The sequence below is a fragment of the Helianthus annuus genome, chromosome 14 (assembly GCF_002127325.2).
Source record: "Helianthus annuus cultivar XRQ/B chromosome 14, HanXRQr2.0-SUNRISE, whole genome shotgun sequence".
In the NCBI taxonomy this organism is placed as follows: Eukaryota; Viridiplantae; Streptophyta; class Magnoliopsida; order Asterales; family Asteraceae; genus Helianthus; species Helianthus annuus.
In genome coordinates, this window is record NC_035446.2 from 12,928,457 (window position 1) to 13,000,545 (window position 72,089).

The 72,089-nt window shown below is 34.6% G+C and overlaps 2 protein-coding genes and 1 long non-coding RNA gene across 6 annotated transcripts; 2 read left to right on the top strand and 1 right to left on the bottom strand.

The window, feature by feature from the left end:
* Positions 1–33,003: 33,003 nt before the first annotated feature.
* Positions 33,004–41,404, top strand: LOC110908105 (alpha-crystallin domain-containing protein 22.3). 2 transcript variants are annotated; one of them, XM_022153011.2, is made up of 3 exons: positions 33,004–33,141; positions 39,493–39,803; positions 41,015–41,404. In XM_022153011.2, the coding sequence occupies exons 1-3, from the start codon at positions 33,125–33,127 to the stop codon at positions 41,254–41,256; spliced, it is 570 nt and encodes a 189-aa protein (XP_022008703.1). In that variant the 5' UTR covers positions 33,004–33,124; the 3' UTR covers positions 41,257–41,404. The 2 variants fall into 2 exon arrangements, with proteins under 2 accessions (XP_022008703.1, XP_022008702.1); XM_022153010.2 differs by lacking the exon at positions 33,004–33,141 and adding an exon at positions 37,719–37,855.
* A 2,157-nt stretch (positions 41,405–43,561) lies between these two features.
* On the bottom strand, positions 43,562–49,232 carry LOC110908104 (putative FBD-associated F-box protein At5g22720). 2 transcript variants are annotated; one of them, XM_022153007.2, is made up of 5 exons: positions 49,104–49,232; positions 46,548–47,616; positions 46,022–46,213; positions 44,936–45,331; positions 43,562–43,806 (listed from the first exon to the last, which is right to left on the bottom strand). In XM_022153007.2, exons 2-4 carry the CDS (start codon positions 47,499–47,501, stop codon positions 44,942–44,944), a joined length of 1,536 nt encoding a protein of 511 aa, XP_022008699.1. In that variant the 5' UTR covers positions 47,502–47,616; positions 49,104–49,232; the 3' UTR covers positions 43,562–43,806; positions 44,936–44,941. The 2 variants fall into 2 exon arrangements, with proteins under 2 accessions (XP_022008699.1, XP_022008701.1); XM_022153009.2 differs by having other exon boundaries at positions 49,100–49,232.
* Positions 49,233–67,284: 18,052 nt separating this feature from the next.
* Positions 67,285–70,053, top strand: LOC110908103. Of its 2 annotated transcripts, none has more exons than XR_002574157.2 (5): positions 67,285–67,625; positions 68,481–68,699; positions 68,818–68,929; positions 69,036–69,235; positions 69,786–70,053. It is a non-coding gene; the product is annotated as an uncharacterized LOC110908103 (long non-coding RNA). The 2 variants fall into 2 exon arrangements; XR_002574156.2 differs by having other exon boundaries at positions 67,290–67,625; positions 68,481–68,578.
* Positions 70,054–72,089: the final 2,036 nt, after the last annotated feature.

Sequence of the window (72,089 nt, forward strand, 5' to 3'; positions counted from 1 at the left end):
TGAAGAGAGATATCGCTCTCTATGTTTCAAGGTGCCTGACTTGCTCGAAAGTCAAGGCCGAACATCAAAGACCCTCTGGCTTGCTTGTGCAACCCGAGATCCCGATATGGAAATGGGAAAGCATAGCCATGGACTTCATAACAAAACTTCCGCGTACAACCGCAGGTCACGATAGCATATGGGTTATCGTCGATCGCTTGACCAAATCTGCTCATTTTCTGCCAATACGAGAAGACTACAAGTTAGAAAGATTAGCCCGAATCTACATAAATGAAGTTATCTGTCGACACGGTACGCCTCGCGACATCATCTCTGACCGCGATGGTCGGTTTACCTCGCATCTGTGGGAAACATTTCAAGCTGCTCTCGATACTACGCTTAATCTAAGTACCGCATTCCATCCCCAAACCGACGGTCAGACTGAGAGAACGATCTGTACTTTGGAAGACATGCTTCGCTCCTGTGTCATAGACTTCGGTGGTAATTGAGACGCATACTTACCTCTAGTCAAATTCTCATATAATAACAGTTATCATTCCAGCATTCAAATGGCACCGTTTGAGGCTCTATACGGAAGAAGATATCGATCGCCAATTGTATGGCACGAGATCGGTCACTCGCAATTAACCGGTCCTGAGCTACTGCAAGAAACGGCTGACAAAATCCTCCAAATTCGAGACAACCTGCTGAAAGCTCGGAGTCGTCAGAAAAGTTACGCCGATAGACGACGCAAGCCCCTTGTATTTGACGTTGGCTACCATGTACTCCTAAAGGTATCACCTTGGAAGGGTGTGGTCAGATTCGGAAAGAAAGGAAAGCTCGCGCCTCGATATGTTGGACCCTTTAAGATTCTGGAAAGGATCATGTAGGATCGCGATACGATCGAAACGAGTCTATCAGAAGAGTTCTCGGTCTAATTAGAGACGGAATTCATTGATCAGACTTTGTAAACAGCTTGTTTCACTCTTAATTGTCTTGTTTTATTGATATAACACGTTTTCAGATCAGTAGACACGTCGGCAGCACTTTGGTACCGGAAACACGAACGTTCCAAATGATTTCGCATCTAGGGTATATATAGAGGTTGTAATTTCGCATGGAATTAGCAACTGTAATTTCGTGCGAAATAGCAGATTGCTATTTCGTGCGAAATTAACTAGATGTTGTTTCATGCGAAATTAACCTTTCACATATAAACCCTATTTTCTCGTACTACGTGCCCTGATCTAACATTACTAATACAAGACTCGATACAAGACGAAGTCAACAGACGTATGCACCAACAGACTCCCCCTCGGATGTTGACGGGTCTTCAGGAGTCTTCACAGACTTCAGTCTTTATCAGTCTTCGGGCTCTTTCAAAGTTATCTAACAGTGTAAGCATCCATCAAACTTTATCTTTTCTCTTTCTTCAACTAATCTCTCTCTTGAAAGATGATCTAACAATTTTTTCTTTTCCCAGGATCAACTTCCCGACTCTATCTTCTTTTATCAACTTTTATCTTTAACAAACTTTCAGGATCTGAAGCTGGCTCTATTCATCTACAGACTCCCTCTTTCTAACAGACTCCCCCTCAAGTTGTGCTGGGATCGTAGTCTGGCACATACTCTGCTCTTGCTTTTCAGTCTTCTCATGTTCAAGATCGGAACCTAGCTCTTTCATAGCTATTACTTGCACAAACTCTACCTCAAAGTAAATTTCACAAATTAAAAGATTTGACAAATTTAAACTTTTGCAGGTATCGATCTGAAAAATTTAACGTTTAACATTTCTGATGACCTCTTGTAAGCAAAACATTTAAATCTTTATCTTATGATAAAACAAACTCCCCTTCACCTGTTGATCTTCATGTTTAGCACTCAGAATTTTGAAAATCAGCTTTTCGTTACCAGTTGTCAAAAATCTTTTTGGATTTTTGATTTTTTAACAGAAAGCTTGTAAAGAAATATTTACAGACAATATTTTTGTGAGTTTGTGTAAGAGGATCATATCAGTTTATGAGACAAATCACCAACACCATTAAGCTTTAGACATTTTAAGTTCTAAACGATTCATGTAGATTGTCAGTATACTGATCCATTTAAATTTTCACACAAAGTTCGATTGAATCGAGATATGAAATTAATGTTTTAAGCATTTAATTATTCGCGTGTCCCACCTCAGAATATACTCCCGTATCCAGATTTCTATATTCAGTCTTACAGGTGAGTGTACACTAATGATACCTGTTAATGGGTAAATGCGAGACCATGAGAGCTCAGGCTATTGCTTCCGCAAAATCAGAGAGATGACGGTTCGACTTTAGGTGTGTCCCGTTTGGGGATCTTTTCTTCAACAGCACATGATTAGCATTTTTCAATGTTTCATCATTTTTTGTACTGAGGGCTGGCTTTAAAATTTAAAGCTTATGCAAAGTATTATACGAGGACTAGCTATTGCTCCCGCAAAATCAGAAGTCCAGGTATAATACCCCAGATATCACCAGGCACAAAGACCTAGTATGTCAGAAATAGAAAATCTTTTAACCAAGATTTCGGGGGTTACCCATATATCCGAGAGATGTTCCCCATGAGATAAGTAAGCATTTCTTTTTAGGTTTATATCTCGAAAACAATCTACTAAATGAGTAAAAATCTACTGACACATTATCAGTGAGATCATTTATCACTTTTTTGACTTTCCAAATCTTTAGCGTGTTGTGATAGTCCACTGATGTACTATCATTTCCTCTTTTCACAACAAAACTCAATTTTACATTTTTAATGTTTTTGTCTTTTTCTGGTTTTATCATGCTTTTGGATTTTTCAAATTTTCGAATTTTTCTAAAAATTTTACTCCCCCTAAAATCAAAATAGGTTTCAATTTTGATTTTCTGGGAAAATTTGAAAACAAACTATACAAGCATGACAACTGATACTAATTGCTTCAATTCATCATCCACTGTGCATAAACAATCAGAACTTCCCCTGACAACAAACTATTTTCCCAAAATGATTTCAAAACACTTAAGTTTGTTTTAATCAAAATGGTTTTTCCGGAAAAATTAGTTTTGTTGTTACCATATGTAGGAAAGGGGTTCAATTCATCACCTTGTTCTTCTTTAACCACTTGGAAAAATTCAACATTTTTAGATTCAATCAACAACACCACTTGTAGGAAAGATAAATCAAGTACAACTTAATGTCCCTGATTAATCTTGAAGGTCGAAATATCACAGAAGTGAATTTCTCAAGAAAGATGCCGATTCCTACTCCCCAATTACCAACCTGGGAGTTCCGGCAAGTCACACTTGACATATTTTTAACAATTTTTAAGATTTTTCATAAAACAAACTTTTAAAGAATGATGCCGATTCATGCTCCACGATTACCAACTTGGGAGCTCCGGCAAGTCAGGATTTCAATTAGAAAGTGTTGTCACCCAAGCCTGACCAGCCTTGGGTGATTTTGGCACACATCTATCCCACCATCGTTTTGATTGGTAAAAATCTTTTACACCCTTCACTTTACCATCAACCATCTTTCCGAAAATATGTTTAACTTTTCCATTAAGCATCTTTTCTGCATCAAATTCTTTCTTACCAGCAAAGAATTGATCTGAAATCTCAACTTTTCCAACTTTCAACTTCAAGTTATCTTTTGACAATTTTGGGAAGTTTTCCTCGTTCATTTCTGGAACAGGATTATCATTCTTCTTCTCAACAGATGACTCCTCTGATTTTATGGAATCAGATTCATTGTCAGAACTACTCTCAGATTTTATAACCCATCTTTGTTTGTTCAAATCAACTTCTCTTGTAAAAACGTTTCGAACTTTCACCAATTTCGAAAGTCGAATCTTTGAACATTTTTATCTTTTCAGTTGGTTGTTTTGTTTTATTAACCCATTTTTCTATTATCTTTGGATTAGAAGAAACTCCCTGTTTTGAGTTGTTGGGCTTTGGACAATTCCAAGCTATGTGTCCAACTTCTTGACATCTGTAACAGGTTCTTCGTTCGACCCTTTTCTCAGATTCTTTCATCATCTTCTTTTTCTTCTCAGCAAGGAACTCTTTTTTTGTCTGTCTCCAGAATGGTTTCTTCTGTTCTTCTTCTGAGCTTGTTCCTGAAACAAATTTAGTTTTTGGTTTATAAATTTTCTCATTTTTATGATTTTCTGGGTTAATGAAACCTAATCCTTTCTTTTTGAAATTACTGTTATGGTTTGGTTTCTTTTGAAAAACATAACTAGAACTGTAACCCTTTTTCTTGTTCAATCTCTGTTGAACTCTTGAAGTGTATCTTTTAGAGTTTTCAAGAAATTTTAAAACTTTTATTTCAGGAATATTAATTTCTGTTAACTTGAAAACCTTGTTGATCATTTCAGTTCTGACACTTATTGGAAATTCCTCATCAGAATATAATTTGTCTGAATCATTCAAAGTATATGCCACTTTGATTGCTTCATCATTCAAATTAGATTTTTATAACAAGAATTCTTTATTGTAAACCCGTTTAACCGGTGAACTCGGACTCTTTTCTAATGAACTCGGACTTTCAGATTTAGACTCCGGTTTTGACTCTTCATCCATATCCAACACTTGATCGACCACTTTCTTTAACAACTCAGACTCATGATCAGTGTCAGACACTGTGAATGTGACATCAATATTGTCTGGTAACTCATCAATAGTTTCAGACTTTAACTTGATGTTGAGCGCATTTTTTAAACGTTCTTCATTTGGCTTTCTAGGAGAATAACTTTCGTAGATTGGAGGCGGACATTTGTTATATTTGACACTTTGTTTCTTACCAGTATTCTCTTCCTTCTCTTTATCTTGGAAAGCTTCAAGACCTGCAATAGTAGGATAAACTCTGTCAATCAAATAATCGCATGTTGTATAACTCAACAACAAACGTTTGATTCTTTCACTCTCAATCTTTTAAAGTTCCAATTCCTGCTTCAACTTAACACAGTCTTCGATATACTCATTGATGACCTTCTGCTTTGTCATTAATGTTGAGCTCATCATTGTCATAGCAGCATCAACTTCTAAATTTGTCTTTTTCAAACCATCAATTGTTCTGTTCAAAACATCGTATGACTCTTTCACATACTTCACATCAGACAGCAAATTCTCTTTTAACTCTTCCAGTTCACAAATCTTCTTATTCTTTTCTTCACAATGTTTGCAAGACTCCAAACATTTCTGACAAGGTTTAATAACTTCAACTATCTTTTCAACCTCGACAATCTTCTCAACTTCAACAATTTTTTCTACCTCGACGAGTTTCTCAACTTCGACGAGTTTCTCAACTTCGACTATTTTTCCACCTCAACAATTTTCTCTACCTCGATGACTTTTTCAACTTCGACGAGTTTTTCTATCACCTTCTCAATCCCTGGTTCAACATTTGTTTCTTCAGCTTCCATCTATGCCTTGTCATCAGTTATTCTTATTGCTTCTAGTTCTCTCTTCAATCTGGCAATCTTCTTCTCATTCAGCATACAAATTAAAACTATCAGGATCTAGACCTTTTCTAGCTTTATTAATGTATTCTTCTTCATCATCAGTATCTACATCACTTCCAAAATCTGGAAAAATCGGTATTTTCTGACTAGCTTTGACATCTTCTTCTTCCAGAATTCTAGCAACAAGACCTGAATCAGGTGGAATGTATTTATCCCAGCTAAATCCCTCTGCAATCTTTTCATCGTCTTGATCAATTATACCATAACAAGCTCTTTTCTCTTTTTCTTCAATAGCACGTGCAGTTTGTGGTTGTTGAGCAATCTGATGAAAATTTGACTTTTGATAATAATTGTTCTTTCCAGACTGATCTTGTCTTCCGTTTGCTTCTTTGTTTTTGCACTCACGCTTAAAATGGCCCTTTTCTCGAAAACGGAAACATGTAACCTTTGATTTGTCAAACCCTATTGGTGATTTAGACAATTCATTAAAGTCATCTCTTCCAGTGATTTGTTGAAATTTTTCTGCCTTTCTCACCGCACTGGCTAAACACCACTTGACGTCCATCAACTCAAGTTCTTCAGCATCAATTTGGTCATAATCTTCTTTGGTAAGCATCGGATTTCCAATTTTGCCAGCAATCAAACTTTCATATGATTCCAACATAGCAACGAGTGATGCCATGTGTTGCTTAGCTATTTCTGGAGAAAGATTTTGACCATTTTGAATGTTCAAGGTAACGTTGCACTACAGATTTGTAGAATTATGTCGTTGAGGACTTGGTGTTGTAAAATTTGGATCAAAGCTTGAATACGAAGACGAAGGTCCACCACTCTGAGTCACAGTACTACCTTTCGTTCCAGACAAACTATCAGCACTGAAACCAGTTTGGATCTTTGGGCTAGGAGTAACTTCAAATTTGTTTCCTCTGTAGTATAAACTGACATCTTGTTGAGCATTTAGATTTTTCATGATTGCCGTTTTCTGGATATCCAACTCATGCTCCTCAATCTTCTGAATAAACTTTGCCAGATTCATACTTTCAGATTTTCTCATGTGTTTTAGGATCAACAAATAAGTTCCCCATTTCTGCTGTGGTAATGCATCAGCTAGTTTATCAACCCATTCATCGTCGTCTTTCTTTATGTCCAACCTTCCCATTTCCAAAACCAGATGACAATATCTATCAATGGTCATTTTTGTTGTTTCATGTTCAAAAGCTACAAACATGTCAAATGATTTCTTCAGTAAAGCCTTTTTGTTCTTGATCATATCTGCGCTTCCTTTAAACTTTTGAATCAATACCGTCCAAATTGACCTAGCAGTACCCTCATGTTGAAGCAAAACAAAGATATCTTCTTTAACAGCTTGTTGAAGAATACTGATCATCATTTTTTCACTTGTATATTTCAATTTTTCAATCTCTGAAAAGTCACTGAAATGTTTTTCAAGTCCACGTTCATTTTTTGGTTTCTCGCAATCTTTCTCTAATGAACACCATGCGTCAAACTTATAAGCTTGCACCCAGTTCTCAAACCGATTTTGCCATCCTTTAAAATCTTCAATGGACATAAGCTTTGGCGGTTTCTGGGAAGTTCCTGTCTCATTCTCATTGTACAATTTTTCGGCAGCTGTAACTGGAGCAACTGGTGTAGCAAACACATTGTAGAATTCCTCTTCCATGATTCAGTAATCTGTATCACAAAGTCAACAAAGTTCAAACAACAATGAAGATTCACACGAAATATGAGTTCAAACGAAAACACTTGGTGCGAAATATTAACTTCAAACGAAATCAGTTTTGGTGTGAAATAAACAATTTCACACGAAAACAACTTTTGGTGCGAAATAGCCTTTTTCAAGCGAAATTAATTTTCACATGAAATACAGATTGGTGCGAAATAAGGTATTTTCGTGTGAAATAAGGTAATTTCGTGTGAAATCAGATGTATGTTTCACACGAAATAGTATTTTCAAACGAAATCACCCTTTGGAGCGAAATTAGTGCAAATTTCATGCGGAATTATGTAATTTCGTGTGAAATGAAACTCAACCAGTTAATTTCGTGTGAAATTAGATAACAAATTCACACAAAATAAGCTATTTCACGCGAACTACTGCTGACGTCATCATGTTCGATCTGATTTTCAAGCGAAATTACGAATTTTTACCAATTTTAGATCGAATTCAAGTCCAATTCTTTCAAGGATTCATTAAAACGCTGTTTCGCATGATATGTTTGAAATTCAATCCATTTTAACTGTGAAATCTTGTGAATTTTGTAAAAGAAGGTGTAGAAGTCAGATTTTTGAAGAAAACAAGCTGATTTTGGTAAGAACTCTTCCTCCTGAGCTCTGATACCACTTGTAGGATCGCGATACGATCGAAACGAGTCTATCAGAAGAGTTCTCGGTCTAATCAGATGCGGAATTCATTGATTAGACTTTGTAAACAGCTTGTTTCACTCTTAATTGTCTTGTTTTATTGATATAACACGTTTTCAGATCAGTAGACACGTCGGCAGCACTTCGGTACCGGAAAGACGAACGTTCCAAATGATTTCGCATCTAGGGTATATACAGAGGTTGTAATTTCGCATGGAATTAGTAACTGTAATTTCGTGCGAAATAGCAGATTGCTATTTCGTGCGAAACTAACTAGATGTTGTTTCATGCGGAATTAACCTTTCACATATAAACCCTATTTTCTCGTACTACGTGCCCTGGTCTAACATTACTAATACAAGACTTGATACAAGACAAAGTCGACAGACGTATGCAGCAACAGATCGGAAAAGTGGCCTACAGACTCGAACTATCGGAAGAACTTAGCAACGTTCACCCGACTTTCCATGTGTCTAACCTCAAAAAGTGTCTTGCTGAGCATGATTTACAAGTTCCTTTAGAGGATCTTCAAATAAAAGAAACACTACACTTCGTGGAGAAGCCTGTCGAGATCATGGACCGACAAACCGAGCAGCTCAGGCGCTCACGCATTCCCATTGTGAAGGTTCGCTTGGAAGGCAAGCGAGGCGCAGAGTTCACTTGGGAACTCGAAAGCGACATGAAGGCGAAGTACCCGCATTTGTTTGTTACGGCTAAAGCCTAATTTCGGGACAAAATTCCCTTAACAGTGGGAGGCTGTAACACCCCGTGTTTCGAAATTCAAAGTCAAAGTCAAGATTGAATTCAAAGGAAGAAAAGATTGCTAATTGCGATGTGTCACTCCTTGCTCAATTCTTGTTTTGACTTCTTTGACTTGTAGATAGTCTATTTACCTTATCGCATTAGTTGTATTATGTGGAGTACTTATTAATAATCGAGGTTTATTCGCTATTTATCGCATGTTTTATTGCTTTATCGCTTATCGCAATCGCACTCGCAACCCGAATTATGCATTCTGGATATTGTTTTACGTGTGTGTGCTATTTATGTGTTACCTGTGCATGTTTACTTATATTATAATGTGGTGATTAATCAAAACGCAATCGAAACACTATCGCAATCGAATCTCAAACGCTAAACGCAAGTAAATTATAGTGATTGTATGTTAGATATAGTAGTTGGGATTAATGAGTAAATCTATCGCATCGCAAAACTCAACGCACAACAAGAAAACGCCAAAACTTAGTCATCGGAGCCACTCGATCGAGTGACAGCTCGATCGGATGGTCACCCGATCGGAGTGCCACCCGATTGGACAACCACCCGAACGGTGACCCACCCTATCCAATGCACTTTCCATTTTGGGAAACCCTATAAATACCCTTCATATGTCACATCACTTGATATGACAGCTCTCACTCGACTTAACTCGCTCCAGCCCACTTTTCTTCCGATTTCTCACGATTCTTGTAAGTTTTCAACCTAAATCTCGTACTTTCTTGATCTACACGCACTCCTTCACCTTTCTATCTTTTAAATCTTAACTTTTAACCCTGAAATCCATGGATTTGAGGTGTTCTAGGGTGATGTCATCATGGGGTTCTTATGAACTTCATGTTTTGGCTTCAATCCACCAAGAACAACTTAGATCTGAACGATTTCCACATGAATAAACAAAGATCTTGCATAGATCTTGCATAGATCTGAACATATTCACGCTGAAAAGGATTGAAAGATGGTTTCTAACTTTCTTTCAACTCTTTTACACTCAATGCACTCAAAACCGATAGAATCGGAGCTCGTTCTGATCTTCTACTCTTTCTTAGTGATGTATCGGTTCAAGATCTAAATTCTATCCAGGAGACTAATGATTTCGGGTCAAACATGAAACACCGTCTTGAACAGTTGACTGGTCAGACTAGGGTGGTTCCTGTCCGATCGGTTCACCTGAGCCCTGACGAGGTTTCTGTTGTTTAGCACGTTATCACATCGTCTCAATAAAACTACAAACAATCAAGACAAAATAAGTAACAAGACGATCAAGCTACCGGGACGGATTGCCGTCCGATCGGATTACCACCCGATCGGACAGCCATCCTATCGGCTTGCACTTGTTCCATACTTAAACACTTATTCAAATATTTCAGAGTTTTAAACATTGAACGGACTACCGTCCGATCGGATTGCCATCCGATCAAATGACCATCCGATCGTGTGATGTTTGGAACTTCAACACTTAAACGATTTTCAACATGTTCAATGCATGAACAAGACAAACGGATTGCCACCCGATCGGACTGTCATCTGATTGAGTGATAAACTGCTGTGAACTTGTTCTCACTGAGTGTCCACCAATCGGATCGTCACTCGATCGAACCGCCGTTCGATCGATCGACCTGAAAGGTAGAGATACTTCTCTGTTCTCAAAATGCTACAACAGAAACTTCAAAAGGCAAACCATCATACACAAACACATCTTTCCCAAACAAGGTAACAATCCAATCGAATGGTCACCCGATCGGATGACCATCCGAACGGATTGTCACCCGATCGACCGGCCACCCGATCGGATTGCCATCCGATCGGATTACTGTTCGATCCATTGACACTTTGCACCGTTTTACGCGCCTCTTATCGTTTATTCTATCATTAACTGTTCAGGCTAATCTCTCTCAGTGCTCCCTTCAATCCAAGGCTGTGTTTACTATTAAACACAATCTGTGAGTATACTCGAACCCTTTTTGCTTTACGCACTTTTGGGTGTTACATACGTTATCTATATTCAAATCACATCAATCACACAACGCAAATACTATTTATACGCTGACCGTTATTGCATGCTACGTGTTTTCGATGAATGCTACAACTCGCAGTCACGTCTGTGCATATTTCTCTGTCGATAACCTACTTGCCTTCGCTTTATACATGTTACATGCTGGTTACGCGTAAACTATTTCGAACTTTATTATGCTATATCAAACTTGTATGCTCACCTTTACATTTTATGTATTGACCTTATTTTTAACGTATGTGACAGGTGTTTAGGATGCTATTTGCTAGGACGCTTGCTTGCTTTCATGGAATCGAGTTTAGGAGAGTCTAGAAATAAACAAACAATTTATATTTATCTATTTTGAGTTGTCGAACAAGTCTTGTTTGGAGAATATCGTTATCTGTAATAATTAGATTATTTGAATGGGTTATGGTATGGGACAAAATATTAACTATTCGGTAATTTAGTCGTTATGGAATTTCTCTTGACAATCTATTCGCTCCGTGCCATGCCCCGAGGTTTCCGCCTTCGGTTGAGGTGTGACAAAACTCCCCGGTGACTCAGCAACACCGCCGCCGCTTTTTTGGCCCTGGCGGGGCGTGATGGCCCCTCCTGTTTCCATCGCGGGGCGCGACGCCCTATCTGATCAGCCCTATAAATAGCATCGAGAGGCTCAGTTCACAAACCGTTCAAAATCAATAATTCTCTCTCAAATTTCTATGGTGTAGGCACTATATTCGGGCATTATACCCCCTAATTAGCGAAGCTCTGCCTCGTCGTAAGTATCATAACCCCCGGTTACATATTGGATACGCTGCCCGTTATTATATTAATGCGTGTGCATTGTTTATTTAATTAGATTATCACCAGGAAACTCTAAAGGAAAACCTAAGACAGCAATGTGAGTAATCCTCTTTTTGTGTAAACCTTTTTGTGAGTAATCTCCTTTTTGCAAATTGTTTTTACAAAACCTCACACGATTAATAATATATATTAAACAGTTATTGAGTATTTGTAAGGATACAATTATCGTCGGTATATTTGGGGTTTTGTATACAAAATTTGTTACTACCTTGCGAGGAGTAACATGACCATAAGTCGGAACGACAGTACCACGGGTGGTAATTAGTATGACTCGGAAACAAATGTAATTGCGTGAACGCCCTCAATGCTGTAGACTGATAAAATCTGTTTTGATTAAACTGGGATTCACTCATCAGTATTTCCTGCTGATAAAATGTTTTAAACACGTGTTTCAGGTAACTTAGTGTGAAGCCAATAAAAGCCAGCTGGAGAGCACTGAATGCTTAGAAAAGTGGCAATAAAAGTTACCTAATTAAAAAGGTGAATTGTTTTCAACAATTGGGATGATTCCTATAAATGTATTAAAATGAAAAATCGGGTTTTGTCCCACTTATAAAGGAATTATAAGAGAAACTTGGGTTTTGTCCCATTTCTTTATTATAAATATTTTTGGTGTTTAACTCTGAAACAACATTTCCTAACTACGGTCCTGGCGAAATTTCCGCTGCCAAATTGATAAACACTGATACCACTGAAACTCGCCGCGGCCGCCCGTTCCTGGGTTGTTAGGGGACGGGGGTTGTGACAGAAGGTGGTATCAGAGCTATGCCACTAGTTTAAGCCCTTTAGGTGTTCTTCCAATACCTAAACCCTTAACCATTTGTGTTAGGAAATAAATATCTTATGTGTTATCATGTGAACATAAAATCTTAATATGTTTATTATGATTTTTATGTTATTTCACGAATCTTAAATTCCCTGTTGATGCATATTTTGTCTATCGCCTTCGTCAATCCGGTCAATCCGAGTCATAGTGAAAAGCCGGGAAGAAATCAAGTGCATATTGTCATATTTAGTTAGAAATGGCAAGGTGGCAAACTTGTAATTAGTGTAAACTTTCATTTAGTTGCCTTGACCATATAAATAGGAGGTATGTCATGATTTTAGATTAGAGATTTAGAGATTTTGAGAGAGACTTTTGGAGAAGTTGGAGAGAAGACTTTCTAGAGAGAGAAAGTAGAGAGAGAAAGTTGTAGATTTGTGATTCTTGTATCGATCTTGTCAAATTCAGCAATGGAATCACATTAGAAGTACGTTATCGTGTGTTCGGTCACGTTCGTTCACGGATTCCGCACATGAAACGTTCGTTACGCAATCGAACGGTGCCAAAACCGGTCCTACAAGTGGTATCAGAGCTAGGAGCTCGATTGCTTGATCAAACACATCGTTTTCGTACCGATTCAGAGCCAAATCAGATCCGATTTTGTCTATTTCTTCATCTTCTACTTATTTCTTACGTTTTTTACTGAAAAACATCAAATTGAACGGGTAAATACGGTCCGTTTCGTCTGATTTTTGGATATGTTGTGCGTATAGACCCGATCTACAATCCTACCAAGTTTCAGCTCGAAATTCCGAGCCGTTTAGGAGTAATCGCGATTTTTTGGTCCGTTTTTGCGTCATATGTTCAGATCTGTTGGGAACCGCCTTTACGAACATCTGGAACCGCTCGTATTTTAGTTCTGGAACCGCTCCAAAGTTAGATGTGGAACCGCTCCAAAATCAACCTTTGAACCGCTCAAAAATCATAGGTTGAATCGCTTTTTGGTATTGTGGTGAACCGCTCAAAGTCTTTTTGATTTGGATCGCTCATAGTGTTTCGGACCGCTCAAAGTGCTTTTTGAACCGCTTATGTGTCAGTATATAGATCGCTCTTTTGTCATCTTCTACATCGAAACAGTTTAGGCCAATCAAGGTTTAACACCGCCTCACTAAAGCATACCATACAATCATTATAAACCAACCCACGTGGTCTGTCAATGAAATTTGATCGATAAATTGTTGGTGCCGCCCACTACAGTGTTATTTGTGCACCGTCAATCAGAAACCCAAACATCCTATTGCCGCCAAACAGTCAAATATTCTTTGCACTGTCCAACTCACATGTGACCCAACATTTACATTGGCCTCCCACTATTATAATTAGTCACCGCCCCACAATACTGTTTTTGGCCAAAGTGTATTTTTTATCCACCGTCCAAGTAATCCAATCAAAAAGCTTATTCCACCGCCCATCTATTATATTGCCGCCCATACAGCCCAATCCAAGCCCACCACAAAACATTTTCACAGTATAGTTGCCGCCACTTTAAATCAAACCCAATCCCGTTTTTGTATGCCACCGTCCCACTAAAGAAGTAAGGCCCAATTGCAGCCTTACAATCACTGCCCAACCGTTCCAATTTCCAATCACCAAAGCCCATCACCCATATTCACCGTCCAATCATTTGTACCGCCTAACTCACCTAATCTGCCCAATCCAGTTCATTGAACCGCCCAATCCCATTTAAAACATTTGTGCCGCCCATTTAAAAGTCGGCCCACTAGCTTCAAAAACCAATCATCAAAGCCCAAAGGCCGGCCCATCTGTCATTACTTGAACCGCCCTTTTGCACGTGAAGTATCTTGCCGCCCCATTTGCTAAAAACAACCTAATCAAATTCTTTACATCTGCCCAAAATCCAATTAAATTTAAACACGTGACGGGTTTGCTTTTGCGAAAAATGGCAATGGTGTTTGATGAACAAGAAAACATTATGTTAGAGGATTTTAACAATTGGTATATGCGAACGATGGATACCGGTTATAGAAATGTGAGTACGGACACTTGGACTAAAAGCTTTGAACTATTCATATGTCAAAAGGAGGAGACGTTGAAGGAAATAGAAAACCGGTTTAAAATCTTAACGGAAAATATGTGGAATAGGGGTATTAAGTTGTCAAATGAGGAATATCTTTCAAAATTGACAATTGCATTACCTGCTAAATGGGATGAGTTTATGGTTGAGCTAAAACAGAAAGATTTCTTTCCCAAGCTTTCTCCACATCAGTTCTTTAATGAAATTAGATCAGAGTGGTATAAGGAAGAAAAGAAAAAGAGGGAATTTTTGTCTGAGATGGAAAAGAATTTACATAGATTGGAGCTGGATGAACTCATTGAAGTTGATCGAAGAGTTTGTGGTTTTCTTGCAACAAAGAGTATTCTGAAATATGATATCAAAAGGAAATGTTATATTGATGATAATATGAATCCTTTTGACTTTGTTAAACTCTTTCGTGCAGGAATCGACAAGATGGAAACAAAGGATACGCCAAAGATTGAAGAATCTGTAGAGTTTGGATCTTCAAGCTCAGCATCAGCATGTTCAAAATGTGACAACTTGAAGACCGATAATGACAAACTTGTCAAAGATACGGAAAGTTTGGCATTGGAGATCAAGAAGTTGAGAGATATGAAGCAAGCTGATGATAAACAGATTCTTATGGTTCAGGAAAATTGCAAAAACCTGAAAGCTGAAAATGACAAACTGTTTAGTAATTTGAACAGTTTGACATTTGAAAACAAGAAATTGAAAGAAAAGGAAAAGGTTTTTGAAGAGAAAATTAAGAATTTTGAAATTGAAAAAGCGAAAGGTGAAAAAGAATTTCAAAATCAACTGAAAATTCTTGAAGATGGGAGAAATGTTTTTAGCCAAAACAACATTGAAAAGCAAAAACTGATCAATTCACATCTTCAGAAAATTATAAATTTGGAGAAAGAATGTGAAGGTGCTAAAAAGAAAATCAAAGAGCTTGAAAAAGAGTTTGAAAGCAAAAAGAAATCGTCAGAAGATGAGGATTTCTGGATTAAGCTGGAAAACAAAAACTTGAAAGCGAGTGAATCAAAATTTCAGGAACAGATAAAAGTTTTGATGAATGAAAAATCTGTTCTTGAAAATTTGAAGAATGATAATGAGAAAATAATCAAGTCTCATTTTGGGAGAATATCTCAGCTTGAAAGTGAAGCTGAGAATTCGAGGAACAAAATTGATGAACTTGAGAAGAAATTGATAGGTTTTGTGACTAAATCAGACAGTTTGAATTTTCCCTGTCCAAAACCAATCAATTCTGTTCCAATAAGTGACGTTGTCACAAACTTTGACACGGTCAAAGTTGAAGATTGTGATGAGACACCTGATGATGAAAATGTTAAAAAAGAAAAACAAAAATTGTTTTTAAATTTGAAAGAAAAATTTCAGAAAACTGTTCTGCAATCAACTGAAAAAGGTGAATGCTCTAAGCAAAAGTCTTTGAAGAAGAAAGCAGAACAGAAACAAAAAGATAATAAAAGTTCATCGGGTCGATCATCAAATCAAAAACAAAAATTACAAAAAGTAAAAAATGAAAACTCAAAAAATGTTGGTAATAAGTGGTGCAGGTCAGACCACAGTGCTAAAGCGTCAAATCCAGCAAACTTGAGGAAGGAATATCACCAAGCCAGACAATGCTATGATCTGAGCGTTTGGTGTGAAAGTGGTATACGGTACGATAACAGAGTGTGTTACCGATGCGGTTATCAAGGACACATTGCTATTAACTGCCGGTATTGGAGTTATGAGACCAGGAGGTGCTTTAATTGCAACATCAAAGGTCACATTGCCAGAGATTGCCCAAGGAAATCTAGTGAAAGATTGAGGGTTAATTCTCAGAAAACGGCAAAGATTCCAGTCAAAGTCAAGCCCCAGGAACAGAAGGTTTTGAAACCTAAAGTTCAAGAACAGTCAATTCCGGAAAAGAAAGTCAAACTTTCACAGGGGCAGAAAGACAGACTGAGGAAAAAGAGGAAGAAGGCGAGAGAGTATCTCGAGAAGATTTTGTCCTCGGGTTCACGGGACAAACATATTAATAGTTCTGATGAATCTACTCCTTCATCTGCAAAGTTGAGCAAAAAGAATTCATCAGATACAAATCTGAGGACAAAAGAGGAGAAGAAGAAGGAAAAGGTTGGCGATGAATCTGACAGATCAAAGTCGGACAAGCCACCTGCAGGCAATGATTCTGGTATGGTAAAACCAGAGGAGCCATTGGTTAAGGTAAAAGTTGAGAATTCTAGTTTAGCAATGGATGATGCAAATTTTCCACCATTGTTGAGCAAGAATTCAAAATCACCCAAGGTCAGTCAGGCTTGGGTGAAATTGTTTAAATAGAAAAACCTGACTTGCCGGAGATCCTAAGATGGTATCGTGGATCATGAATCGGCACATTTCTTGAGAAATTTCACTTTGGTGATTTTTCGATTTACATGTGGTAAATCAGGGACATTAATTTGTACTTGATTTTCTAATGATGGTTTATGGTAAACTGGAAATGATAAATCTTTAAAATGTTTGAAGAAAACAAGATGATGAGATAACCCCAAATCTACAAATGGTTGGAACACAAACTAATTTTTCCGGAAAAACCATTTTGATTGAAACAAACTTAAGTGTTTTGAAATCATTATGGGAAAATAGTTTGTTGTGAGGGGGAGTTCTGATTGTTTTTGCACGAGAATGGTGAATTGAAGTAATTCACATAATGTTGTCATATTTCTTGTATAGTTTGTTTTCAATTTTTCCTCAGAAAATCAAAATTGAAACATATTTTGATTTTAGGGGGAGTAATAAAATTTTGAAAAATTTAAAAATTGAAAAATGAAAATGAGTTTTGTTGCAAAAAGAGGAGATGATAGTACGTCGGTGGACTATCACAGCATGCTAGAGATTTGTAAAGACAAAATTGTTTTTAAACAAGTCTTACTAATGATGTGTCAGTAGGCTTCACACAGTTAGTAAATTGTATTCGAGATATAAACATAAAATCAAAACTTACTTATTTTGTGGGGAACACTACTTGGATATATAGGTAACCCCTGAAATCTCGTTTGAAAGGTTTCTTATTCTGGAATACTAGGTTCTTGTACTCGAATGATGTCTGGGGTATTATTCCGGGACTTCTGCTGAACGGTGGTTCTGACCTAGTCCCTGGCTAATACTTTCTTCATATGCTTGAAACATAGCATAAAGCCCTCAGCTGATTAGACAATAAAATTGATGATCAGTTGTTGTAGCTGAAAAGATCCTCTAAAGGGGACCCACTGCTAAGTCGAAGCTGATATCTCTCTGCTGAACGGAAGTTCTGACCTGAGATCCCTCAGTTCTCGCATTTTTCCCCTAATTTATATACAGATATCATTTGTAGTTATACTTACCTGTAAATCAGAATATTGGGATCTGGATACGGGAGTATATTCAAGAGGTGGGACACTCAAATAAGTTTAAGTGCTAATACATTAAATACGTATCTTGAATCAATTGAAAATCTGTGTAGAGGTTTAAGTGGACAACAATACTGACAATCAGAAGTAAATTTGTTTTTAGCATTTGCTGATTAATCAAGATCAACGGTGTTGGTGATATGTCTCAAAAACCGATATGATCCTCTTGCACAATCTCTCAAAAATAGTGTTCATTTCTGTTTTTCTATAAATTCAAAAATCCAAAAATATTGTTTGTTTGTTAGATATTTGAAAACTACAAAAAGATTTTCGACAACAGAGTGTGAAGAACTGATATTTGACATTTCAAGTGCTAAACATGTTGAACTTGTGGTTTGGGAGAGTATGTTAAATTGTGAAGATTTGAAATGCAAATTTGGTTCATTAACTTGATGAATAAGTTGAATGGTAACCTACAGTTTGATCTTCATAATTTTTCTTATATGATTTGCTGATTCATTAAGTTGAACTTCAAATTATATTAGTTTGTGATAGTGTGTTTGAGTTGTGCAGGTTTCTGATCCTGTCGCTACGGATAGCCAGGAGACATATCAGAACCAGAGGAGAGCTTAAACAGAGAAAGCCAGGAGTTGATTTCAATGGTGATAACGATTTCCAGACAGAGATCCCAGCATGATGATAGGGGGAGTCTGACGAAAGTTAGAGCCAGAGAAAGATCCAGGCATATGATTTCAGGAGGAAGTTTCTGAAAAAAGAAATGATTCCAGGCAGAGTTCCCGAAGAAGATCGAACAAGATTGAGGTGCTGTGAATGATTGAAGACTCTCACTGAAGATTCCGTCAACATCCAAGGGGGAGTTTGTTAGTGCAGTTGTCTGTCGACTACATCTTTGTTCGAGTCTTAGAGAGAGAGAAAGACAAGTCGTTACGAGTTTCACTACGAGATTGACTACGGCAATATCCAAGGGGGAGATTGTTGATGCATATTTTGTCTATCGCCTTCGTCAATCCGGTCAATCCGAGTCATAGTGAAAAGCCGGGAAGAAATCAAGTGCATATTGTCATATTTAGTTAGAAATGGCAAGGTGGCAAACTTGTAATTAGTGTAAACTTTCATTTAGTTGCCTTGACCATATAAATAGGAGGTATGTCATGATTTTAGATTAGAGATTTAGAGATTTTGAGAGAGACTTTTGGAGAAGTTGGAGAGAAGACTTTCTAGAGAGAGAAAGTAGAGAGAGAAAGTTGTAGATTTGTGATTCTTGTATCGATCTTGTCAAATTCAGCAATGGAATCACATTAGAAGTACGTTATCGTGTGTTCGGTCACGTTCGTTCACGGATTCCGCACGTGAAACGTTCGTTACGCAATCGAACGGTGCCAAAACCGGTCCTACATTCCCAATATGTGTTACCCATATCTGTATCTTGCTCTTATGATATAATATATATATATATATATATATATATATATAGGGAAAGGTACGCGACGCGCGTAACCCTTGGATCAGGCCAAAAATCACGCATGGATCAGTTAATCACGCATGGGAGCCAGTTAATCACGCATGGGAGCAATTAATCACGCATGGGATCAATTTTTTTTGACCTAATCACGCATGGGAGCTTAATTACGCAAGTTATGTTGATCAAAAAAGTGATAATCACGCATGGGATACTAATTACGCACGTTATAACTCTGTCGCGTATGATAATGTAGGATAAGCCTTTTTGTACATTATACTTTCTATATATATATATATATATATAAAATGATATATACTAATAATATCATGTCTTAGTAAATTTCGTGATATCTTATATATCTACCATATCCATATATATATATATATATGTGGGAACATAATGCAATACAAATTTTATAGTAATAATAGAATGTTAATATTCATATTTTAGTATTAATAAATGCAATCCAGATATGATACTTTGTAAACATCATAATATGTATTATACCTAGATAATTTCCTATCATTTAAATTCTCAGGGTACGTAAATATGATAGGCTATAAAAAGGGAATATATTCATAATATAATATTCAAATCTGTATCTTCATATTTATGTAAATGTAACTTAAAATAAATTATAATAATATTATGATATTAATATTAATATCTTAACCAAATATGTAAAATAACACCTTTAGGTACGGTCTCACTGAAATATCATAATATAAAATATTATTCAATGAAAGCAAGATATTTTATGATATAATCCAAAAGTTTTACTCGATTTAAAGATGTATATTTAGCAGAGTTTTGATAACACATATATTTATATTAATTTTGTTAAAATATAATGTTTCAGCATTATTTAGATACGATAATTAAATATTTTGTCAATCACTTTATAATTCTTTATCGTATTATTAAATATTAAATATGTAGATTATTCATCAAAATCTGATAAATTAAGTAATATTCAGAAATTACGTGTATAGTCAATATTAATGATAATTAACATGCTAGAAAATTTTTAATAAGTAAACGCTCTTTAAGGAAAATCTTTAATATATATTGTTATTATTTATCATCATTAAAATACGCTAAATTAAATATTATTAAATTCTGTTTTAAATTAAAACTAATAATAATAATATTCAAAAAAAATTGGCTCTTGAATAAAGTTATGTTAAAAGAATTTTATAAAACAAAATTCTTAATTCAGTTTATACAAATAATGAACAAAAATTATTGTAGTTCGTAATTCATAGTTGAAAATTTTAAAACTTAAGCACATATATACAATGGAAGATATAAAATATTTTATAAGACAGTATTTATGAAACAGGAATATGTATAACAACTTGATACTGTAATACCTATATATCATTTGGAAATAGCCTAAACCTATCTCTTAGATTATATGTAAATCAGATATATGTATATTCTATATAACTTGTATTAATAATATAAATAATGTTCCATCTATGCAATAAAGATATGTACAAAAACATTTAGTACAATATAACGATATGGTTTAAAATATATGTACATATATTTCAAAAGAAACAATTTTTAATATTTGATAATTTTAATTCATTTCTTAAATTATATGTACATATATTCTAAGATGAGAATGATACTTTAATAAATTTAAAAATATTAAATTTTGTATTCTCTGTTGTGATTCTTTAATAGATATAATAAAATAAGAATTTGAATTAATCAACCTGTCAATTAAAGGTTAGATTGTTCTAAAAGAATCCAGAAAATTTATAATTTTTAATAAATTTGTTCCTTTTGATAAAATTCCTTTTTATTTCAAGATATTATGCTCAATAAATTAATAGAAATTTATTTTGTTATTATAAAGGAATAAACAAGGTCATGGGGATAAACAGGATAATTAACATAATCAATCATGTAATTGGATTCTTATAATTTGATATTATATTACAAGAAATTTTAAACTTTATATTCATACGTATGTATATACAAGATACAATTTTTCTAATGATATATACAATATAATAATCAAATGTCTTTTGTAGAAGAACAAGCCTTTATATAACAGAAGAAATAAACCTACATGTTTACTCAAAATCTATTCTTTAATTTAAAAGATACCTTAAAGATATTCGTACTAGCACCACCTCTTGAAAAACAATAATGAGTCAATGACGGAGAATCTCATAATTTCACATAAAACCCTTGCCTTTATTTTCCGAATACCTATCCAGCCATAAGCCTTGGAAATAAAATTAAATTAAGGCAATATAAAAGCTATTACACCAAAAGAGAAAACAACACATATAAGATATACATTTTCCTTATATTTTGATAAGATATATAGTAAGAGAAAATGTTAAGATATAACATGTATATGTGTTACCTTAAAATATATATAATTATCAACGCATAATACTGATAGCTATGACTATAATTGTGTTAAACAAAATGTACCTGTATAATTACCCAGTTTTGTGATAATTATATCTAAACATGTTGTAATACAGATGTCAAATGAAATGGCATGTGATCAAGAAATTGAGACTAGTAATGGAAACTCTTTGGATAGGAACACTATAGAAAATATAATATCTCAAGGAATATCGAATGCCATACCTTCGATTATTGAAGCTATTAAAATTTATGTGCCTATAACCAAAGGTCATACTATACACTGTACGCATACCCATCACTTCAAACCTAACCCTATTATCAATGGAAGTCCTGATATTTGTATCGAAACTTCATCTTCCAAACAAAAGAAAACCACAACTTATAGCTACTTTTATAAGGAATTCCGGTCCAACAAATCGCCCAAGGATAAAGAAATGAAACCAGTAATCACGCAGCCTACCTGCAACAACCATACCAAAAAGAACGCAAGAAAATGCCATTTTAAGAAGACACTTCGCTGTAATTTCTGCAAGAAAGTTGGACATGCAGAGGAAGAATGTAGAAGGAAAACTAATGTATGTTACAAATGAGGAAACCCAGGCCACATTCGTCCATACTGCCCGAAACTATTTAAGGCACCCGAAAACGAGGATCGAAACCCCGATGAAGCTGAAGAGAACGCATAAATGTTTACAACACCGGAGGCAACAACAACTTTTAAAATAAACACCTTTATGTTTTGTCTGCACTTAAGTATTAGTTGACTTTTGATTCCAATCAAAACTTCATCAATAAAAGGTCTTAGTTTTTCTTTTATAAAGTCAATTCTCATTCGTCTCATCTCTTGACAAATTCCTGTGTCATACGTGCATTGCTTGCCATACATGTGAATTCACTTCAAAAGATCATTTATTCTTGAGTTCTAATAAAATATTTTGTTATACTCACTCTGATAATTTATATGATTACACAATGCTGATTTTTGACATCAGGTCAACAGATTTCTTGGAAAATTCCTTTTCTTTTCAGAGTTACTTTTCAAAGCTACTTACCAGATTTTCATTGAAATCATTTCTTGTCAATACATATATCCATTGTTGGAATATGTCCAAACCAAGCTCAATTGTTTGAACCTGTTCACAAAATCTATTCACTTCAAAATCCTATATGATGAATTGAGATCATCATATTTGAGGTAATCTTGTTTAACGTCTTCAATTTCGATGTATCATTTGTTAAACCATGACACCTTGTGGTGGCGATTTCTTTGAAACATGGACTCATTTCATTTTCACACATGAGGTACGAATTTATCTATTTATTGATTCATTATCCTAAACCAATCTTAATACAATTTTGTGTTAAGATAAAGGTACCTAAAATTCTTATTCCAACGTACCTCCAACATCTCTTGATCAGTCCTATGATATTCAGTTATTCATTAAAACATCTTATATTTTGAATATCTAGATTCACTCCATTTGAAACTTTCAGTCAATTACGAGAATGGTGAATTCGTTCGGTCACCGTAATCATTGAATTCTTTCAGTCGTTACAACACCTTGCGGTGTCTGTATAAATTTGTAGCCTGTGCTAATAGTCAACCCTAATCATACATCATTCGTTTGACTCATCATTCAAGTAGTCTTGATACAATTATGTATTAAGACCATGATACACTAAATTATTGTACTGTCCGGTGTATCCTTGTCATTTACTTAAGTGTCACTGATTTCTGGTTTGATCATTGACAAATCATTTTTCATACTTCCATTCTCAAATTGAGATTATTGATTCAGAGTTCTTTTTAAATGATCAAAATAAGTTCTTTTCTGGCATTGAATCCTATTGTTTCTACAAGTCATTGCATTTCAAATTTTATGCCTATCAAATCTCTCTTTTGATTTGTGAAACTTAGTCACCTTGATAATGTTATCATTTTATCTCATTCAATTAACATCAATTCCTAAAACTAAGTTTTGAGACCATTGAATTCCAATTATCCTATGATATCCGTATATTCATCCTTTAGTTCTATCCCAGTCACCTTGATAACTAACTAAAAGATGTGATGTAACCCCGAGAAGATATCGTAGCCCAAATCTCAGGGACGAGATTTAAAACAAGGTGGGGAGGATGTAACATTCCCAAAATTTTAAATTTAAAATAAAATTATTATACGAATAGATCATGGGTAAGTTAGATGTTAGAAATATGAAGTACCAAGATAGGGCCTAGGAACCGTTTAATAATTTAAAAATAAAAATACATTATATTTGAACCTACTCAATTTTTAATGAAACTTGGTTCAAAATGTAGATAAAATTATTCTCGTTCTAATGACATATTCGTTGTTTTATAAAACATCATATTTTATAAGTTATAAGCGCCAAATAAGTGAAGCAGCTGAATTAATTATAATATATAAAATAATAATCAAAATCAAAATAAAAAAAATAAAAACAAAACTTAAAATATACGTAAGTAATAAAATAATAAAATAACATTAAAATAAAAACTAAACTTTCCTATTTTGAAAGTTTGCGTGGCTTTCACATAAAAGAATAAAATAGTAAAAAAAATTAAATTCTACATTAGATTCACAATCCTTATATGTCTTTGAATTAATTGAACTATGCTATACGTGGAGGTAGGCATGCACTTCAAGATTTTGATGGAGTAGTATAAATAACAGCTTCATTTCAATCTTTTCGATGCTTTCTCTCTTCGTCCTCCTCTCTCTCTCTAAATTTCTATTTTATTTTTATTTTTCTTATTCTCACGTATAATAATAATAAAGTCCTGCCCCGTTTTAGGTATTGTAACCCCTAATCACTGTTACCCTATCCGATTGATTTAGGGCCCTGTAACGCATGTCAAGGCTCTGCCTAAATTCATTGGGGTTCTGTCTCGTGACATAGGGATAAAATTGAATTGGGTTACTATACTTAATGTGAGTGCAATATATATTTTATTAAATAGTCCAGGAGTTACACCCAGAATATAACAACCCTCCTAAAATATTTTAGACAACCCTACACGCTCCTAAATACACCCCGTATACGAAAACCGGCCCCGAATAACCTTTATTTCATTAAATAACAAATAAAAACAAAAATTATAGTCTATCTCAGGGCGCGACAGACTTTCCTTCAGCCGTCGCGGGCCGCGACCGAATAATAAGTGGCGAGATCTGGTGATGCCACGTGGCAGGACACGCGTCAAACTCCACGGTGACTTAGCAACACCGCCGCCGCCTTTTTGGCCCTGGTGGGGCGCGACGGCCCCTCCTGTTTCTGTCGCGGGGTGCGGCGCCCTATCTAATCAGCCCTATAAATAGCATCGAGAGGCTCAATTCACAAACTGTTCAAAATCAATAATTCTCTCTCAAATTTCTATAGTGTAGGCACTATATCCAGGCATTATACCCCCTAATTAGCGAAGCTCTGCCTCATCATAAGTATCATAACCCTCCGTTACGTATTAGATACGCTGCCCGATTGATCTAGGGTTCCGTAACGGCTGTCGAGGTTCTGCCCGACGTAGTCGTTGGAATACCGTCTCGGGAAGGCTATTACTAATGTAAATATTGGGTTATTATACTACTGCGTGTGCATTGTTTATTTAATTAGATTATCACCAGGAAACTCTAAAGGAAAACCTAAAACAGCAATGTAAGTAATCCTCGTTTTGTGTAAACCTTTTTGTGAGTAATCTCCTTTTGCAAACTGTTTTTACAAAACCTCACATGATTAATAATATATATTAAACAGTTATTGAGTATTTGTAAGGATACAATTATCGTCGGTATATTTGGGGTTTTGTATACAAAATTTGTTACTACCTTGCGAGGAGTAACACGACCATAAGTCGGAACGACAGTACCGTGGGTGGTAATTAGTATGACTTGGAAACAAATGTAATTGCGTGAACGCCCACAATGCTGTAGACTGATAAAATCTGTTTTGATTAAACTGGGATTCACTCACCAGCATTTCCTGCTGATAAAATGTTTTAAACACGTGTTTCAGGTAACTTAGTGTGAAGCCAATAAAAGCCAGCTGGAGAGCACTGAAGACTTAGAAAATTGGCAATAAAAGTTACCTAATTGAAAAGGATAATTGTTTTCAACAATTGGGATGATTCCTATAAATGTATTAAAATGAAAAGTCGGGTTTTGTCCCACTTATAAAGGAATTATCAGAGAAACTTGGGTTTTATCCCATTTCTTTATTATAAATATTTTTGGTGTTTAACTTTGATACAAATTTCCTAACTACGGTCCTGATGAAATTTCCGCTGCCAAATTGATAAACACCAATACCACTGAAACTGGCCGCGACCGCCCGTTCCTGGGTTGTTTGGGGACGGGGGTTGTGACATACCTTCTCTGATTAAGAAGCTATAAAAGGAATGAAGGTCAGGCTCGCTCAGTGAGAAGAGTATAAAGCAACCTCCCATACACCTTACCATTTAGCACAAACTCGTCTATAAGGCGCTTCCAAGACAAGTTGCTCTCCTTACTTGATAAGAAAATATACATCCATTCATTTGGGGGTGTTGAGAAAAAACCTTAACCAAATAAAAACCGGTAACCGAACCGTAACCGTAACCGAATAAACCAATCCGAACAACGAATTCGGTTTTTTGGTTTGGTTTCTAACCAAAACCGAATTGTGAATATGGTTTTTGGTTCGGTTTTGGATCCACATTTTTTATTTTTGTTTATTCGGTCTATTTTGATAACCGAATAAACCGTTAATTTAATTAATTATTAAAAAAAATAATAATGTTTAATAAACTATATATAATTTATTACCTCAAAATACTAAGTCTAATATCTAATCTAAGTATATGTATCCCCATGGTTTGAAGATTATTTATATTTTGTGCCATTAGACTTGTTGACTATTTGTAGTTTCTATGATCTATGTTTTGAAGTTTTAACTTTGTGGTTATGTGTACGACTATTTTATGGATATGTTTGTTTTATTTTGCTATGTCTTTTATTTATATATTGTCAAGTTTAAATTCGTTGTTGATTTCATGTTCGAAAGTAAGAACACAAACATAAATATAAATTAGAAAATAGTACTTAGGTACAATTTGGTTAAATTTGGTTCAGTTTGCATATTCCTAATTTGGTTTGGTTTGGTTTTTGGTTTGGGGTATAAAATTTTGAAAACCGAATAAACCAAATAAACCATAAACCGAACCGATGAACACCCCTACATTCATTGGAAACAAAATTAGCTTCTCAGGTCCTCACATTTATGACCTCGAAAGCCCAAACGTTTTGGTCCTTACCTAATGTGACCTCAGGAGCTAAAAAGTAAACAAGCTTCTTAGGTCTCCACCTGATGTGAACCTAGAAGCCTATAAGTAATCAGCTTCGTAGCTTCTCACCTAATACAACCAACAAACGACCAATCTAGAAAGCCATCAAAAGCAAATGAATTATTTCAGTTATACTAGCTTAGAAGCTATCCTATCCTTACCATATGCCGACTAAACACTAATTTGAACATGAAAAACGAAGACACCTCCAAACAATGAGGCGCACAAAGAAACTAATCGGCTGAGCATATTCGTAAGAACGACCAATGCTAAATGGGGTCACACGTTCAAGGAAACATAGGTAGACTTAGCACGCCTCCAATTCAACAGTTTACCTGAAACAAACATAAATTCTTTTGACCACCTTATTAGTAGCTTCTTAAATAACAAAAGAAGCTCATAAGCTTAGAAGCTACAAAGGAAGTTTCATAACTTCGTAAACAAAAACTGGAGCTTAGACACTTAGAAACTCAGCAAAGCTTATAAGCTTAAAAGCTCAACAAATTTAGAGGCTTATAAGTTCTAAAAAGAAGCTCATAAACAAGAGGTTTAAAATCGAAAGGAAAGGTACTAAGTCACAAGTACCCATAACTACCTCATGACTACTTATGACTGGGGGCTGATATAGGTACCTAAAATTCCAATGTTATGAGAAATATAGAAACTAAAAAGGCGAGAAGGTGAGCAACTACACATGTCGAGGTTATTGTTGACACAGTCACAAGAATCTTGTTGCGGACATGATTCCATTTAAGAAGGAATCAAATAGAGTTTACCTCTTGAGGAACCAAAGATGCCTCAAACGGAATCATTAAGAAGGATAATACATATGCTTCTCTCTAACATGAATGTTGCTTCCTGTAGCTAGAAGAAACTATCGAACTAGCTAACGAGCAACACATGCTAAACCTTCTACAAAGAACCTAGTATAGGCTAAACCTACGAGGTCAAGGTCAACCAAAGAAACTTGCTTAATCACCAAAGCAACTTGCTACAACGTAATTGTACCTCGCCAAAGTTTCAAAAGTAAAACACCTAACTAACACATCAAAAGTGCTTAATCAAAATGCACTGCCAAAGAACCTTCATGGCAACAATGACGTTTAAACCAAAAAACAAGCCTAGATACCTACGATACTGCAAACAAGTGTAATCTCTGAAGGACGATTAAAATGTCACACCCCAACCGATGGCGGAATCATCGAGGCGCGACACTAGATGAATCAGATTGCTCAAGAGAATCCATAACAACTATTATGTGACAATATTTTTAATATGTTTAATATCCCATACTATCAAACAAAATATCCACAAACAGTCATACAGATATCAAAATCTCTCAAACAAAACAGATTTATTGTTGTGGGTTTCTAGACTTCCTATCTTGATTTCAGCATAACAAGCCATCAACCTGTCACATACGTTAAAATAAAGTTGATACATAAAGTAAAGGTGAGTACACAAGTTGCATAGATATAGTATAAAAAACGTTTACGCATAACCAACATGTAACATGTAACGGGTGAAAAAATGTAACTATCACAATGACATTAGCTATCCACGTGACTGCGAGTAGAGTATGCGCGACACAGGTTCACCAAAGCAAACAAGTGAAGTAAAGTATGTGATCCTTAGCAATTCCTGTCTAAACAGGTGCTGAGTCCAAACTATAGTACTATCGTTGCTAAAGGCGGAAGGCAAGTCATCACTGTCTAACATAGCAACAAGTATTCAACTAATCACGTATAGCATGCGGGAGCGGTTAGCGTTCATAAAGTGTTTGCGCTGTGTGTTGTATTTTTGATAGAGAACATATGTAACACCCAAAAGTGCGTTAACGGAAATGGGCTCGAGGATACTCACAGTGCGTGTCCTAATCAAGAAACACGATCCTCAATGGATTGAAGGGAGCGCCGGATCAGCCTGCGTACGGGAACAGAAGTGTAAGTCCTCCAAAGTTCTGAAACGGTTGAAAATCGAAGTGTCGGTGGGAACAGAAGCTTAGTACGAAGGTGTGCTTCGTACGAAGGTGGTTCTTTGCACACGTGGAGCTTCTGTTGTCCAAAATCGAGTGTCTTCGCGTTTTTCTTCGGAAATTCGAGTGTTCATCCCTCCAACCTTAAGCTATTGATTAACTTAGAGTCAGAGAGGTCTTTGATTGAGTCACGTATGAGAATCGGGCTGTTAAGTGTGAAGTCAGGGCCTTCGTACGAAGTTGGGCTTCGCACAGAACAGTCCAGTTCACAAACGTGGCTGTTCTTGGCGTTTAGAGCAGTGTTTTCGCCTGAATCGGATGTGATTTCGAATCCTATTCAAGCTGGTTTCGACACTACCTCATTCCACTATTCAGTGAACAAAATACATGCCGCTTTAGGTCCGTTTTAGGGTAACCGAAGCTAGGCCCAATACACTCGGTTAAGTGTAGATTTATGATAAAACAAGAAGATTTGCTGAAAAAGATGAAGAGTTTTGATGAAACAGAGAAGTTAAGGTAAAAAAATGGAGTTTAAGTGAAATAGATGAAGTTTTAGGCAAAAACTCTAAAGTTTGGATGAAATCGAAGTGGAAAATGTTGTGTATTCACATCAAACTGTTAAATCTTACTTAAAAATGGTCGGACAACAATTCGGTAGAGTTTCGGTATGGAAATCAGCACGTGAGAATGAATGAGGAGGGGCTTGGCTATTTATAGAGATGGTGGGATCGCACAAGGGCCTTCGTTCGAACCAGCTGCCTTCGTACGAAGGCAGTGCCTTCGTACGAGGCTGCTTGGCTTTATACGAGGGGCCTGTTCTGCGGGAAGAATTCTCGTTTTTGCGTGTAAGATGCTCGTTTAATGTGTTTTGTTGCGTTAGTTAGTATTGGTACCTTAAGTACTTTAGCGTATCATTGTGTTTCGGTTCGCGTTGGGTTTTAGAGTGATAAATCGAGTTGTGCGAGTAGCGTTGAGTTTGCGTTACGATAGCGTATGCGAGTAAACAATACACATAATAAGCACACACACAAGTAAAGCATATAAAAACACACAGCATAATATTACTACCACTAATAATAGCGTTTGCGATTTAGCATGTCAGTCACGATAAGCGTATGCGGGGGCGTATGGTAACCAAACAAACACACTCAGCAATTTATATAACACAATTCTCTGTATTTCGTGTTGCGTAAGCGTTGCGAATGTAAAGCGTTTAAATGTGTAGCGGTGTTGTGTGATGAAAATGTATTTAGTATAACATAACCCTTTATTCGTATCGAATCTCGGAATACAAGACGGTTACAAGTCGAAGCAAAAGCAAACGGGTAACAATCCGAAAAGTCGGGTTGTTACATAAAATCCACAAAGCGTACAAGGCATAAATACACAATAAAAGATACAATTTGTGGTAGAAACAAGTAGCTCACCAAAATAAGCAGAGAAGCTTCGAACTATGGTTAGAACATCGCAACAACCGACCAACTAAAGAAGCATACGAGCAAAATGCCAAGGCACCAATACAACTTGGTCACACCAAAGATTATAACCAACTTCTTTGTAACTATAACCCATAGAAGCATGTAAGCACCTTACGGAGACGAGAAGCAACCAACCATAGTACCTTGTGGATACATAGAAGCAGCTTCCTGAAACAGTCTAGGGGTCCCAAAACTTCAATGGTTAAAGCCTTAAAAAAATTCATCGCCTAAGAGGTAAGTAGACTTCAACCCTTGAACTTTTACTTATTAACTCTCCTCAAATTAAACACCACGCTAATGAACCATAGCACTAAAGAACCCATACCTTCACTTCATCTAGTTAAAGTGCCAAAAGATAAAAAAGGCTTTCCTAACCTTAAGAAAGCTTATATTTATTAATGTTCTCACTAAATCACCTAATAAAATGGTTGATCCAAAGTAATCATGTACTATATTACAGTAGCAACGGGGATAAGGCAACCTTATATGAATATCGGTGCTTGTCACCAAGCATCAATAAATAACCCATTACACTTAGCATTGTTTAGCATTGTTACAAGTATTTTTATCTTATCCAAGCGCCAAACACCAAGCTTTTCGACCTTACAAGAAGTTGGACAAGCTTCTACCAGAAGTAAAGAAGCTAACCAGCGTTGATAAGAGCAAATTTGTCCTCGTACTTGAGAAGCTGACCATTGTCAGCAGAGTCGGTGACCTTCTAACATAAAAAGTTGTCCTTCTTACTAAGAAGCTGACCCTTTAGCACGAGCAACTGGCATTCTTGCATAAGAAACCCTACTCAAATAAAAAAGAAGCTCATTTTTTCTTCCTCCTAATATCATTTTGTCAATTCGACATATAGCAAAAATAAATACACAAACATTGGAAACTTCCCTTTCCTTAAAGTTTCATAGACCAATGAATCATTCATACACTTCACTAGCATATGAACAAATCCAACTTATGGTGTCTTTTTACAACTAGCATATGAACGTTTAACCCTTACATTTTCCACTATCCAAAAATCTGGAACACCTCCTGGTTATTTTATTTTGTAAATGGCATATTTATGTCAAAATTTATTTCCATACTCCATGAAGCAATCTCAAATTTCATCTTGTCATTCCTATTTCACTGGCAAACCCATTTAATTACACGCATATATAATATACATCTACATACCCGATCCCAAAGATTCTATTCTTTACAAATTTGAACTACTCTCGTGGTTTCCTCTATTTTGCAATCACACCTAGTGCAACCGCACCTTCTCTATCAATCTTACCCTTGAACCTGATTACCTTACGAAACTTGTGTTGCTATGTTAAAACTTGTGATATTATAAAACTCGTGCTGCAAGTGTTGTTGTATTGTTTGTGTTACCCAAGCTATTTCAAAACTCATGTGTTAAGTGCAGTGTTACCCAAGCTATTCCGAAACTCGTGTTACTTGTAGTGTTAGCCATACTATTGCAAAACTTGTGTTGCTTGAATTGTTGTGTTACTGGTGTCGTTGTGAAGCTTATTCGATTTAAGTGTTTTCTTTGAACCTACGTGTTTCTCCCTCACATAACAAGATGAGCTAGGCGGACTATGCGACAAATTGAGTAATTATGGATGCACACACAATTATAAAATTCAGTGCAAATAGTAGATGGACAATAACACAATTTAAATTAAAAATTTTCAATATTTTTAAAATAAAACTTGAGACATTATATGAAGTGAGACATTGAGGGACATTCGTCGATTGCATGATATTAAATGGCACAACTTCTCCTTTGTGCTCAACACATAAAGTTATATAGTCAATATTACAATTATTACAACCAGTATTCATCCAAAACGAGAATTTTACCCTTTATGACAACTTAATAAATTTATTCCTTCGAGTTTTGTGGTAACTAGGCTAACAAAGTCTTCTACTACTGTCAGTGTGCATGATATCTATAAAAAAACATTTGGGGCGATTCTCATATAAGGAGATAGTGTTCCTGCATTACCGATCTCTCCGACTCTTCATAATTATTTGGCTCCTATGGCAACTACCTCCCGCTTCTCCTTGCCGACGTGGATCACCTCCCACCTATGCTCCATGCCCCCACATTGAACTATTAAAGGTGCAACACAATACTATCCGTTTTAGGCATTAACGCATCTAACTTAATTTCTTGTTCTCACGTGACTTACTTTTTATGGACATGGACTTGAAAACTATAAGTTTTACGCTCTAACGACCAGAAAAAGTACACGATCAAGTCACACAAGAATACATGATCAATTTAAGTGTTACCGACACAAGCCCTAAATATGATATTTTAAGATATAACTCACATTTTTTCTTCTAATTTTAATCAAAATAATAATACAAGAAAATTAAACCACTTTCACAAATAAATATTTTTTAAGTCTTCTAAGATAAATGAAAAACTATTTCAACATTTTCTCACCACATCCCCAGGTGGAGAAATTACTAACATTATAAAAAAAATAAAAAAAAATAAAAAAATAAAAAAAAATTAGTTAATTCGATTTTATGTTGATGATGAGATTGAGCCCTAGCAAAAAAACACAAAGCAACCCATGTCATCATGATTCATCACTTTCTCATGACTGCTGCTGCTGATTACTACATATCTACGCATTCACACCACTCCACCACTTTCATCTCTCTCTATATATATTCAAAACCTCAAGAACCCTTCTTCACCTCACCATCCGACGTCGTATCATAACACCTCCCTCATCCATGGCCGCCCCTAACGGGTATGTATACTATACTCCTCCGACCACTGTTTAAGATTCATGTATATCTTTCTATTCGATTTATGTAAGACCCATGTTCTTGTTCTGGTATCGAATCGGTTTCTTGATGCTATTTGTTTTGTAGCTACATTTGGTGAATCGATTCTTGACACTTTTCGTTTTACTGTATATCGGATTCTGTTACTTTGTTCGATTATCGGTTCCGTTTGTTCTTGATAATGTGTAGGATTTTGATTTTTTTTTTCAAGATTATGTGTCGATTGTTCTGTAGATTATTTGTAAGAAGCCTATGGTTTCTGGGTGTGTCAAAAAGCTTGTTGATTTCATATGGGATTTGTGTTGTTTGAATGTTTGTGTCGCTTATAGTATGAAAAACCCCTTTTTTTGGCAAAGTCTTTCATCTTTGAAAGCAAAGTGAAAATGAAATTAAAAATTTGGGGCTTTTTGTCCTATTTTTGTATTTGGTGGAGATATTGCTTCTTTTGTGTACTTTCTTTTGTCTATACTATAACAAACAAACAAACAAACAAACATATCTGGTAGTGTCCCACTTGTAAGGTAGGGTATGGGGAGCGTGACCGGAGACGAGGGCAAACCTTATCTCTATCCCAGGAGAAGAGCGGATGCTCACGTTTAGACCCGTGGCTCAACAAACTTATTTTTTTTAATAATAATAATACCATTTTTCTAAACTATGCAATATTTTAAATGGAGAACAAACCGTAACGGTAGGGTAGTTTCTTTTAAGAGATTTTGGATTTTCAAAGGTTGTAGAGTAGTTGAATCCATTTTTTTGTTTTTTTTTTTTGGTATGGAGATCTTTAGTTTTGGTCTAAATATTAGTAGGAATATGAAGTAAGAATGTAAGATATAAAAGATAGTTTTGTTTTTACTACTTCAACTTAATGAAAAGTTTGAAATAAAGAGTTAACTGAGAACAATTGGTGGTGTGTTACTGCTTTAATACATTTTCAAAATGTCCCCTTAAAGCATTGAGGTTCGATCGGATATTTTTTAATTTAAAATTTAAAAGATGTGTTTCGTGAGTCCCATTTGTATGTATGATGGGAACGTGTTACCAAATGTCGGAATGCAGAACCTGATAGGAATAGTTAGACGATCTAAGCAATGTTGCAGGGTGTTTCTTATTTTTTCAATGTGATTTTTAATTGCATTTAATGAAGGTTTCTAAAATCTCATTTCGTTTATATGAGACAACAAATGATCTATCTATACCTATACGTGTTCATACACCTGCTTCTTAAAGATAATTGTCTGCTTTAATTTGTTTTATTTATTTTAAGAAAAGAATTCAATGAGACACTTCGGCTTTTCTTATTTTTTATACTTCTTTAAAAGGATTTGACGAGGAAATCGAGCTTTTCTTAATTGGTATGCTAGAGGTTTAGTTTTAAAGTTTCGTTCTTGTTTCTTATTTTGATAATCAACCACCTATCCCTACTTTTAGCAGTTTTTATATAGGTTAAAAGAATTCAGTTGTTTTTTTTTATTTCTTTTAAGGAAATATTCGTTTTATGAGTTCCATGTATATGGCGTGAACGTTTAACAAAACGTCAAAAGGCGTGAACCAATAAAAATAGTTTAAGACAATCTAAGCAATGTTGCGGGGTGTTTCTTATTTTTTTCACTGTGATTTTATAATTGGATTTAATGAAGGTTTCTCAATTCGTTTGTATGACATCTATACCTACACGCCTACACGTGTTCATTCCCTTGCTCTTAAAAATAATTGTTTGCTTTTAATTTGTTTTAAGTTTATTTATAAGATGGTTTTAATGAGGAACTCCAGCTTTTTGTAATTGGTATGCAATCGGTCTAATATAAAGGGTGTGTTTGGCATGGAGCTTTTAGGAGCTTCTAGCTTTAAGCTTTTAAGAAAAAGCTCCAACTTAATAAAAAGTCTTGTTTGGTTGAAGGAGCTTGAAGCTTTTAGGTTAGAAGCTTGAATCTTTTGGTTGAACGCTCCTACTAGTAGCGTTTAGAAGGAGCTACAAGCTTTTAGGGAAAAAATGACTATTTTAACCTCTAAAGATAATAAACTTTTTAAATTTTTAGTTATGTCTATTTTGGTCATTTTATACATTTTATTAAAAGCTCCAGCTACTCTGCCAAACACCAAATATATCTAAAGAGCTACAGCTACTAGCTACCAACTACAACTACCAGCTTCCAGCCACCAGCTACCAGCTTCCAGCTTCCAGCCACCAGCTACCAGCTTCCAGCCACCAGCCACCAGCTACTTTTGCCAAACATACCCTAAGTTTTGTTCTTGTTTCTTATTTTAATAATCAGCCTTTTCCTTTCTATTAGCAGTTGTATAGCTGAAGTTGAAGTTGCTTGCTTTAATCATTGAAAAGTTGTTTAAAACATGTATATAAATCCTTCATTAACTAAAAAAGAGAATTTTTTTCACCATGTATATAAATGTGGCATTTTCTTGATTGCGCCCGACTCCCTAAGCTACTTTTGTTTTCTATGTAGTCTCTGTTTGGGTGTAGGGATTGGATAAAGAAGTTACTTATTCTATGACTAAAACGTTCAATTAAATTATAAAAAGACTATTTTTAGTAGCATTTCAATTGGTGGAGAGTTTTATAAAGTTTCTTAAGATGATTCTGTGTTGATTTATGACTTTCTAAATGCATTTTGTTAAACGTTGATGCTTGCTATAAGTTCATGAGTTAAATTTATCATTTTGGTATCAAAATTGTTGATGGTTGATATCAGGATTAGGCGACCTATGATACGAAACTACAAAGTAATCGAATTGGAAATTTAGGAATAAATGTATATATTTAGTTTGATTGATAGCAATACTACATTACTACCCGTCCCACATCGCTTAGAAACCAAAAGTTAGGCCTTTTACCAACCCTTAAATTCCAATTGACCCGTGTTTTGACTTTTGGCTTTGACTTTCATCTGCATCCATGTCTGGCGACTTTTATTAACTCCAACATCTTACAGCAACAGTGTACTATCCATTTTCTCTCATCAGTACCATCCTGCAATTGGCCATATTGTTGACTTTTCATATTCAAGCCATTGACTTATTCTCTTAGCAACAATAAAACTATGTTTTGACTTTTTATACCCATTCCGTTGACTATCTTTGACTTCGCTAAATCGAACATAACAAGCTCTCTGCCATATTTTAGTTGCCTAATTCATTACCTTTCATGTAGAATCTTGGTTTAAATAAGCGCGCCTAGGCGCGAGGCGACCTAAGGCACAAACCAAAACGCCTTGTGTGACATAAGGCGCATGTGAGGCGCACTTTTTAGGCTAAAATTTGACCTGAGGCACAGGTGAGGCGCGTGCCTTTTGTACATGGGGTGTTTCTGTGTAGCTGAGTGTTGTACAACAGGCTTTTTATGCTGTCCATTTCTGTTTTTTTTCATTTTAAAACATATATAATGCTTAATTTTAGCTAAATCAAAGGTAGGGGATGCTAAAAACCTATGGGATATATAAAATAATTTATATAATCACTTTGCGCCTTGCATACGAAAAGCTCACCGCTTTTGCGCTTTGCGCCTCGGTTTCAGACCTCGTCGCTTTTGTGCGCTTCCCGCTTTTTTTAAACCAAGTGTAGAATAACTGTTTACTTTTACTTCTTTTTGTATTATAATTTATAATCGATCCATACTGTCTTTTTGCAGCAAAACCATTGATCAAATAGTGAACTTCTGTAGATTTGTTCAGTTCACTTTAGTCATCTGGTTCAATCTTGTAAGCATAATACATGATTCGAATGAATCCATTTGTTGTGCATATATTATAGAAAATCTTTGCTTAACTTTAAATAAAAAAGAGAATTCTTTCAACATGTATATAAATGTGGCATTTTCTTGATCGGGCCCTACTTCCTTTGGCTACTTTTATTTTCTATGTATCTATCCTGTCTTATATTCTAATGCCAAACATTCATTAAATAATTAAAAAGACTATTTTAGTAGCAGTTCAATTGGTGGAGAGTTTCATAAAGAGTTTATTAAGATGAAATGGTGTTTATTTATGACTTTCTAAATGCATTTTTGTTAAAAGTTGATGTGTGCTATTAGTTCATGTCTGTCTAAGTTAAATCTATCATTTTTTTATCGAAATCGTTGATGGTAGATATCAGGATTAGATTGTCTATGAAGATTATCATCCGTTATTAAGGTATCTATGATACAAAATTACAAAGTATCCAAATTGGAATCTTAGGGGTAAATGTATATTTTTCATATTTAGTTTAATTGATAGAAATACTACGCGTCCCACATCGCCTCGCAACAAAAAGTATGGCCTTTTCTCAATCATATATAAAGGCCGCCCCATTCCTTTAGTTTTTTACATCTTCGTCGAGGCTTTGTACGTTCCTTTTTAAACATCTCGGGTCTTTCAAAAGAGGTAATTCTTACTCATTATTTCCTATCAATGTTCATTCGTTTTTTTTATCATACTTTTTAGTCGTCGAGCAATTGCCCTTTATCCATGTTCTTCAATTTGCTTATTTCTCTCTTTCTATTTATGTATATGCGTGAAACGATGTTGTGAACGAGCCAGAAACAGTGGGCTTCAAGGAATAGATTATGGATCAAAAGCTTACGAATACAGTCGACGAGACAGAGCTCAGGAAAAGTACCCGTATCCGGAAAACGCCTGCGCATTTGGAAGATTTTGTGGTCAATGCCACATCCACAAAAGGGTAATAGATCAAGCTTGTGTGAGAGAGTAAATTAGCTTATTATTAGAGTATTATTTTCTTTTCGTTTTCACATCATGCTCTATATTTCTTTCCTCGTCTTCTTTTTCACGAGTATTCAATACCTTCCCAATTTCTCCCATTTTTACTTATGTTTCTTTCTTAGTCAATCAATCAATAGATTCATGATCAATCAATAGATCTATTTCATTGGTGCTTTCATTGCTCATGTGCAAAGTTGGCTCTAGTACTTTAGGACGACATAAGCTTGCCCTAGTGCACCTTGCCCGATTTTCTAGTGATAATTTGGAAAGCCAACATGTATTACGAATTTTATGCAATTTTTGAACCCAATCGTTTGAGAATTGCTTCTTTTTTGTTTGATGATGCTGCGGAATGGTTCAGTTGGGCGCATCACCGTTTTTAGTTAAAAAAGTGGCCGACATTCACAATGGCCCTCGTTAAATGGTTCTATTTTTGTGAAAGTGAAGTAGAGGAACCTAAGGGCATCTTTATGAAGATGCAACAACAGTGGTGTTGAGGTTGTCTCTAATCCCACAATGCTTTTGCCTCGTGTTATTAGTTTGTTTCGATCTTTCCAACGGTTATCATCAAATTCGCATTAAAGATGGTCATGACATTTGGCTTAGCCTCATCACAGATGATGCCCCCCCTCCCATTTCAACGACTAGTAAAATGATGTGTTCCGTCCTTTCTTGTGAAAATTCATGTTAGTGTTCTTTGACGATATTTTGGTTTATACTGCATCATGGGAGGAGCATTTGAAACATGTGCGGATCGTCCTACAGAGCCTACGCAACCATGTAGCCAAACCTTCCAAGTTTCTCTTTGGACCATAGATCATCATGAATGCATGATATAATGAGAGCATGTGAGAGAGAGATAGTTATGCGTATTGTTAGAATATTGTTTCCCTTTCTTTCTCATCTCACCTCACCTCACCTCACCTCATGCTCTGTATGTCTCTCCTCATCTTTATGAATATTCAATAAATTCTTGATTTCTTTCATTGTTACTATTGTTTATTCGTAATCGAACGGTGAATGTGTTCATTGACTAATTAGGGTTTCATGTCTGAATTCGTACCAACTAAGTCCACGGTGTTGGACTCAAACAATGTTGTTTTTTAAGCCCACGCATTGGGTTGGCCCACCAACTAAGCACTAAATGGGTCAAAAAAAACTCCAGAAAAAAAATCGGCAAGTTTCACAAGGTCTGATGAGGCTCAACTCTTAAGCCTCACCATCTCGGAAAGCCTCGGACAAGGTGAGGCTTACGTTTCAGCTTATTCACATGAGGCTAAGTCTCTTACGCGGTTTTTCACCTCCTCAGCCGAGTTGCGCCTCAAAACGCCTTTTTAAACCATGTTTGGATCATAATGTCTAGGGTTTAGTATTCAAGTAGAATCTTAAATGTAGTTGGAATCATATGATGAAATGGATTTGTTTATTTTTTTTTTTTTAATATTTTAGGTTTTTAAATGCAAGAGAAATGAACAGCAAATTCATGAGCTTTCTACCCTTTTCCACATCCAAAACTTCATGACTCTATAGCCTTTCTCATGTTAATAGTATGATTTTTGTTATAAATGTTCATCGACTACGCTTTTTGAATTTCAGTTCTCAATCGAATTGGGCCGATCAAGTTCCAATTGCTGTAGCTCCTCTCAACTGCGTCCCGTACACGGGCCCGCCTCTTGACGACTCTGATGACATGGTGGTATATGATAAGCCCATGATGGTTTATCTGCCTGAACAACCCACTGAAAAAGAAAAGGATGCCTTGATGGCAGTCACCAAACGTGGAGTATTGGTTACTGGGAGTGCTGCAAAGGGGTTAATGGCACCGATTATGGGGTCGTATGACCTTTCTGAATCCGATGATGGTTTTCTGTTTCGCTTTGCACTTCCAGGTGTCAGCGACGATGAAAGTAAGTTTTTCAAACCGACGAATGTTAAATAAATTATTTTGACCCTAAATGATTAGAACATCATAATCAGTTTTTGCCGAACACCCCAATATGAGTAGGGGTGTTCAAAAAGCTTGCGGCTCAAGGTTCGCTTGAAAAAAGCTCGTTTTGTTTTTGAGCCGAGCCTAGCCAAGCTCGTTTTGTTGTCAAGCGAGCTCGAGTCAGTGGTGCTTGGCTCGTATGTATGTGTGTGTGTATATATGTATCTTAGAAATGTTTGTTAATTCTTTTATTTTTGTTTTTTATGTTATCAATATTTGTATCAAAATTTAACAAAGATATTTTAAAAAATTCAACGAACCGATTCAATTGGGCTTGAGTTGGCTCGAAGTTTTTACGAGCTGAGCTCGACTTTTCAACTCAAAAAAATAAGTTTGAGCTCGAGCTCAGCCTGGCTCGGCTAGACTCGGCTCGATTACAGCCCTAAATATGTGGAATCCAAACACCGCCCTTACAACGGGTTGACATTTCTAAGTGTGTCAATATGTAACAAGTTATTACAAGTCACGATTATATGTTATAACGGTATTTTTATCAGGTGAATGTTTTATAGGGGCACTTTCATTTCATATACATCCTTGAAACCTTGCATAATATCATATTAACCTGAGTAAAAAAGTTAGTATCGGATATAACAGTGATATACTCATTCGAAATACTTAAATTTTTTATATTTTTAAAATGGATATGTCTGATATTATGATTTTTTGTTGGGTAAATATGATATTATATTAAATTTTAAGTAAGATGTGTTTAATTTTCTTTACTTTTTTTACTTTATTATTTTCGTTTAGTTCATCGGGTTGGTTTTTGCCTTTTTGGTTTGTTCGGGCTATTCAAATTTGAAAACTGAATTCAAATAACATTCAAAAAACCGATTCGAATAAGCTTATTCGAATTCGGGTCCATTTGAATAAACTGAATTGGCCAAAATAATTACACAAAACTAAATTTTTATTTCAGAAAGTAAAAATTTCTGAAAAAAAGGTATATTATGCGAATTCAGCTTGGTTCCATTCGAGATTTCAAATTCAAAATTGATTCGGAAAATGACCCGATCTGAATAACCCTAATTCAAATTGGTTATTTGAATTCGGTTCAGTTCGAATTTCGGGGTTTTCAAGTGCATTTTGAATAACGAGCACCCCTAATTTACATTATTAAATCTGCAGAGTTTAAATGTGAGATTCGTCCGGATGGAGATATCCTAATCCAAGGTGTGACAAACACCGGGCAGAAAGAGGTTCAGGCCCACAACATGACGTTCAATATGTACACACAGTATCTTTGTCCACCTGGCGACTTCGAGGTTCGCTTTCATCTGCCTGCAAAGGTTGACCCGTCAACCTTGGAGTGTAAGCTGGATAACGGTGTTCTCGAGGGTGTCGTTAAGAAGAAGCCAGTCCAAGGCTAGCATTAAAACATGCTTGTTGTTTAGCTTGTAGTGACTTCAAAGGCATGTTTTGTTTTCTTTATTTTGGTCAGAGTTTGAATGTTTGAACTGCTCATGCCAGTTTTTGGCTCTTTAAACAAAAGTAAAAGAAAGAGGTTTAGGATTGAAACCTTTGTGATGTGGGCCAAATGGGTCAAATGATTTGATTTGGCGGTTTGGGTTTTTGAATCGGTTAACTTCTTTTTCAAAATCGTTAAATTGTACCATGTTTTTTAATGATAAAGGGGGTTCATAAACTGGTTTTGGTATACATGGCATGTTTCAACTTTCAAAATGCTAGTCAAACCTTTAACATGGTATTTTAAACTGTAAACCATGAATCATACCGTATAAATCTCAAGTTGAGTGAATCAACTGATTTGTTTTGATTTAAGACGGTTTGATTCGTTTTAGCAAATAAATATTTTTTCTAAACGAAATAATTTCCAACTAATTAAAATGGGTTCTTTCGACCCAACCCGAATTACGGCTTGATTTCAACCGAATTCGACTACAGCAAAAATTAATGTAAATGTCATCATTTTCCCTGGTTCTTGATATGAACCATAGATGCCATTTGTATTAGTCAACAAAGTTTTCTTCAATTGTAGTAAATAAATCACTAGATATGGTTTGTATTGTGTTTAAAATTTTAAGGTTGTATGATTGAATTTAGGGTTTTATTTTACATTTAAAATTTTGTAATTCTAGAATTGAATCAAGCATCTTTGATTCTCATCACAAACCTTCTTTTTATAAACTCCGTTATTTTATTCGTGACAATGTCAGCCTCTGCACACAAAGTAGAAAAAGATGGTTGAATGGTATCCTGATTTTATGCAGGCAACTCTGTTAGACTGTCAGTATTCCGTTAATCTCTTTCAACTTTAAAATGATGTCGGAAGCCTTTTTTTCCCTTCCTGAATCTGCACGCTCAAATCTTTCCAACTCATATCGACATCAACATGTGCCTTCCCTTGTTCATGCATATTTGCCATTTTGGTCTCTGTACTAGCTTTCTCCTGCTCTAGCGCCGCGCTTAACTCTGTAATACAGTTTTGGGCTAACTTGGTGTTCTTAATAACCCTCCATATAGCAACCTCTTAAGGTGAGATTCTTCAAGTTTGCACACTTAGAGAAAAGATCAATGCATTTATCAGTATTTTCTTAAAAATCAACGTGGCATTGTCGAGATACAAAGTTGTTAAGGCAGGGACAGGGAGATCCCAGGTAGCTGTTGTTTTAAAGAAGTATGCTAAAGAATATTTGCTACAGTTCGAGGAAACTTTCATCGTCAGGCTTAGATGTGTTAGAGACCGAGAACTAAAGAGAAAAAGTGGGAACTCAACCTCATTCTCAATCATGCTTGCAACATTCAGTTGTTGGATATTGTGAGAGAATGCATACTTGGAAGAACGTCTATATAATGAATAATTAGTCCCCATGAGGGCATTTTAGTCCTTTGAATGTTGTTTTTTTTTCTTGTATGTTCTCTTTTTCTTCTTCCATAACATTTTTAAGCTCTAGTGACTTCAATGATAGTCTACTATTATCGAAGAGAAGTTGTGGTTCGAACTTCTTGGATATTTGAACCCTGGTTATCAGTTCTATTGTTGTGCTCTTCAAGTGAATTAAGGTTTGTATTTTAGTTTTGGTTTCGACTGTGAATGAAATCTTAGATCTTGTGTTTATGTATGGAGGTCGAACTGTGGAGTTTTTGGATGGGTCGATCTACCGATGGGTGTTCATGTAGTTGAGGTAATTCCTACATAACTAATGTCAATGGACAAACTTGATTAGAGAATTCAATTCTTTTAGTTTGAGAAACGGTTTAACCGGGTGTATCGGGTGTTTCGGGCAGTTTAACCGGTTCTACTGGACGGTTAAACCGGTACAACAAGCCGGTTTGAACCGGTTTTTAAAACATTGAATACAGGGTACTTCTAAAGCTAATTCTTGATTCCTCCTTTTTACTTGGCTTGTCAACTCAACACATTTACTCTTTGTTTTTTTACTTGTTTCTTGAGAAAACATGCAAACAAAAAAATACCCCACAAACCGGTCTATCCCTACGGAATTGAGACCCAAAATGCAGTCATAGACTCACGCCGCAATGGGAGTCATCGGCCCTCCATTATGGACCTGCCACCCGAGTAATGGTAATAGCAAATCCAAAGGCATGTAGTAGTATATTAGAACAATTTTTTAACCAACAAAACATTGTCCAAAAGGTTTTGGCGCGCCATTATTTTATTTGATTCTTAAGAATCAACCTATACCATACAACCAGAGGATTAAACTTTTTTGGCATTAACTCAAAGTTTACAGCATGGAAATGTAGACTTAATTACAAAAAAGTATTAAATCCGTACATCGCGTGATAGGCGATAGGTAAGTATCATAACTAGAGATTTACAAACCAAAAAAAAAAAACATATCCTTGAAAAGTCAAGTCTATAAAAGCACAAGACAATTTAAACTTCGCCATCCCAATATGCTGCAAAGGGAGATAGCTCCAGGCCGGTTAAGAGCCTGAAAACAAAACAAAAAAAAATCAGTTAATACTGAGACCACCTGCAAATTCTGCAATGTGCGATTGATGGACACCAGTGGCTATGTCGTAACGGATGGCTATGTGGGTTTAAACACTTTTCCTTTTTTTTTTTCTTATACCATTTTTTAAGTTATTATATATTTGGATTAATTTCCTATAATGTTAAACTTCTATAAAAAAAATTAGGAACAATTTCATATATACCCCTACAAACTTGCAAAATATCATATACATACCCTGCAAAATTATAAATATCATATATACCCTTACAAAGTAGTTGAAATATCATATATACCCAATTCATTAAAAACTATTTAATAAAACACTTACCTTTATTTTTCTATAACTTTGAAATCTCATATATGACCTTTAACTTCAAATATTAAATTTACTCTTTTCTAGCTTAATTTATTTAGCTTAAATATTATATATGGAGAATACTATTGTTTATGGAAAAAATAAAAAAAATAAAAACAAAAATGGGTAAAAATAAAGTTAAGCTTAAAATGTTTTATATAAAAATATGAAGTTAAAAGATAAGCATATATGAAAACTTAGAAGTTAAAAAAATAAGTGTAAAATGATTATTCATTAGATTGTTTTTAATAAATTGGGTATATTTGATATTTTAACTATTTTGTAAGGGCATATATGATATTTTTAGTTTTTGTAAGAGTATATATGATATTTTTCGTTTTTGTTGAGTATATATGAAAATTTTCAAGTGTTTAAGGGTATATATTTTTTTTATATATATAAAATACTGGCCGAGTTATATGAAATTAATCCAAAAAATTATTAGCAAATACTTATATTATTAATTTATTATGAAACTTATAAATTAATAATATATAAATACTTTAAAACTGTTATTATACTGAGATTTGACATAAATATTTAAGAACTTTCAAAAACTTTGGAAAACTTAACATACAGATATTATAAAACTACAGGGCTTGTTTGGTCATTATCAAAAACCTAAAGTTCAAGGGCTGTTATGGAATTTAGATGCGAGTATATGGAAAAATGAACAAACAGACAAACATACCCAGTAAGATCCCACTCATAAGAGAGTCTACGAAGGGTAAGATAAGGGCAAGAACTTACTATTTATCATGAAGACGGTTGTGACGATGTGGCAGCTTCATGAACCTTGTTATCACATTCGATCTCCATCTGATCATTCACATGTTTCACGATCGTGTCCAAATGTTTCATGATAGTGTCGATGTGTATGCACAAACCATAAAGCCTTGCTTGCAGCTTATCCTTATCCCGATAGGATGTAGGCACATCTGTCAATAATGTACTAATCCTCTGCACCATTGAAACTTTTCTTTTCATATCATCCAGTTGCTCACGCGCCGCTTTCACGTGGCTCTCCACTGGTGCCTTGTCTAGCTCTATATGACTCGTGTTTGTTTCAATATTTTCTTTCAACTGGTCTTGCAATTTTCTCATAAGGTTTCGAGCTGATGTAACATTCTTCACAACTCTAATTTCCTGCAGGGTTCATAATAAGCCAGAAACATAATTTAAGTTCTAGGGGTGTAAACGAGCCAAGCAGCTCGTGAGCTACACAAGATTGGCTCTCTAAAGCTCAAATAGACCCCGAGCTCCTAGAAACAAGCTTCTTTAATAAATGAGTCCGAACTTGTTTACTTATTGAGCTGGCTCGCGAGCCTATTATTTATTTAACTTATATTTAACCTATTAAATTAAAGGATGGTTCACTTTAGAACATAGCATACACACCACACCAGGTTATTTTCAAATTTCAAATGAGTAAAATGTCATTTTCGTCCCTGAGGTTTGGCCAGTTTTGCAAGTTCCGTCCAAAGGTTTGTTTTTCCGCATCTGGATTCAAAAGGTTTAAATTCTTGCCATCGTTTGACTCGTTAACTCCATCCATTTTCCTCCATTAAGGCAGGGGTATTTTCATCATTTTTGTTAACTTAAGAGTATTTTCGTCTTTAGTGAATACTTTACATTATACTAAATGCTTGTACGCAATGTGAAAAAGGCCGAATTGCCCTTTAAATTAACAAAAAAGACGGAAATACCCCTGACTTAACGGAGAAAAATGAATGGAGAAAAATGGCATTTTACTCCTTTCAAATTTAGTGCATAGGGTCAACTTGAATAATAACGTTGCATAATAAAGCCATAAGTAGAACTTGATGGTGTAAATACCTCATGTGAAACCATTGTGAAGGTGGCACCGGGAGAACCACCAAGCAAATAGTCTTTAACTTCAGTAGACATAGTTACTTTTTGTTGTGCTTGGTCATATGGGGAAACATAACTAGGGTAAATTTTTAAACTCTTTAAGTTGACAAACGGAGATGTTTGATGTGAGAATAGTTCCACCGATGAAGAAAAAAACTGCAATAAATACAAAATATATCATTTATAAAAAAAGAGGAACAATTTAATGCTATATCATAATCATAAGACTGAGATTTTCACAGACGCGCTCAGTGAGATTTTCACAAATCCTTCAAAAACAATCATTTTCTCCCCCAACCCTACAAACATCCGTAAATTTCCACATCATCACCTTTTTTTACATTTATTTTCCATGTTTAAATTGTTTTTTATACCAAATTAAATTACTTATAAAAATTTGAAAAATACTATATGTACATAAAGTATTGTTTAAAAGAAATAAAAATAGTGTAAAAACTAAATAAACATTTAGAGACAAAAGCCAACATACCTTGACAAGTTCCAAGCTAAGTGTAAGAAATTTGACATAACGAAGTTGTTGAAGCAGACGGACAATTTTATGAGTATATGCCTTATTATCATGGTCAGAGGTAATAATTATATCAACCTTCTCTAGATGAGGAAGGTCAGAAGGAAGCTGCAAAGGACCATCATCATTATCCTTATAAGAACAATAATGATCTGTGTAATGCAAGGAGGAAAGGTTGGGTGCGGAAATCAAATGTATCCCTCGCCAATTTTTAATAGTGAGACTCTTGAGTTGAGGTGTAACCACATTGACACGCACTTTATCGTCTTCGAGTGTTAGACTAGATAGGCCAGGATGACTTATGCCGAAACAATTCAAAATTGTGCTACTCTTCAAAGTGAGATTCTTCAAATTTGCACAGTTGGAGAAAAGACCATCCCATGTGTCAGAATAGTATGTGAGATTCAATGTTGTTAAATTTGGCAGCGCCCAAGTAGGTACGGTCGCGTTCCATGTTTGAATACGCCCGGTGAAAGTGAAATGTTTGAGAGACTGCGAACTAAAAAGAGAATGAGGGAATTCGGCCAGACAGTACAGGCGGCCAGGCAAGCAAGTAATGTTCAGCTGTTGGACATTGTGGGAGAATGCATAGTCCAAAATTCTTTGGACAAACTCCTGGCTAACCTTTCCACGAAAGGTGAAATTGACAGAAGACACTTCGCTTTGATTGTTTCGACCGGATAGTAGACGTGTAACAAATTTGGAGAACCTGGGCAACCTACGGAAATCCGTAGTTGAGAAATTGAGATGAGGCACTGAAGTCCAGATATACCTCCATCTAGATGACAAAGCACTTGTTTGGACGACATGTTTAATGCTAATATAAGATAGGATTCTATAAATAAGATCATCTGGCAAGTTGCTTAGTCTATCACCTTCTGCATTCTCTATTATTTCACCATGCCCCGAATCCATTCTCTCCTAACTTTGGCTTGCCAGAATTTTAGGACTCTTTAAGTCTTTGTTCCTCTTTCCCTTGCTTTTGTTTGCTAAATCACCAGCATCATGTCTTCTGTTATGGACCCAGAAGCTGCAATGTGATTGCATGAAACAGTTAGGACAAACTAAACACTCACGACGCAAGCTGCGATTTGACTGCTTGTTTACAAACCAAGTCGAGCCGGGCTGGCTTGTTTATTATAACAAGCTGAATGTTGAGCTCAGGCTCGGCTCGTCAAAAGCTTGAGCCAGCTTGTCGCTCATCAAGCCGGCTCATTTATTTTAAACTTTTTTTTAAGTTTTGTGTTTTTTACACATATTGATATAAATATAAACTAAGGGCAACGTTTAAAAGAACGGAAACGAGTTTCGAGGCGTTTTCCCTTCGCCTCACGAGGCGTAAGGCAGAGGCGGTATTAATAAATAAATATAAAAATTATATATATCATAAAATAATAATACTAACTAATTTCATCATCAGATTCATTAAAATCATCAAAAACACACTTAAAAAAGACATGAAATGCTTGAAATTGACACAAAAAGTCAAAAACAACTATCAAAATCCCCTAAGGCGCAGCTTGCTTAGCGCCTCAGCCCCTCTGAGGCGCATATACACAAAAAGTCAAAAACAACTATCAGACTCGTTTTTTGGCCGTTTCGCCTCGAGGCGCACGCCTCAAACGTTTTTTAAAACCATGACTAAGGGTGGGGTTCTAGAGTGAGCACCAGTGTATTTGCAAACTGAGTGAACAAATCCTGACCATTGAATTACACACGTGTATGGCTAGGATTTCATCATCAAATCGTAAAATACACTAGTGTATTTCATCATCAAATCATGGCCATTGATTTACACACGTGTATGGTGAGGACTAGTTCGCTTGGTTCGCAAATACACTAGTGTTCACTCTTAAATATTAATATTTGTAGTAAATACATAACGCAGAATTTATAAACCACAAATTCATAAATCATAAATATTAAAATTTGGGTTACAACTTAGGTAAACTGATAGTCTGGATTTATTTTTAACGAGCCAGCCACGAGCCGACCTTGGCTTGGGCTCGCCTGGCTTGTTTACAAATTAGCTAATTCCAACCAAGCTATTTTTAAGTGTGCCGCGAGCTTTTTGAACAGCATTAACAGCAATTAAAAACATGGTTCTCTAGAATAATGGATTGAATTTACAGTAATCCACATGGAATCCTACTCTAATTCATCTGGTTCACCAACAAACAATTGGAAAAAAGAAACAAAAAAACTTTACTCTTGGTCTTTCAATTAAATGTGTTGCTTAACAACTTTTTTTATCAAAGGAAATTCTTGGTAAATACATTTACAGTGGTGAAACACATTAAGCAAGAACTAGTAAAACAGTTAACTGCATTTTCATGAAAATAATGACAATATTGAAAGTGTAACACACAGAAAGGTCAAACTAAGTTAATTTATTGTAAACCAAAAAACCCTAAATAGAGTGTGAGAGTGAACATATGCGAATGTATAAGCAAAGAATAGCAGTTTATACGTACGAGATGAACGTTTCAAAATTAAAATCGAAGACAGCTTACAAACCAGAAAAGAAAACCCTAAATTTGACTTAGGGAGGAAGAGGAGAGTTTTGGTGATGCTGCGACCAGTTGGTCCTTCGCAGACTTGCAAACTGCTAAAATGTGTTTTTTCCCTATTTTTCCGAGTTAAATGCGTAGTTGGTCCGTTGGTCCTTTGCATTATTGCACACTTTTTTTTTAAGGCAAATTTCATTAACACCAAAGAAAAGACGGCATCTCCAAGTTAGAGAAAAACCGTCAGGAAACAAGTTACATCAAATAAAAGCAAAAATTACATCAACGTTTCCAATTTACCGTATCCTTCTTAAATCGACTCTTGTACCAAAGATATCCCAAAGATTTGATATCTGACACTACAGTAACCACGTCCGTATCTATATTAGAGAACACATTCTCGTTCCTTGCCTTCCATATTCGCCAACATGTTAAAACAATAATGCCATACACCACCTCTTTCTTTGAATCCGCAACCATCATATAATCGGGTATATTTAAAGCATCAGTGAAAGAGAATGCGAAAAAGGCGATATTTTGCACCATGATGATATACCAATCCAAACTCCTGTCACCAATCTACAAGCTGTAAACAAATGATTCGGTGTCTCGTCCACATCACCATAGAAAACGCACAAGCCATCCCCACGCAAATGTTTCTCTTACGTTATTACACACTTGATAATTACATTATTGCAATAATGCACACTGCATTATTTTTCTAAGTCTTTAATTACAGACTTGATTTTGATTTCGATGGTTGTAATTTTTGTACTTGGGTGAAAAATAGGTATGATTTTGAAAGTCAAATGCACCTCGTTTCTAAGAGAGAGACAACAAAGAAGAAAAGGGTGGGCCCATATTTATATATATTTTTTTTATTTTTTTTAATTGTTTAGGGGTAATTTAGTCATTCACATACACTTAACTAAGAAACTTAATATGGGTTAGTGATAAGGATCACTCGAGTGCAAAACTGCAACCATTGGGACTAACTCTGTAATTATTGAAGTCTCGAGACCAAGTCTGCAATATATACAAACCACATGGACCAACTAGGCATTTAACTCTATTTTTTTCGGATATATATATATATATATATATATAGTGTGGGGTTCATTGGGGAACACCAAAAAAGTGGGGAACCGGGGAACACCCTTGGATTAACTTAATCAAGGGCTGAGATTAGATTAAATTTTGCAAGGCTTAATAAAGGCGGAGGGGTAGTTTTGGCATTTTTGAAAAGTTTGAATTAGGTCTCTGGAGTTTGCCGTTCACCTCTCCTCCACCGCGCTTTCCCCTCTGGCTTCCCCACCGCCCCCACCGCCTCTCGCTGCCGTCCTTCTTTCACCTCTTCTGTTCAATTAAACACACATGCTGATCTCCACCACCTCTCGCCACCGTCCATTCTTCACCTTTCGCCGCCGTCCCTCCTCCACCTCTTTTGTTCGATTTTAAGCTCCATTAGATTCCTTCAAGTCGGAAGACCTCGTAATTGAGGTATTGAAAGACGAAGACTAAGATCTGGAATTTTAGAAGTCAGTAATTTGGAAAAAAAAATCTTACATCGGTGCAGAAGGTAATTTAACTTCGAAAAAATGTGCTTAAATCATCATTTAGGTCAGTGGATTAATTCAAGAACACAATCGTTGCTGGTTTTACATGTTAAGTTTGAATTCCTTATTTGTATAAATAAAATTTAATGCTTCTGTTAAGGTAATTTATTTACTTATAGTCTCAGTTGTTTAATAAATGAATGAACTAACAGGTTTTACAAGACATGTTAGTTATTAAGGTAAATATTATCTGTATTTTAGATTACGTTTGGAACACTAACTTTTGAACTCTAGCCGATCTCAGTTTAGTGTAGATTTCTAGTTTATTGAGGTAAATATTATATGTGTTTTCGTAAAAAGGCGGCTTAAATCAATATGGTTACATTTTGTAGTTGTTAGCAATTGTAGAAATAATGTGGTCAATTTGAGCTGCTTAGGGTTAATAGTGGTCCTGTAGTTGAAAGTTTGATATGGTACATGATAATAAGCCCTAGACCATAAGTTGTGGCATGTGTAGATTCTGTAGTTCATGAAGCACAGAAAATGACTCTTAAGATTTGGAATTTTGAATATGAGGATTAACTTTATGATATGGAATTTTGAATATAAGTTGCAGCGTGGATTTTTTAATACAGTTTCCGTCATCTTCATGCCTACAACTGGTATAACCTTCATTCTGTTGCAGCGTTGTTATTTGGAGAGTGAATGAATTGAAGTTCGAACCATGAAGTTGTCAGCTTTGTTAATCATTTGCTCAATGCTTAACCTAATTGAATGTAATATGTTTTTTTCTGCGTTTACATTGAATACAGTTTCCGTCATCTTCACGCCTACAACTGTTACAACCTTCATTTTGTTTCATCTTGTTATTTGGAGAATGAATGAACTGAAGTTCGAACCATGAAATTATCAGTTTTGCTAATCATTTGCTCAATGCTTAGCCTAATTGAATATAATATGTTCTTTTGTGCGTTTACATGTTAATCCAGAAACTACTTCACATAGTCGACGCCTTCCGATTAGGCTATGTCTGATCATCTATAGGCTTCGACGACTCCTGCAATTCGATATTTTTTGTTACAAAACCAAGTACTTACTAACTACTGGTTGTTAACTCTTTCGAAAAAGTAGATTTTTTTATTCTGTTAAATCAGGCGAAAAGGGAATGGAGTTCGGTAATAGGCGTCAAGCAGTAGTTGTAGTACTTGATATTAGTCGTAACCTTCGTATGCAATATTATGCCCTTTCTCATGCTCGTCTAGTTTATCATCTGAAAAAACAAATTATTAGGGTTTTATATTGGTTTGACATTCAGATGTTTTTATTAAATGGATTTATAATAAAAGATATCAATACACACCTGTCCTAACCTTGGTTTAAAAAAGAGCACCTTAGGCGCGAGGCGCACTGAGGCGCAAGGCTGAGGCTCACTATGTACATATAGCGCACCTGAGGCGCACTTTTTTAGTGAAAAACCCCCTCTGAGGCATGCGTCTCATGTATATACCACATTTTTGTGCAGCAGATTGTTGTACCTCATGCTTTTCAGGCTGTACATCTATGTATTTTCAATATTAAAACATATATAAAGCTTATTTGTGTCTAAATATTGGGTAAATGACCCTATAAACCTATAGAATATATAGAAAAATTATATAATCGCCTAGCACCTAGCATCGAAAAGCCCGCCGCTCTTGCAGCCTCGGTTTTTGACCTCATCGCTTTTGTGCGCTTCACACTTTTTTAAACCAATGTTCTAACTTCAGATGATGCATCAAGAGGGAATCATGCCATATTTTTTATAAACCGTATTATTTCTGCTTTGAGCAACTTGCAGGTTCATCTATGGCAGTCATTTGTTTGGTAACTCAGATCCTGCAACTACTATTCCAGTTTCCATCAAGCAAACTGTTCCTGATGCTAGTATTACAAGTGAGTCAGGCACTTTGATCTCAACTGGTGCTACATTTCGCACCCGTTTCGTTGGACAGAGATACAAACAGGTAACATCGTTTCCAACTTCTTATAGGCAAATCTAGCGAGCAGTGATTACAATTTGGGCTGGTCAGACGGGTCAGGTTAGGTCAACCCCAAACACTTTGTCTTTATAATTATCATTATGAATAAATAACATTTAATATAAAAACATTTGTACGCATTGAACTGGTTTGAGTTAAACTATAACTCTGAGTTGATCTATGAATTGAAAAACGAGTCAAAATTGTCATCTGTTATCTTATTATGACTAGTAACATCAACTGTTAGAAGTTCAGGTTTCTTTACCTTAGGTTTAGCAAGTATTCTGTTTTCCGCAGGTGTGTGGGCAGGCAGATGTATGGGGTGATGGAGTGATGCCTGAAGTATCGGCTCACCTTGAAGGAGCTTCAAACATTAGCTTCGACGGGGTGTATCATTCACCCGTTGGTTCAGACGATGAATCAAGAGCATGGTATGGCTCACCTACCATAGTTGAGCAGGGTATATGTATAATCTATTTTGGGTTAATTTCTGCGCAAGTAATATTGTGTATCATGGATGTTAGGTTTGTTTTTACTTGAATTAATGATTTTATTTAATTTTACTTGATTATAGATGATTATTTGTTCATAATTTTAAATTTAGCATGCTAAGTTGTTTTATTTTGCCATATAGATAATTTTAAAGATAATGATATTAAAAACAATAATAATTATAAGATACAGAGAAACATATAGATAATTTTAAAGATAATGATATTTAGAACAATAATAATTATAAGATACAGAGAAATATTTTAATACCCTCATCTTCAAATTCACTTGGTCCTTCACTTGTTCCTACACTTGGTCCAGCTATAGGATTATCATTCATTCCATCCATTTTGAATTTTAAATGTAACCTTTATAAAAAAAATTATAAAGTCAAATTCTTAACATCTTAAATATTTTTTTAACATGTTAAATATTTATTATTCATCCAATCCATTTTAAATTTCAATGAACCTTTGTAAAAAAAATAAAAGACAAATTTTTAACATGTTAACTATATTAAAAAGCAAATAAATGTTAAGTTTTTCTTAACATGTTAACTATTTATTAACATTTAAAAATAATTTAAGACTAAACATTTGTGTCTAAAACCACACATTCTAAACATGTTAAATATTAGAAGACAACTTCTTGTAAAAAAATAATTCTTTCCATCCACTTTAAATTTCAATAAACCTTTGTAAAAAAAAATTAAAAAACAAATTCTTAACATGTTAACTATATTAAAAAGCAGAAAAATGTTAAGTTTTTCATTAACATGTTAAATATTTATTAAAATTTAAAAATAATTTAACACTAAACATTAGTGTATAAAAAGAGTTATTGTATTTTATCACCCAAAACTATTAACTATTGGCCGCTGCCACCCCCAACTATCATTTTGACGTCCGTCACCTCCAACTTAACACTTAATGTATTTTGTCACCACATAGTTAACTGATCACTAACTTTAGATCCCGTTAATATACTTTTGGGGGTGTCATAGGGATCTTAGGAAGGTTTTAGGGATCTTAGGACACCTTAAATGTATAGTAACATGACAAAAGTTAGTGATCAGTTAACGACGTGGTGACAGAACACACTAAGTGTTAAGTTGGGGGTGGCGGGTGTCAAAGTGATAGTTGAGGGTGACAGTGGCCAATAGACAATAATTAAGGGTGATAAAATCCAACAATCCATAAAAAAACAATTTCTAAACATGTTAAATATATTAAAAAGCATACAAAAGTTAAGTTTTTCCGGGTAACATCAGAGATACATCACCTCATAGAAGGTTATGATTTTTCCTCACAATATACCATTGCCAATAATTATCATTAATAAGTAATATTTCTTAACATGTTAAATAATTGTTTTTACTAACTGCATACATGTAATCATATAATATAGATCACCTAAATAAAATGCCAAACAACCAATGCAATTTTTCAACTTTACATTTTGCATCTGATATAAGCACAACGAGTAATATTAAATAATTAATATTTTAGTTTTTATTAATCGCAAGGTACGTCTTGTGTTACCATGGTTTCCTAGATAACGAGTGATCCAGGTGAGATCAGAGATACATCACCTAGTAGAAGGTTAGGAGCTTTCCCGACAATATACCATTGCGAATAATTATATTTAATACGGAATATTTTTTTAACATGTTAAATAAATGTTTTTACTAACTACATACATGTAATCTTATAATATACATCACCTAAATGAAATGCCAAACAACCTATGAAATTTTCAACTTTACAATTTGCATCTGATATAAGCAAAACGAGTTATACTTGCTAACTAATATTTTAGTTTTACTAATCGCAAGGTACGTCTTGTGTCACAATGGTTTCCTAGATCACGAGTGATCTGGGTGAGATAAGAGATACATCACCTATAGAAGGTTAGGAGCTTTCCCGACAATATACCATTGTGAATAATTATAATTAATACGGAATATTTTCTTAACATGTTAAATAAATTTTTTTACTAACCGCATACATGTAATCTTACAATATACATCACCTAAATGAAATTCCAAACAACAAATGCAATTTTTCAACTTTACAGTTTACATCTGATATAAGCAGAACGAGTTATACTGGTTAACTATTATTTTAGTTTTTAATAATCGCAAGGTACGTCTTGTGTCACCATAGTATCCAAGGTCACGATTGATCTGGGTAAGATTAGAGATACATCACCTCGTATAAGGTTAGGAGCTTTTCCGACAATATACCAATGCGAATAATTATAATTAATACGGAATATTTTCTTAACATGTTAAATAAATGTTTTTACTAAGTGTATTCATGTAATCTTATAATATACATCACCTAAATGAAATGCCAAACAACCTATGCAATTTTTCAACTTTTCAGCTTGCATCTGATATAAGTACAACAAGTTATACTGGTTAACTAATATTTTAGTTTCTATTAATCGCAAGGTACGTCTTGTGTCACTATGGTTTCCTAGATCACGAGTGATCCGGTTGAGATCAGAGATACATTACCTCGTAGTAGGTTAGGAGCTTTCCCGTCAATATACCATTGCGAATAATTATAATTAAAACGGAATATTTTCTTAACGTGTTAAATAAATGTTTTTACTAACAGCATACATGTAATCTTATAATATACATCACCTAAATGAAATGCCAAACAACCTATGCAATTTTTCAACTTTCCAGTTTGCATCTAATATAAGCACAACAAGTTATACTGGTTAACTAATATTTTAGTTTTTATTAATCGCAAGGAACGTTTTGTGTCACCATGGTTTCCTAGATCACGAGTGATCCGGTTGAGATCAGAGATACATTACCTCGTAAAAGGTTAGGAGCTTTACCGTCAATATATCATTGCGAATAATTATATTTAATACGGAATAATTTCTTAACATGTTAAATAAATGTTTTTACTAACTACGTACATGTAATCTTATAATAAACATCACCTAAATGAAAGGCCAAACAACCTATGCAATTTTTCAACTTTACAATTTGCATCTGATATAAGCAAAACGAGTTATACTGGCTAACTAATATTTTAGTTTTATTAATCGCAAGGTACGTCTTATGTCACCATGGTTTCCTATATCACGAGTGATATGGGTGAGATCAGAGATACATCACCTCGTATAAGCTTAGAAGCTTTTCCGACAATATACCAATTCGAATAATTATAATTAATACGGAATATTTTCTTTACATGTTAAATAAATGTTTTTACTAACTGTATACATGTAATCTTATGTATACATCACCTAAATGAAATGCCAAACAACCTATGCAATTTTTCAACTTTTCAGTTTGTATCTGATATAAGCACAACAAGTTATACTGGTTAACTAATATTTTAGTTTTTTGTTAATCGCAAGGTACGTCTTGTATCACTATGGTTTCCTAGATCACGAGTGATCCGGTTGAGATCAGAGATACATTACCTCGTAGAAGGTTAGGAGCTTTCCCGTAAATATACCATTACGAATAATTACTATTAAAATGGAATATTTTCTTAACATGTTAAATAAATGTTTTTTACTAACTGCATACATGTAATCTTATAATATACATCACCTAAATGAAATGCCAAACAACCTATGCCATTTTTCAACTTTACAGTTTGCATCTAATATAAGCACAACGAGTTATATTGGTTAACTAATTTTTAGTTTTTATTAATCGCAAGATACGTCTTGTTTCACCATGGATTCCTAGATCACGAGTGATCCGGGTGAGATCAGAGATACATTACCTCGTAGAAGGTTAGGAGCTTTCCCGACAATATACCATTGTGAATAATTATAATAAATATGAAATATTTTCCTAACATGTTAAATAAATGTTTTTACTAATTGCATACATATAATCTTATAATATACATCACCTAAATGAAATGCCAAACAAATTATGCAATTTTTCAACTTTAAAGTTTGCAGCTAATATAAGCACAACGAGTTATATTGGTTAACTAATATTTTAGTTTTTTTAATCGCAAGGTACGTCTTGTGTCACCATGGTTTCCTAGATCACGGGTGATCTGGGTCAGATAAGAGATACATCACCTCGTAGAAGGTTAGAAGCTTTCCCGACAATATACCATTGTGAATAATTATAATTATACGGAATATTTTCTTAACATGTTAAATTAATGTTTTTACTAACTGCATACATGTAATCTTACAATATACATCTCCTAATTGAAATTCCAAACAACAAATGCAATTTTTCAACTTTACAGTTTACATCTGATATAAGCAGAACGAGTTATACTGGTTAACTAATATTTTGGTTTTTAATAATCGTAAGGTACGTCTTGTGTCACCATGGTATCCAAAGTCACGATTGATCTGGGTGAGATCAGAGATACATCACCTCGTATAAGGTTAGGAGCTTTTCCGACAATAAACCATTGCGAATAATTATAATAATAAATACGGAATATTTTCTTAACATGTTAAATAAATGTTTTTACTAATTGCATACATGTAATCTTATAATATACATCACCTAAATGAAATGCCAAACAAATTATGCAATTTTTCAACTTTAAAGTTTGCAACGAATATAAGCACAATGAATTATATTGGTTAATTAATATTTTAGTTTTTTTAATCGCAAGATAAGTCTTGTGTCACTATGGTTTCCTAGATCACGAGTGATCTGGGTGAGATAAGAGATACATCACCTCGTAGAAGGTTAGGAGCTTTCCCGACAATATACTATTGTGAATAATTATAATTAATACGGAATATTTTCTTAACATGTTAAATAAATGTTTTTACTTACTGCATACATGTAATCTTACAATATACATCACCTAAATGAAATTCCAAACAACAAATGCAATTTTTCAACTTTACAGTTTACATCTAATATAAGCATAACGAGTTATATTAGTTAACTAATATTTTAGTTTTTAATAATCGCAAGGTACGTCTTGTGTCACCATGGAATCCAAGATCATGATTGATCCGGGTGAGAACAGAGATACATCACCTCGTATAAGGTTAGGAGCTTGCTCGAATATATACCAATGCGAATAATTATAATTAATACGGAATATTTTCTTAACATGTTAAATAAATGTTTTTACTAACTGCATACAGGTAATCTTATAATATACATCACCTAAATGAAATGCCAAACAACCTATGCAATTTTTCAACTTTTCAGTTTGCATCTAATATAAGCACAACAAGTTATACTGGTTAACTAATATTTTAGTTTTTATTAATCGCAAGGTACGTCTTGTGTCACCATGGTTTCCTAGATCATGAGTGATCCAGTTGAGATCAGAGATACATTACCTCGTAGAGGGTTGGCTCCCGTCAATATATCATTGCGAATAATTATAATTAAAACGGAATATTTTCTTAACAAGTTAAATAAATGTTTTTACTAACTGCATACATGTAATCTTATAATATACATCACCTTAATGAAATGCCAAACAACCTATGCAATTTTTCAATTTTACAGGTTGCATCTAATATAAACACAACGAGTTATATTGGTTAACTAATATTTTAGTTTTTATTAATCGCAAGATACGTCTTGTTTCACCATTGTTTCCTAAATCACGACTGATCCAGGTGAGATTAGAGATACATCACCTCGTAGAAGGCTAGGAGCTTTCCCGACAATGTATCTTTGCGAATAATTATAATTAATACAGAATATTTTCTTAACATGTTAAATAAATGTTTTTACTAACTTCATACATGTAATCTTATAATATACATCTCCTAAATGAAATGCCAAACAACCTATGCAATTTTTCAACTTTACAGTTTGCATGCGATATAAGCACAACGAGTTATATTGGTTAACTAATATTTTAGTTTTTATTAATCGCAAGGTACGTCTTGTGTCACCATGGTTTCCTAGATCACGAGTGATCCGGGTTACATCAAAGATACATCACCTCGTAGAAGGTTAGAAGCTTTCCCGACAATATACCATTGCGAATAATTATAATTAATACGGAATATTTTCTTAACATGTTAAATAAATGTTTTTACTAACTACATACATGTAATCTTATAATATACATCTCCTAAATGAAATGCCAAACAACCTATGCAATTTTTCAACTTTACAGTTTGCATATGATATAAGCACAACGAGTTTTATTGGTTAAATATATTTTAGTTTTTATTAATCGCAAGATACATCTTGTGTCACCATGGTTTCCTAGATCACGAGTGATCCGGGTGAGATTAGAGATACATCATCTCGTTGAAGGTTAGAAACTTTACCGACAATATACCATTGCGAATAATTATAATTAATACTGAATATTTTCTTTACATGTTGAATAAATGTTTTTACTAACTACATACATGTAATCTTAAAATATACATCACCTAAATGAAATGCCAAACCACCTATGCAATTTTTTAACTTTAAAGTTTATATCTGATATAAGCACAACGAGTTATATTGGTTAACTAATATTTTAGTTTTTATTAATCGCAAGGTACGTCTTGTGTCACCATGGTTTCCTAGATCACGAGTGATCCGGGTTACATCAAAGATACATCACCTCGTAGAAGGTTAGAAGCTTTCCCGACAATATACCATTGCGAATAATTATAATTAATACGGAATATTTTCTTAACATGTTAAATAAATGTTTTTACTAACTACATACATGTAATCTTATAATATACATCTCCTAAATGAAATGCCCAACAACCTATGCAATTTTTCAACTTTACAGTTTGCATCTGATATAAGCACCATGAGTTATATTGGTTAACTAATATTTTAGTTTATATTAATCGCAAGTACGTCTTGTGTCACCATGGTTTGCTAGATCACGAGTGATCCAGGTGAAATCAAAGATACATCACCTCGTAGAAAGTTTGGAGCTCTCCCGACAATATATCATTGCGAATAATTATAAATAATACGGAATATTTTTTAGCATGTTAAATAAATGTTTTTACTAACTGCATACATGTAATCTTATAATATACATCACCTAAATGAATTGCCAAACAACTTATGCAATTTTTCAACTTTATAGTTTGCATCTGATATAAGCACAACGAGTTATATTGGATAACTAATATTTTAGTTTTTATTAATCGCAAGGTACGTCTTGTGTCACCATGGTTTCCTAGATCACGAGTGATCCTGATGAGATCAGAGATACATCACCTCGTAAAAGGTTAGGAGCTTTCCCGACAATATACCATAGTGAATAATTATCATTAATACAGAATATTTTCTTAACATGTTAAATAATTGTTTTTACTAACTGCATACATGTAATCTTCTTATATACATCACCTAAATGAAATGTCAAACAACCTATGCAATTTTCAACTTTACAGTTTGCATCTGATATAAGCACAACGAGTTATATTGATTAACTAATATTTTATTAATAATATTATATACATCATCTAAACCAAATGCCAAACAAACTATGCAACAAATAGAGCACACAGACTCGATCATACCACCGGTTTAACTAACTCGGTAACAGAGCATACCTAGACACAACAATGCAATGTAATAAGAAAGTAAAATAAGAAAAGAACGAACTCACTCGGGGGTGCATATAACTCCAAGCGGATCAGACTTGTAGTCTTTACTTAGGGCTACAAGTTTCTGATCATAAAAATTATTTATTTTAACATTTTAACATGTTAAATTTATTTATTTCAACATTTTAAGCCGCCATAGACTCTGTTTCCTTCTTCCTACTACACAAATGCCACAAACCTTACAAAATATGGCCTCACACAAAGACTTAATTTTCTTCTTCCTACTACACACATGCCCCAAAACCCTACCAATCTATCCTCACAAAACTTTATTCTAATATTTTGAGCTCTAATCCAAAATTCAATATGTAATATTGTCGAATCGAATCTAGCTGATTAATGCAATCTCCCATTTAACATGTTAAATTTATTTATTTTAATATTTTAAGCCAGCATAGACTTCGTTTTCTTCTTCCTACTTCACGAATGCCACAAACCCTACAAAATTTGGCCTCACACTAAAGGTTATTTTAATATTTTGAAGTCTAATCCAAAATTCAATATATAATTTGGTCAAATAAGGGTTAATCGAATCTATATGATCAATACAAACTCTCATCTAACATGTTAAATTTATTTATTTAAATATTTTGAGCCTGCAAAGACTAAATTTCCTTCTTCCTACTACACATGCCCCAAAACCCTATCAATCCATCCTCATACAATACTTTATTCTAATATTTTGAGCTCTAATCCGAATTTCAATATGTAATTTGCTCGGATTGAATTTAGTTAATATATGAAATCTCTCATTTAACATGTTAAATTTAGTTATTTTTTAATATTCTAAGCCGGCATAGACTCCGTTTCCTTCTTCCTATTACACAAATGCCACAAACCCTACAAATATGGCCTCACACAAAACGTTATTTAATGTTTCGAACTCTAATCCAAAATTCAATATATAATTTCATCAGATAAAGGTTAATCGAATCTATCTGATCAATTCGAACTCTCATTTAACATGTTAAATTTATTTATTTAAATATTTTGAGCCCGCAAAGACTCCTTTTTCTTCTTCCTACTACATACATGCCTCAAACCCTAACAATCCATCCTCACACGTAACTTTAATATAATATTTTGAGCTTTACTCCGAAATTCAATATGTAATTTGGTCAACAAAAAAAAATCGAATCGTGTTTTTTTATCAATGCAAACGATCATTTAACATGTTAAGTTTATTTTTTTTTAATATTGAACATGTTAAATTATGTGAACAATATTAATTTAAAAGGTTAAATATATTAACTTAAATGTTAAGAAAAATTCTTAAATTTTGGATTATACTTTTTTTTTTTTGAATCTTACGTAAATTGTTCCAAGAAACCCAAAAAACCGACAACGAATGATTTTAAAAAGCCAAAAACCAAATGTTTCAGTTTTGGTTTTTTACCATAAAACTTAACCGAATCGTTCATACCCATAACTAAAGTACATTGCAAAAGGATTTAGCACAATTGCATAATGGATGTGTCTTACTTTATATGAAAGTAACTCAGTCTTTGTTCTAACTTTGAAAGTAAATATACACATTGATGCTCAGTTGAACCTAACTCAATAATCATTATCAAGCAGCACGATTTACGACCACTGCTGCCCATTGTCATCATTTGTCCCTGCAACACTGCCTACCAGCAATCTTCACAGTCCACTTCTATCACCCTCTGCTATGAGCCTGCCCATAATCACATTTTTAGAACACATTTAATGATCTAATTTATATATTCTTGTAAAAATTCAAAAGTTCAATTTTTTCGAAATAATCTTATTAATAAATTTACATGTTAATACTAAAATATCATATTTACCCATTTCATACGCTATTTTAATCAAATCACTTGTATATAACATGTTTCTGTTTCACCGAATAAACGTAATTTACATGCAAAAATTATCTAAAAGTCTACCCATTTTGACACATAAAAGAAACATAGAAATGACTATCTTACAAAGAGAACAAACATGGACAACCCCTCATCAGCAGAAATAAGAGGATGTGTTGCATCCTTTGGTATTTTTCCTTTTTTTTTGTTGAGGCCAAAGTAACATAGACTATGAGACTGATACCATATAATTCTTCTTTTTTCCTTTCATTTTTGTTGATTAAATGATGACTAAAGTATAGTTCTCAACTGTTATTGATACCTTGTTCTCTCATGAAGGGAAAACACTTCTCAAACAGGACGTATGCTCACTGTAAAGCTGGTCGTGGACGCAACACAATCATTGTAATATGTTACCTGGTAAGTATCTGGTGATGTGTGCCCGTGTGTGTGCGTGTCCCAGTTATTTAATCTCCTTTTGTTTAATAGATTCAACATAGGCATATGTACCCAGATGTTGCCTATGCGTGCGTATAGCAGGTCAATCCGGCCGAGGGTTCTATTGGCGTTTGCTCAGCGTCAGGCGATGGAGGAATATTACCAATTGAAAGTGAAGAAAATGCAATTTCCAAGCAATATCTGGTTAGGTAGTTGCAGCCAAAGTTGTAGTACGATTTGTAGACCTCCAAGGTTCTATCCAGCAGTAGATGTGTTCACATTTGATGATGGCTCGGTAGTTGTGATAGCTAAAGCTGATCTTTGATTGATATGAATTCGAAGATGAAAGACGTGGTGGCTGTCTGCAAATCTGGTCAGGTGTGATTTTGGTTTGTTGGGTTGGAGTCGCTATCTTTGTCGTTCCTATTTGCATTATAATATAGTATATATAGATGTATAGAACCATCTTCCTGCAACAAATATAGAATCAATGGCAAACTGTTGGAAAAAATTAACTATTTATTTGGGGCATCTAAGGTCAACAATCAAAATCTTAGCTTAGATAAGCTTCGACCATATTTTATGTTCGACACTAATTTTTTATTTGAACTTACTAATAATTATTTAAATATAGTCTTAACACGTCGGAAAAAAATAAGTTTTGGGTTGGGTTGACCCAATATGACCATATTCCTACTTTTTTTTGCGCCAAGAATTACTTGTATTTGATCCGTTACCCAACCCCCTAACCTTACCACATCTACCAAATAGCATTGCTAAGATTTCATGGGCGTTTCAGTAGAAAGAAGATGCAAATTGCTGGTATTCCAGTCCGAAAAAACCACGAAAAGTAAAATTGATGATGTCATAAGCAAATAAGTTCATGTTTGAAAATTGAAATGGTCATAGAAAGTGCTTATATTACCTGTTAAGCCCAGTTCCTACTGGATCGAAGCTTAGTTAGTGAGCTTATCCCTCCATTGTGCTATTCTGTAACATAAGAGAGATGTTCAGTTTTTTAACATTTAAAATTATGTTAAAATCAACCTTTTAACATATAATTTTCATTATTTCATATGTTAAAATTAGTTTTAACATGTAAATTCAACATTACATGCTAAAGAACTGATTTTAGCATAATTTTCCTTTTTCTTTCATTTGTCTTTCTCCATTTCAAGTTCTACCTAAGCTTGACTACTTTCTTCTAGGAATAAAATAAAATCGAGGTCAAAACCAAACCATAATGACAAACCCCCAAACTAGCAGCTATAAACCCTAAAAATCTATTAAACCTGAACAGAATCAAAAGCAAATTCAATGCTCGATTTCAGAAATAATCGAATAATAACACAACAACTCTACTTTAAGAAGAGAAAAAACACCATATTAGCAAAATTTCATCTCTATTCCATGAAATTACCAACACAAAACCAAAAAATTGATATAGAAATCACCGATTACAAGTTCGATCAAACTAAATCCAAGAATTTCATAATCGAACGTGATATCACACTAAACCAACAAACAAATCGATAAATACACAAGGCAATCACACAGTATAGATACAGATTCGAACAATTATACGTACGTAGAGAGACAAAGAAGAGCGAGAGAGATAGAGGCATTTTACCGGCAGTTGGTCGGCCGGAGGAATGGAATGAACAAAATGAAAAACTGAAAGAGGTTGATCTTCAGTGTGTGTTTTGTTTTCTCTTCTCTCACAAGATATACGTAGAAAAACAGGCGGTGGTTCGGACTCCGGAGGGGACGGCGAACATGGTGGTTGTGGTGGCGGCGGCTTACTGTAGGCGGTGGTTCGGACTCTGGTGGTACGGCGACCGGTGGTGGCGGTTAGGGCAGCCGGAAAAGACGAGTACGCAAATATTCCCGTTCAAAAACAAAAATAATAAGCGGATAAAATTTTGGAATATGTTTTGACAAAATTACCCCTGTTCCCCAGTTCCCCATTTTTTTGATGTTCCCCAATGAACCTTACCCTATATATATATATATATATATATATATATATATATATATATATATATATATATAATATAATATAATATAATATAAGAATAAAATCAAACGCTTAAACAACTAGAGTTCTAAGAGCATTCACATTTTTCTTACATTTTCTATCCTACAATTACATTAAAAACTATATTTTCTCTCTCGTTTCATTTAAATAATATGGCTCACAACCACTTTTAAATTGTTTAGTGGTAATTTAGTTATTTCACATACATTTAACTGAGAAACTTAACATGGGTTAGTGATAAGGATCGCCCGAGTGTAAATAACGCAACCACTGGGACCAACTCTGTAATTATTGAAGACTCGGGACCAATTCTGCACTATCTGCAAACCATAGTGACTAACCAGACATTTAACTCTATTTTCCGGATATATATAACATAAGAATAAAATCAAATGCTTAAACAACTAGAGTTCTAAGAGCATTCACATTTTTCTTACCATTTCTATCCTATAATTACATTAAAAACTATATTTTCTCTCTCGTTTCGTTTAAATAATATGGCTCACAACATTAAAAACTACATTTTCTCTCTCGTTTCAATTAAATAATATGGCTCACAGCCACTTTTAAAATATATTAAAATTTTAGATAGTGAACAATATAACCTCAAATATACAAATGAACACTAACGTTTTCTCTTTCCTCCCCTTACAACTACTTTTTTATAATATAAATAACACTTTAGCATAATTTGATGGAAGAGATGTGAATGCTCTAAGATTGTCACCGTTGATGACTTTCTCCCAACCTAGATTACCTAAATAATTAAAGAAAAGGAAAATTCAACTGTTCTCCACAACCCGGTCGCCCAAGCAACCCAAGGTTGCCCATGTTCTTTTATCACTTGTCAAAATTAGATTGGTTTCATCTTCTAATTTCCTTTTTTTTATTTTATTTCTTAACTACCAATTCCCCAAATAATTTAATTACTTAAATCATTTGTAATATTTAAACTTAATAAAAAAAACTACATACACCATATTTCTTTTAAAAAAATTATGAATATTACGATATAATTTTATTAAAACGGAGTTCGTTTGAAAAATATATTTTCTAGTATATTGTATATATTGACAATTTAACTTTTTAATTATTATATTAAAAATAAATCTTTTTTAATTGTTTTGAAACAAAATACTTGTTTTTAATATTATTATTTTTAATAGAATAGAAAATAAGCATAAGTTACGTTTATTTAATAAAAATTTAGGTTAGGTTGGGTTGGGTTGTGAATGTGTTAAACTAAAGAGGTGTCATACTTGTGGATAAGGAATAGAGCTAAACTACTAAATGCTACATGGGACTCATGGTTAAAATTTGATTCTACCTTATTTATTGATGTATAGGTTTTAAAGTTGTATTTTGGGGTTTTCTGATGTATGCATTGGTCCTTTCCAACATCTTGCTTGCTGATAGGGGTTTCATTTGGAATATAAAGTGATTTACTGGCTTTTCAAACGAAATTAATAGGAAGGAAAAACAAAAAAGAAACAATATTATATGATAGAAGAGAGGCCGAATAACAAGAATGTTGATGCACTAGTGAGTGACACGTATCTTAAAAGATTTTCATTTAGGGTAAATTACACTTTCCGTCCTTTATGTTTGTATCGAATTGCAATAGACGCCCTTTAACTTCACTAATTACAGTCACAATCATTTTTTTTGTTAAAACTATTACACCCTAACACTACTAGAAAACTAAGCAATTGCAACCAAAATTTGCGACCTACACAAGGTGGTCGGAAAATTAGCGACTGTTTTGTGACGAAAATAAAAAAACCTCGCAAATTTAGAGACCAAACCAAATTTGGTCGCAAAACGGTCGCAAATTTCCCGGCCGCATTTTTTTAGTCGCAAATCAGTTGAATTTGGTCGGAAACGGTTGCAATTACTAGAAATATATAATAAGGCAAAAGTTGCGACCGTTTAAAGCGGTCGCAAATACAAAAAATAGTTGCAACCGTCTAAAGCTGTCACAAATACGCGAAATATATAAAAAAGCAAAAGTTGCGACCGTTTAAAGCGGTCGCAAATATGAGAAATGTAAAAACAAGTTGCGACAATAAGCGGTCTTACGAGAAATATAAAAGCAAAAGTTGCAACCAATTAAAAAATAAATTTTAATTAAGTGGGAAAAAATAATTCTTAAAAACAATATTAAGTTGAAATGCATGTAATAAATAACACATAAAAAGTTATTTACGTAACTTAAGTTGTTTTTAGTTTTCAACATAAATCTACTTCGAGGTTTGGGTTCAATCGCAAAACGGTGAGACAATTCGGCAATATGAACTAAAAAAATCAAGCGGGCTTAAAAACAATTAGGCCTCTCAAAATCACATTTAGGGTTTATTTCAACCAATTCATGCTCCACCCAATCCTCACGCTCTCCGATTCCACCGAATCATTCATTCATTCATTCATTCAAATCACCATTGTTTCCTGCAATTGTTCTCTCAAATCTCCATTTCTTCTTGTTGTCAATCGTGTTCAACTTCTTCAATCGTGTTCAATTCCTCATTAATTTCGAGATCGAGTGAGTAGAAGAAGATGACGGAGAACGAGAAGAAAGCTTCGCCGGTTTCCGATTAGGTTAGTTGCTTGTTCAGATCTCGTTTGTTATCCGTGTTGAATCGGTTTAGTTTGCTGTTTGTGTAGATCTGGACATGTTGTTGACAATTTGATTGATTGATCTAGTTTTTGCTTTGATTTGTTAGGTTAACTGTTTGCTTACTGTAAATTCAATGTAGTTTAGAGATTAGTTGATTAAAGTTGTGTTTTTAGGTATAAGTTATGGTGAATTATTGTTTACATTGCATCGAATTTGTGTAAACATGACTTTGTTATATAGTTTAGTTGAACTTTTATGAACTTAAGTAGTAAGTTAATCTGACAAGTTAGTATTCAGCTCTGATTTGTTAGGCTGACTGTTTGCTTATGGTTAACTGAGTGTAGCTTAGAGATTTCAATTGTGTTTTAGGTTTAGGTTACAGTGGATTGGTGTTTACGTTGCATCGAATTGTGTGAAATTGACGTCGATATGTGGATCGGTTAAAGTTGTATGAACTTTAGTAGTTAAGTATCAAGTTCTCAGATCTTTACTTTGATTGTTAATTATTTGTTTGAAACCGAAGTGATAGTGTTTGAATTGTTAGGCATATGAGGTGTTGAGCATTAGCAAGCTATTGATTATTTATTGCTTTTGTGTTTGATATGTTTACTAGTTTGATTTAGTGCAATTTTGGTATTTCCAGCCACAACATTAACAGGATTCCACTTTGCTGTGTGAAATTATTGTGTGAATTGAAGATACACTAGTAATATGACCTGTTTTATTATTATTTAACCTATAATTATAACTTGAATTTATGAAATTATTGATGGAAATTGAAGACTGCACCAGAAATTTGACCAATTTCAATTCGGTTATACGAAAATGGGATTTAGGTGTTATGGAGGTCTCTGCAGATCCTAGTGGGATTAGCATGTCACCTTTGTAGGAGAGCAGTGTTGAACAAGATGACATAAAGGATCCTTTCGGTGAGGTACATAATTCTTTAGCCACTTACATGCATACTTAATCAGGGATAGCTAAGTAATTGAAACTGGAAATTCCAGTAATTGAGTTTTTCTGTAAAACTCCGCCAGCATCAATAGAGCAAGCTTGTAAGTTTTTTGTATTTTGATGTAGTCAGATACTGTTCATTACTCTTGTCACTCGTTCTGTAATCAGATTAGAATACTCTAAGGTGTTGGGTTTAATTAGTTGTTACGGGTCACACAGGTCAAATCGGTTATGGGTCAGCAGTTCAAATGGTTTAATCAGTTATCAACATTTGTTGGGATGCCACGTTTTTGAAGCTCGTGTGGCTGTAACCCGGGCTTTGAAGGCTAAGGTATCCTTGCGATTTTCATCAGTGCTCTTTGTAAATGTGTATCCATCAACATGTTTCAAAAATCTATTTCTCTTTCTTAATTTGAATAATCTCTCCATGTATACAGGGACTGTACAAAGGGGAAGAGAAAAATGAAATGAGGCTAGGGATATGTTCTAGAAGCAATGATGTGGTTGAACCTGTGATAAAACCACAGTGGTATGTTAACTGCAATGGTATAGCTAAGGAAGCTCTTGATGTTGTCATGGAACGCACATATAAGAAAAGTGAGATAATGCCAAAACAATATGCTGCTGAATGGAGAAGGTAATAATTGAGATTTTTTCAAGTAGCTAAAAGTAAGATTGTTTTTAGTTTTTTACTTTATTATGCAGTTAATCAATATATTTTATTTGTAATCTTAAGTAACTTTTAGTATATTGTCTTTATATCTTCATGGTAGAATCCTTTTTTATAAATGAACTCTTGTAGTTATTGTATGCTTTTTATATTATAAAAACAAAGTAGTTATATTGGCGTAGCATGACAGAATCTTTTTTTATAATGCACTTCTTGGTGCGATGTTATTTGATCAATGTGATATATGAAGCTGCATGCTTCTCTTGTTTGGAAAACATTATGTTATAGTTAGGTTTGAATATTTAATTCACTTTAGCAGTGAATAGAACATGAATACAAAGATTTGTTTTTGTTATATATTAAAGTGAATGAAAGGTGTGAAAAGGGCTATGGCCTATGGGTCAGGTGAATTATTAAACTTATATATTTTATATATTTATCTATTATTGTTAATTACTACATCCAAACTTCTACTAAAATAAATTTGAACCTTGACTTTATGCATTGGTTTTTATAGATAGAAAAGTTGAACCTGATCATTCAGGAGACAATGAAAGAACAAGAGAAAGGTTAAACGAAATTATTGCGGGGTTGGTATGGAAAAAGAAAGATAAAGCGGAGAAAAAGGCTATGCACAATAGGATGGCACAAATTGAAGCAATTTAAAAAGTTAGGTCTCAAAACATCTATTCATTGTATGTATGATGTTAGGATAACTTGACTATGATGGATTAATTTGTAAATTATAAATGAAATGTTGTATATAATATTGAAAATTCGATAAATGCGTAGTTTTTTAAAATGTAAACATTATTAGGAGGTTCAAAATAGAAAATGGCTGGAAAAAAACATTTTGCGACCGCAAGAAGGTCGGAAGTTTTTGAAAAGCAGAAGGTCGCTAAACAGTCGCAAACCACAAAATCAAGGAAGACGGTCGCAAAATTTGCGACTGCTCTTTTGGTCGCATAATCCAATCGCAAAAATATTACGGCGGTCGCAACTCAGTCGTAATAGGGCAATTGCGACGGGTGTTTTTCCAACCGCATGTTTGGTTACAGAACGGTCGCAACAGGGCAACTGTGACTATTTTGCGACTGTAATTGTGGTCGCAAATACCCAATTTTCTAGTAGTGTAAGTCCTTTGGCCATAACCTGGTTTGTTTTAGACGTTAAATTAGATCACGTGCACCTCATGTGAGGGCATTTATATCATTTTATCCCTGATTCCTCCCACTTATAAACCCCTCTTTCACCCTCCATTCAAATTAGGTTCCAAACTGCCACCTGCTATCTAAGAAACCACTTTTCTCTTTTCTACTCTCCCATTAAATCCCTTTCAGAACCACAATCTCACCACTTTTTTGGGCTTCGGATTTCACCCAAAACCTACACCACCACAAACCTACACCACCCCAACCACCTGAAGTTGACTCAAGATCTCAGGGTTTTTTTGTCGTTTTGGCCCTAGCTCTTCAAATTCTTCACATTTGGGGTTTTTTTCTAAATATTTGAAACAAATTTAGAGGCATTGCAGTTAGATTATCAGATATGGGGGCATAAATTTCCGACTACTTGTTTGTGATGGTGAAGAAACAATTAGAATATTGTTGAATTATATGATGATTCAGAGTTTCCATGGGGCGGAGAAAGAAATGTCAGTGAACAGAGTTATCGGAGTTTAGCATCGAGAGAGAAAGAATGTAACGATCCGTATTTTGTACTTTCTACTTTTAGTAAGTTCGTATTCATACTTCGTATCGACCTTGTAATCTCGAGACTTTGATCATAATGGAAATCATGTTTCAATTCAATATTGTTTAATCATGCTTGGACAACATGTGATCAATCACTTTATAATTTATACAAACCGACACATTTTTAAGTTTATTCCATGTTTGGATTCAATCAAGTCATACATTATATTCATATCATGCTTAACACCACCCTTTAAACCATAATTTATGCTTAACACATGAGATTATTGCACAATATGACTCAGCTAATTACAAAGAGGGACTAAATGCAATTTTTGTTGTTCTGGGAAGGCTTACGGTCCGTAAGGGTGTCTGGCAGCAGACCCTTATTTCAGCTTGCGAATTTTGCACTTGTGTCACCTTCTAACCACTTACCTCCACCTAACTTCATTTAATGCCAAACCCTAATATCCCCCTTATAAATAAGCCTCCTCCACACTCTCCAAACCCTTTACACTCTCTCAAATCACTCCCAAGATCCCACAAATCATCCAAACTTCCAAGTGTTGGCAGATTGTGCACAAGTCCAAAACAGTGAGTTTTGGACCCTTTTCTTCATCTTTCTTCTTGTTTTCTTTCTTCAATCTACTTGGTTGACCTCCAAGGATGTTACCCAAGGTCCACCAAGGTGTGACAAAGTGGTACATCACTTCTATGAGGCTCCAAAGTCATATTTGAATTCTGTTTTATAAAATTATTACAAGCTTGTTTCATTACTTGTTCATCTTGTGGAAATATTGCACCAAACCTTGTTCCCAACTAAACTCTTGTTGAGGGACTTGTGTTATGGTAAATTTCCAAAAGTTATGAGGTTCATAACCTCCAAAACTTTTTTCCCTAAAGGTCCCAAGTGACCTACGACGTGTTGAAACCATCCAAGCCCACAACCTTCAATGTTGTAAGACTTGTTTTTTGGTAAGGTGTGAACAATGGGAGCATTGGCTTTCCAACTACGGTTTCACCTCTTCACTTAGTTAGTTAATCCGATACCCACAAGTATGCCCGAGAACCCGACAGATAATAGGCCAGGTATGGGTATGGGATTAGCCATATCGGACTTATACCCG

What these genes read in the sequence shown, in the direction of transcription:
- LOC110908105 (XM_022153010.2), top strand. Translation starts at nt 37,740, where the DNA reads ATGGATCAAAAGCTTACGAATACAGTCGACGAGACAGAGCTCAGGAAA. An exon ending in AATGCCACATCCACAAAAGG is followed by an intron (nt 37,856 to 39,492) that starts GTAATAGATCAA and finishes TTTGAATTTCAG; the next exon opens with TTCTCAATCGAATTGGGCCG. An exon ending in AGGTGTCAGCGACGATGAAA is followed by an intron (nt 39,804 to 41,014) that starts GTAAGTTTTTCA and finishes TTAAATCTGCAG; the next exon opens with AGTTTAAATGTGAGATTCGT.
- LOC110908104 (XM_022153007.2), bottom strand. Translation starts at nt 47,501, where the DNA reads ATGGATTCGGGGCATGGTGAAATAATAGAGAATGCAGAAGGTGATAGA. An exon ending in TTAGCTTGGAACTTGTCAAG is followed by an intron (nt 46,214 to 46,547) that starts GTATGTTGGCTT and finishes TATTTATTGCAG; the next exon opens with TTTTTTTCTTCATCGGTGGA. An exon ending in TCACAATGGTTTCACATGAG is followed by an intron (nt 45,332 to 46,021) that starts GTATTTACACCA and finishes TGAACCCTGCAG; the next exon opens with GAAATTAGAGTTGTGAAGAA.